At 39.7% G+C, this 70,724-nt stretch overlaps 5 protein-coding genes, 1 long non-coding RNA gene and 2 pseudogenes across 10 annotated transcripts; 1 reads left to right on the plus strand and 7 right to left on the minus strand.

Annotated features, from left to right (window-relative positions):
* Positions 1-403: 403 nt before the first annotated feature.
* On the minus strand, positions 404-3,454 carry LOC115666083 (LEAF RUST 10 DISEASE-RESISTANCE LOCUS RECEPTOR-LIKE PROTEIN KINASE-like 2.8). The gene is made up of 3 exons (XM_056309151.1): positions 2,513-3,454; positions 1,776-1,873; positions 404-1,650 (listed from the first exon to the last, which is right to left on the minus strand). The coding sequence occupies exons 1-3, from the start codon at positions 3,247-3,249 to the stop codon at positions 482-484; spliced, it is 2,004 nt and encodes a 667-aa protein (XP_056165126.1). The 5' UTR covers positions 3,250-3,454; the 3' UTR covers positions 404-481.
* Positions 3,455-3,985: 531 nt separating this feature from the next.
* On the minus strand, positions 3,986-20,283 carry LOC115663533 (sugar transporter ERD6-like 7). Its single transcript, XM_056313225.1, has 16 exons — positions 20,198-20,283; positions 20,002-20,061; positions 19,830-19,895; positions 19,443-19,518; positions 19,281-19,345; positions 19,089-19,181; positions 18,912-18,992; positions 18,667-18,751; positions 18,346-18,389; positions 18,203-18,265; positions 18,021-18,080; positions 17,886-17,939; positions 17,731-17,790; positions 17,512-17,626; positions 16,819-17,090; positions 3,986-4,100 (listed from the first exon to the last, which is right to left on the minus strand). Exons 1-15 carry the CDS (start codon positions 20,249-20,251, stop codon positions 16,972-16,974), a joined length of 1,095 nt encoding a protein of 364 aa, XP_056169200.1. The 5' UTR covers positions 20,252-20,283; the 3' UTR covers positions 3,986-4,100; positions 16,819-16,971.
* Positions 12,415-14,964, minus strand: LOC115663540 (LEAF RUST 10 DISEASE-RESISTANCE LOCUS RECEPTOR-LIKE PROTEIN KINASE-like 2.5; annotated as a pseudogene).
* Positions 20,284-21,478: 1,195 nt separating the features above from the next.
* On the plus strand, positions 21,479-22,655 carry LOC130138624 (uncharacterized). Its single transcript, XR_008816971.1, has 2 exons — positions 21,479-21,775; positions 22,473-22,655. It is a non-coding gene; the product is annotated as an uncharacterized LOC130138624 (long non-coding RNA).
* A 5,662-nt stretch (positions 22,656-28,317) lies between these two features.
* Positions 28,318-31,405, minus strand: LOC115686065 (LEAF RUST 10 DISEASE-RESISTANCE LOCUS RECEPTOR-LIKE PROTEIN KINASE-like 2.5). Its single transcript, XM_056309156.1, has 3 exons — positions 30,492-31,405; positions 29,657-29,757; positions 28,318-29,535 (listed from the first exon to the last, which is right to left on the minus strand). The coding sequence occupies exons 1-3, from the start codon at positions 31,313-31,315 to the stop codon at positions 28,364-28,366; spliced, it is 2,097 nt and encodes a 698-aa protein (XP_056165131.1). The 5' UTR covers positions 31,316-31,405; the 3' UTR covers positions 28,318-28,363.
* A 9,356-nt stretch (positions 31,406-40,761) lies between these two features.
* Positions 40,762-43,537, minus strand: LOC115682175 (LEAF RUST 10 DISEASE-RESISTANCE LOCUS RECEPTOR-LIKE PROTEIN KINASE-like 2.2; annotated as a pseudogene).
* Positions 43,538-44,067: 530 nt separating this feature from the next.
* LOC115682185 (sugar transporter ERD6-like 7) lies at positions 44,068-49,246 on the minus strand. Of its 5 annotated transcripts, none has more exons than XM_030606348.2 (19): positions 49,132-49,246; positions 48,457-49,037; positions 48,281-48,343; positions 47,644-47,733; positions 47,448-47,507; positions 47,273-47,338; positions 47,070-47,135; positions 46,829-46,904; positions 46,670-46,734; positions 46,478-46,570; positions 46,301-46,381; positions 46,056-46,140; positions 45,735-45,778; positions 45,592-45,654; positions 45,411-45,470; positions 45,276-45,329; positions 45,118-45,177; positions 44,899-45,013; positions 44,068-44,477 (listed from the first exon to the last, which is right to left on the minus strand). In XM_030606348.2, exons 2-19 carry the CDS (start codon positions 48,637-48,639, stop codon positions 44,359-44,361), a joined length of 1,443 nt encoding a protein of 480 aa, XP_030462208.1. In that variant the 5' UTR covers positions 48,640-49,037; positions 49,132-49,246; the 3' UTR covers positions 44,068-44,358. The 5 variants fall into 5 exon arrangements, with proteins under 5 accessions (XP_030462208.1, XP_056169184.1, XP_030462218.1 ...); XM_056313209.1 differs by having other exon boundaries at positions 48,457-48,650; positions 49,132-49,201; XM_030606358.2 differs by lacking the exon at positions 49,132-49,246 and having other exon boundaries at positions 48,457-48,650; positions 48,899-49,125.
* Positions 49,247-57,677: 8,431 nt separating this feature from the next.
* On the minus strand, positions 57,678-60,315 carry LOC115683043 (probable LRR receptor-like serine/threonine-protein kinase RKF3). The gene has a single exon (XM_056319488.1). It carries the CDS (start codon positions 60,057-60,059, stop codon positions 58,110-58,112), a length of 1,950 nt encoding a protein of 649 aa, XP_056175463.1. The 5' UTR covers positions 60,060-60,315; the 3' UTR covers positions 57,678-58,109.
* Between the last annotated feature and the right edge of the window lie 10,409 nt (positions 60,316-70,724).

Here is a 70,724-nt window from a genome sequence, read left to right on the forward strand (position 1 = left end):
CGTAAGACGGCCAGTATCCACGTCAGTGATTTTCGGCTAAAATTGACCGGATAGACTCGATTGACCAAAAAAAAAAGTTCATGACCCAATTGTTTAAGGTGCAATAGATTTAGGACTTTTTAAGATAATTTTCCCCTCTAATAGTTAAAATATATTCCACATTCAAATAAATCACCTATCGTGATCAACACTATTAGGCTAATTCCACTCTACAATGTCATGGTTATATTAGTCAGTCTCCCAATTATTTACTTTGTCTTAGTCAACATCCTGTAGACTCATAAAAACAAATTCCAGCACGGTCTGTCTTCTGACAACACAAATTGAGGGGTGCGCGACATCACGTATTCAATTTCCATTGATCGAAAAGGCAAAATAGTCAGCCTACTCTGTCTTTCCTCTTTGACAATGAATACTATCCGACATTCATGTTGATAGCACTATTTATATTTTGCATTTCATTTCCACAAGAGGGGAACAATCACACAACACATGATTTCGTAAACTCACTGTCCTGATGAAGTTGGTAATTGCCAGAAATTACCGGAGCACTTGACGAAGATGAGATTGTTTCAAGTTCTATCTCGGCGTCAACATCATCATCTGGCGTCCCGCTTGGATACAAAAGCGGTTTTGGAGGCAGTTGCAGTTTATCCACATCTCCTTCAAGCATATTGAGGACTTTGTTCATCGATGGCCGATCATTAGGGCTCAATTGTATACACCATAGTGCAACGATCATCATCTTCCTCGTTGTTTCTCTTTCCTCTTCTATGACATCTACTACTTCAACCTCCTTTTCTTTGCTGAGTTGATCATAAACCCACAAAGGAAAGTAAATTTGACTTGAGCGCTCTGCATGTGCATTTAGATTTCTCCTTCTACCGGCCATTTCCATCAACAACATCCCAAAACTATAAACATCGGCTTTATAAGAAACGCCGCCAATGTCCTTATAGAATAGCTCAGGCGCCATATATCCCAAGGTTCCTCTTGCTGCAGTCAATGATACTATGCTGTAACCGGTGGGATAAAGTCTTGCAAGTCCAAAGTCAGAAACTTTCGGAATGAAACTTCGATCTAGGAGAATGTTGTGAGGCTTGATGTCAAAGTGTAGAATTTGCATATCACATCCCCGATGCAGATACTCTATCCCTCTAGCTATGCCAAGAGAGATCTCATGCATTTTCTTATAATCAAGAGGATCATCACCACCCTTAAAGGAAATGTGTTTATCCAAAGATCCGTTCGGCATGAAATCATAGACAAGAGCTTGTTCGGAGTAATCGAAGCAAAAACCAACAAGTTGCACCACATTAACGTGGTGGATCCTTCCAATTGTGGCCACTTCATTTATAAAATCTTGGCCATTGGATTCTGGTTTGTTCAAAATCTTAACCGCAACTTCAATGCCACTTCTAAGGATTCCTCTGTACACGGAACCATATCCCCCCTCACCTAACTTGTATTTGAAATTTTTTGTGATCTTCTTGATATCCGAGTAAGAGTATCTTATGGGCAAAAAGTTGTTGTGAGCTCGTAGGAATTCTTCGATGTTTGCATCGATCGCTTGATGCCTTGTCATCCACTTATAGATTAGAAGTATCAATACACATGCTCCAATTATGAATTTTTCTGCTAGGAAGTAGCCTGCGGAGAAAATTGGCCATTGATTAGCATAGTGTCATAATTTTCTTACACATACAATTTTTTTCTTTTCGTCGGAGTGCTGAAGGAGAGCTTCATAGGTGTGAGGAGAAAAGTACTTGTCATACCCAAGACAAAGGAGAGACTACGTTCTGCAACTCGTGCAAAATGAAGGGTGAAATACCGCATAGAATCATCTGTAGATGGCAAGAGAATTCGTGAGAGACTACTAAAAATGGTTTATTAGAATTAACGACCAATCCATGAAGAACTAGATCCATTATTTTAGCAGTCAAATAATAAAAGCAATTCACGTTAAGCTATACCCCAAGTGAAAGATAAATTCATACAATCACTGCAAATTGCAAATACACTTTTGTTCCCTGAAATTTGCAAGTGGACAAGTCTTTAATAAAAAATAATAAAAAAGAGTGAATGAGGTTCACTTTCGTAGATAGCGCTCAGATCCAACTTTATTCTACTCACTCTTGGAATCTATGTTATCGTTGCATGATCTCTTCTCTCGAAGAAACAATGTTTCGCTTTTGTTCCCCTAAATGTACCAAATGTTCATAAGTTCCCCGTAACAATAACAGCAATTCAAGGGACACAAGCTACTATCAAATCAAACAATTTTCCCCAAACAAATATAAAGGAACAGTGTCAAATCCAGAAAAGCTCCATGGTTAATGACTCAATAAATCGAACATACGTATTACAATATCCAATTGAAACATGCCACATCACTCAGTAAGTAAATTTTGATAAGATCCCTCGGTAGAGCTAACGTTAAGAAAAAAGGATGAGGATTAAGAAGAAAGAAAGAACAGGGAAAGTCAGCTTACAGGAGTTATGGTAACTGCACATCTCCATTTGGAATCCGAAATCTTTGTAGCAAAGTCTCCTCCCATAGAAGAGATTGAATCCCCGAACCATCGTGTTGTGGAGGTCCTTGTATGATAAGCTCTGATTATACTGATTCCCTTCCCACCTCGGGGTATTGTACGTTGTGAATGCCATCATGGTTATGGTGCAAGAGTCCTCGATGTCCCTTGCTTGTAGATTAAACCCATGTACAGCGTACGCAAAGTATGCTCCATCGACACATGGTTTCGTATCGACATACAAAGCAGACGCAACGGGCTGTGAGCACTTCACGAAGGCCACCGACATTACCGGCCGGTTTATGTAAAAACTTTGGTGTGGATCAAGATAACTGAAGTTGGAGGGCACAAATAAGTAATGAGGGAGAGATGAGCAATTACCCTTTTGCAATCCATCGTCAACCACCGCGATATCACCGGCGAAGTCATCTTTGCCATGATAGAAATTGTATGAAATCGATGTCACATAATATCGGCCGGCGTACAGATATAAAACGGTGCGGTTATTTTCACAGGCTAGCTCATACTCGGAGAGGCCGCAGCCTTTTGGCTCGCCTTTCAATCGAAAGGGATATCTTATGTCATGGAGCTCGCCGCAAGATGAAGCGGCGCACGAGTGATTCTTCTTCGCACCGCGGCTCGTCCCTAGTAGTAGCAGAACATGCGATATGAGAAGTAAAATACGGAACATACTTATGGTGCTCGGAGACTTGATCATCTCTCTATCGTTTGATATGATGCAATGAAAGTTTTTGCTAATTGGTAATGCGATGGAGGCTGAGTAATATGAATGAAAGTAGTTGGAGTCGTCGGTTATGGAAATGTCCAAGTCAACCAATAAAACAAAGTCTAGCGAAGAAAAAGAATGGCCGGCTAAAACACGGTATCGGAATTAATTAATTAGGAAGGAAACTTCTCTGCAGTTTCCAGATTTGACTTTTCTTGGCAAATTGATTCTCGCTAGGAATCAATTTTAGTATCGTAGAAGAGAATCGGTTTGAATGTTTTGTACCCTAAACTGAATCAAAATTCCGACCAAAAAAAAAACTGAATCGACATCCTTTCAAGTGAGGCATCTGGCGTTCTATTTTATTTTCAAGGCCATTATTTCTAGGTGTCACTTCCTTAAATTGTGAAGACAAAAAGGAAAAAGATGTTGCATTTCACCGTATAAGGTTTTTCATTTTTGACAAAAAACAAAATTGGTAACAAAGATAGACTATGAACGGGAATATTAACTTGTATAATGCCACTTTTGGCAAAAATAAAAGGAAAATAATGAGTAAGTGCTTCTTGGAGGGTGTAATGTATTATGAAAGAAAGAAAGCAATACGATAATTTATGGCAATGGACTGCTGCGTCTTGATTAGAACCTCACTAACTTCGTCGTTGATCAACACCTGCAAAGACTATAGATGCAATTTTCAAGTTCACAAAAATAAAGCAATGTTTACTTCTTCACTGTCAACTTCAATATTACAATCACTCCCTCGTAATTGTGCTTGATCTATGAATATTACCGTCATCTCTTTCCCATAATAGAACCACTCAAGGAAAGAACTGACGTATCTAGATAATAATGTCATTCTATCAAATGAAAAATGTTGTTGTCCGCTTCATAATCATCTCCGATCTCTGAATGTGTGGAATTGGAGGTTTAGAAAATGTTTACCACTGTAAACATAACATCAGAAAGTTTAGAAAATGTTTCCGTGAAATTTTTTTTCCGGGAAACATACATGCTCTCAAATAGTTGTAATTATCACTTACCATATTTATCATTAGTTAACAGTACCATTAAGTATAATTGAAGAGATTGAAATAGATTTTCCATATAATACAACGAAGTTCATTGATATACATACATAAATATATTATATATATAACAGTTCAATTATTTATTTCTATTTTGCTTGGGATCTCGATTTAGAAAATCATAGGATCTACACCATAGATAACAACAGGAGTAATAAAAAACATTTAAGAGATCGCATCATTATCGTTGACCGGTAGGAATCCTCAGTACTTGCGATGTTGCAACTCGTGACACAGGACCTCACTAACATATGACATAAAAGATTATAAAAAAATCATCAGAAGCATTAACATTTGCTAATTAAAGTATTGGTTTGCTCTGCGAGCATCTCCGCACGCGATGATACCTTTAATTGCTTTCTATATCGTCATTATATATTCAGCAATGATTAGTCAAATTTTTAAGCAAAAAATCTCTTGATGAAAGTATTTTAGCTTATGTTGACACCTAAATTTTGGCTAACCATTTAGAATAAATTGCGTTGAAAATTAGGGATTTAACACCTAAAAAAATATTAAAGTTAAATTATATATATAATTAAATTCATTAATTGCGTTTCAATCGGACTGCGGTGGTGAATGGACCTAGATCAGTCGCATGGACAGACGCCCACGACAAGTAAAATTCGGTCAACAAAGGAGGGGAGAGGGCCGAAAATTTCAAAGGGAAAGGGAAGCTGTAAGCCTTAAATTGAATAGAGGTTAGGCCTGCTTAATTACAGCTGAAATTTATCAAAATTTTGAGGCCAAGGGCTAAATTTCAGCTAGCCCATACACTGGGCTTAGCTGAAATTCACTCAGGAATGGAGCCTTAATTGGTCCAAATTCAACTTAATTTAGCCTGTTGAAGATTAATCAGAAAAGGCCTTCAAACTGAAGTCGAATTGAGTTAACAATTGAGTTAAGAGTATTCAGGTGTTGTTTATACTCCCCATCAACAAGAAGGTACAGAGGTCCTACTCCCCGGTGAGCGGCGAGGGTCATGGGAACGGTGGTTCCGAGCCGCAAAAGGGCTTTTATAGTTTGAGCCCGAAAGAGGAAAGTTTCCTAATTCAATTAAAAGTTTCCTATTTTGAATAGGTTTCCTAATTGAATGGTTTCCTAATTGGAGTAGGTTTCCTAATTAGAATAGGTTTCCTAGAAAGAGGTTTCCTATTTTGAATCAGATTATGGCTATATATAGTCTATTTCTCTTGTAACTGAGAGATGTAATATAGAGGTGCGCAGTGTTAATTATAGTGAAATCCTCTGCTGAACGTAGCCCTAGTTTAAGGGTGAACCAGGATAAAAATCTTGTGTCTCATTTCTCTTTCTCGCTTTTACTCTCTATTTTTTGTGATTGTTCGACGAATCCCAACATCTAGTATTAGAGCAAGGTTTGAGGTTACGGTTTCTTAGTGAAGAGAGATAATCTAATCTTGGGAAGATGTCATCGGCTAGTCAATCACGGATTGAAGTAGAGAAGTTCGAAGGAAAAGGTTTCGAGTTGTGGAAATTGAAGATGGAGGCTTTGCTGGTGGACAGAGATCTATGGCACGTGATCGAAGAAGATAAACCCAAGAAAAAATCCACGGAGAAGGCAAAGGAGGGCGAGTCCATGTCTGATGAATTGAAGGCATGAAATAGCAGCGATCGGAGGGCGCGAAGCCTAATCTGGCTATGTCTTGCGGATAACGTCCTAGTGAACGTGACTTCTAAGAAAACAGCGAAGGATCTCTGGACGAAGCTAGAAAACCTTTATCAAAGCAAGTCGCTCGTGAACAAACTCATTCTGCGGAAGCGACTATACAACTTGCGGATGAGCGAAGGTGATTCTTTTTCTGCACACTTAAACGAGTTTAATACTATTTGTGGGCAACTTGCATCGATTGATGTCAATCTAGACGAGGAAGATAAAGCGTGTATTTTGCTATGTTCACTGCTGAATTCATGGGAACATATAATTATTTCGATTGGCACTGGTGTTAGTACATTATCCTTTGAGAGCGTTGTAGCTTCTCTATTGTCTGAGGAGATGAGGAGAGTAGGTTCTGATAGTGCAACGCAAGATGCTCTTTTCATAAGGGGAAGGAGTAGTGAACGATCCAAATCCATATTTGGTGGCAGAAATAAGTCTAGAGGAAGATCTAAAAGTCGAGATCGATTGGAAATAACATGTTGGAAGTGCAAAAAGTCTGGACACTTGAAGAAAGATTGCAGAAGTAAAAGTATAGGTCTAGAGAAGCGAGATGGGCATCATCCTCTAGTACAAAGAAGGATGATGACAGAGGCACGAGAGACATGTGTCTCGTCTGCAGTTCATCATAGGGTGACTGCAGTGCATGGATAATTGATACCGAAGCATCTTTCCACATGACACCTCATAGAGATTGGTTCTGTTGTTATGAGCCATATCAGGGAGGTATGGTGCGAATGGGGGATGACACGGCGCTTGCTATTGTTGGTCGCGGAAAGGTGAAGCTGAAGATGAAAGATGGGACAATCAAGAATCTTCCGGATGTGACGCATATTCCTGGTCTTTCGAGGAATCTTATTTCTGTGGGAACTATGGCAGATGCTGGCATTACCTTCACCAGCGACAAATATTCATGCAAGCTATTCCGTGGATCCATGGTGATCGCCAGAGGCGAACGGTATGGAAAATTGTGGAAGTTATTAGGAAGCACAATGATCAGCGGTGAGAGTTATATCTCAGAGCAAGTGGAAGAAGATCTTTCGATGCTATGGCATTGGAGATTGGGTCATATCGGTGAAAAAGGGCCAATGACCCTCACCTCAAAGAAAATGGTGGATGGAATTCCGAGCTATTCTATGGGTTTTGGATTTTGTGAACATTATTTACATGGGAAACAAAATCGGGTATCTTTTGAATCCATCGGAGGAAGAGCGAAAGGGATTTTGGATTTGATCCATAGTGACGTCTTCGGTCCTACACTCGTTGCATCGTTTGGAAAATCAAGGTATTATGTTTCTTTTACTGATGATTTTTCCAGATATGTGTAGATATATTTTCTGCAAAGGAAAGATGATGTGCTTGAAAAATTTCGCGAGTTCAAAGCTTTGGTGGAAAATCAGTTTGATAGGAAAATCAAAGTTCTGCGGACTGATAATGGAGAAGAATTCTGTTCAGCGAAATTTGATCAATTCTGTGCGACCAGTGGCATTGCCAAGCAGAAGACAAAGCCCTATACACCTCAGCAAACTGGGGTGGCAGAGAGGCTTAATCGGTCTCTCATGGAAAAGGCAAGAAGTATGCTAAGTGGTGCAGGCTTAGCAACTAAATTTTGGGCAGAAGCAGTGGCTACCGCATGTTATCTGAAAAATAGATCTCCTACATTAGCTTTGAAGGATCAAACATCATTTGAGGCACTGTTTGAAAAGAAGCCAAACATATCCCATGTTAGAGTGTTTGGTTGTGAGGCATATGTACATGTGCCAAAGAAAAAGAGGAACAAGTTTGAGAGCAAGTCAGAGAAGTACATCTTCATTGGATACAAGGATGGTGTCAAAGATTATAAGCTGTGGAATCCTAATACTAAACGTATCATCTACAACAGGGATGTGGTGTTCAGAGAATTTACGACAAATCAGATTATTCACCATACTTTTGAAAAACCATAAACGGTTGAGTTAGATGTTGGTTTGAAGAAAAGACAAAGGCTACACTAGCTGGAATAGAAAATTCAGATTTTGAAGTTGATGAGCCTGACGAGGCGGATGATGTAGTAGATTCTGAAACCGAGTCTAAAGTTGAAGCACCACCTGAACCCGTCTTAAGAAGGTCCACACGGATGAGAAAACTATCTGAGAGGTATACCCTATTTGCCAGTAATGAAAATTATGCTCTGACTGTTATAGATAATGATCCAAGTACTGTTAAGGAAGCAAGAAGTGCGAAGGATGCCAAACAGTGGGAGAACGCCATGAAAGATGAGATGGACTCACTAGATAAAAATGGAACGTGGAGTCTAGTAAAACTACTTACTGATCGAAAGGCAATTGGTTGTGAGTGGGTGTTCAAGAAGAAAATATCTGCAGATGGAGAGATAGAATGATATAAAACTCGTATGGTTGCAAAGGGATACTCGTAGATAGAGGGAGTCAATTATGGTGAGATTTTTTCTCCTGTTGCTAAATTAAATTCCATAAAACTTGTCTTATCTGTAGCAGCTGCATACAATCTGGAGGTAGAGCAACTTGATGTAAAGACAGCATTCCTCCATGGTGACTTGGAGGAGGAAATTTACATGAAGCAACCAGAAGGGTTTGTGGTCAAAGGAACAGAAGATCTTGTTTGCAAATTGAACAAGTCTTTGTATGGCCTGAAGTAATCTCCAAGGATGTGGTACCAGAAGTTCAACTCATATGTCTTGAAGCTTGACTTTGTTCATTGTGATGCCGATCATTGCGTCTATGTGAAAAGGTTAGATGCTGATTTTGTTATCTTAACCTTATATGTTGATGATATGCTGCTAGTTGGAAATAGTTTGAGAATGATTAGCACTATTAAAGGATTGTTGGAAAAACAATTTGAGATGAAAGATCTAGGTCCAACAAACTTCATCTTGGGCATGCAAATTAAAAGAGAGCGTGAGAATAGGAAGTTGTGGCTAAGTCAGAAGAAATATGTTGAAAATGTGTTGAAAAAATTCAACATGGCTGACTGTAAACACGTGAAGACTCCAATGTCCACAAGTTCCAAGTTATCAATGCTCCAGTGTCCTAAGACTGAAGAGGAAGCTGAAGAGATAGCAACAGTCCCATATGCAAGTGCAGTTGGGAGCTTGATATATGTCATGGTATGTACCCGTCCAGATATTGCTCAAGCAGTGGGACTATTGAGCAGATATATGTCCAATTCGGGGAAAGAGCATTGGATGACAGTAAAGCAAGTGCTTCGTTTTCTTCGCGGTACATCTGACCTTGAGCTATGTTATGAAGGCATGAAAACCTCAAAAGGACATCAAGCGTTAGAACTGAAGTGTTTCGTGGATGCTAATTGGGGAGGTGACATTGATAGCAGAAGATCAACTAGCGGTTATATTATTTCTCTATTCGGTGGAGCTTTGAGTTGGATGAGCAAGAGACAAAGCACGGTTGCTTTATCTACTACTGAAACAGAGTACATGGCCCTTACTCATGTTGCTAAGGAAGTAATCTGGATGCGCAGATTGTGTAAAGAACTTGGTTTTACACAAGAAGGAGTAAATATTGGGTATGATAATCAGAGTGCTATATTCTTGGCTAAGAATCCTGGATTTCATGCAAGAACAAAGCGTATTAACATACAATATCATTTCATCCGAGAGAAAGTGGAACAAAAGGTTGTAGTGCTCGAGAAAATTGACACACAAGTGAATAGTGCAGATTTTTTGACCAAGGCAGTGAGTGCAGAAAAATTTGAATGGTGTACAACTGCGTTGGGTCTGAAGAAGTATGTAGAGTATTCACCAAGTGAGAGAATGTTGGGGTGTGATTCATACTCCCAATCGACAGGAAAGTACATGGGTCCTACTCCCCGATGAGCGGCAAGGGTTGCGAGAATGGCGGTTCCAAGCCGCAAGAGGGCTTTTATAGTTTGAGCCCGAAAGAGGAAAGTTTCCTATTTTAAATAGGTTTCCTAATTGAATGGTTTCCTAATTGGAGTAGGTTTCCTAATTAAAATAGGTTTCCTAGAAAGAGGTTTCCTATTTTGAATCAAATTATGGCCTATATATAGTCTATTTCTCTTGTAATCGAGAGATGTATTAGAGAGGTGTGAGGTGCTAATTATAGTGAAATCCTCTGCTGAACGTAGCCCTAGTTTAAGGGTGAACCAGGATAAAAACCTTGTGTCCCGTTTCTCTTTCTAGCTTTTACTCTCTATTTTTTGTGATTGTGCGACGAATCCCAACAAAGAGGCTGAAGGGCGTGAAATTAATCTAGAATTACACTATATAAGTGTGTTTATGCTTCATTAATGGAGGTCTGCAATTCTATTTTCAGAACATATACAGAGAAAATAAACGTTAGAATTGAGAGAGAAAAGAGAGAGAGAACGAGTGAGAAGAGCTTGGCCGAGACAGGCCCCTCTTGGCTGCATCTTCTCCTTGCCATCCTAGCCGCGGTCGGGCCCCGACGATGACGTTGCTGTTCATAGCTGCGAGTTGCTGCTGCATCGAGACCGACGGCTGAACTTGCTGCCATGTTCTGAGCCCGTGACAACCGATGAAGGTGCTGCTTCTCCGATCTCCTCGCTCCTGCACTGAGAAGATCCCTACACCAATTTGTCATAGATCTCAACACAAATATTCCATAAAGGGTCACTTCATTTAAAATTGTGAAGACGAAAAGGAAAAAAAAGATAGTAATATTATTTATAACGAAACTTTGATCATCAAGTCATGGGTAACGATTTTTTTTAAGCCATTGCTTCTTTGCATTAAGAGATCTGCAAAAACCTGTTGTGAAAGTCAAACATGTACATGCCACCAAAACTACTCTAAATCCTAAATTTAGCTTTTCTGCAAGTTGTTAACATTATGCTTGATCCCCATTTATCTTTTTCGAAGTTAACAAGTAATTCATCTCGTATATGAACAATTCAAAAATCTTGTCTAACCTTGTCTTTTTCTCATTACTTTCCCCTATTGATAAGCATCTCAACAACTCCATCTATCAAAATCGCATACTGGTCTTGCTATACATACCATTACTAGGGGTGTGTTCATCTTTATGAAAATGATTTCAATGATACGATTTTCGAAACTTTTAATGTATTTGATTTGCAGGTGGATAATGAACGGAAAATGTTTTTACGGTCAAAGCAAACTGTTAAAATTAAGGAAAATGATATTAACATATTAAAAAGAAGAAGTCGTTTGTCCAAACTCATTTTCCACACGTACACTCACACAGAACGGGAAACCATTCTCATGTGGAATTTCATGACCACTCAGAGATTAAGTTTGTTAATTAATTGCATTTTCTACTTTTTTCAGAACATTTTTTTATGTTGCTTTATTTTGATAATAATAGAACTTAAAATTTTACACTTCATATATTAATAATACCTTAGGTAAGGATTTCAATATCATCTCAGTATTTTTCATTAGGAACAAAATATAATTATAAGGAGAGAATAATTTTTTGAAAGTAAAATCTAAATATCGAAAATCTTTTTCTGTCTTGCTTCCAAGTACACCCACCTAATCAAACAATTGAAAACTAGTCACTTTCCTTAGAAATGATTTTCGCGAAAAATGTTTTCCGCAAAATAGACACACCCTAATAATTAATATATACTCCACATTTAAATAAATCACCTATCGTGATCAGCACTATTGGGCTAATTCCACTCTATAATGTCACGGTTATCTTAGTCAATATATCTCCCAATAATTTAATTTGTCTTACTCAACATCCTATACTTTGGTCTTTAGTCTCAGTCCAATAAAAACAAATTCCAGCATGGTCTTCTAATCATACAAATCGAGGGGTGCGACATCACGTATTCAATTTCCATTCATCGCAAAGGCAAATTAGTCAGCCTACTCTGTCTTTCCTCTTTGACATTGAATGCTTTATGACATTTATTGTCATTTATAAAATGGCCATGAGGCGTCTACTAGAAAACAATAGTGGTATATGGGAAAACATGTAAAAGCTTCAAAGGAATACATCGTGAATGATGATGATAAATGTAGATAGTACTATTTTATCTTTTGCACTTCATTTCTTCAAGAGGGGAACAATCACACGATACATGATTTCGTAAACTCACTGTCATAGTAAAGTTGGTAACTGCCAGTAATTATTGGAGCACTCGACGAAGATGAGACCGTTTCAAGTTCTATCTCGGCGTCAACATCATCCACCGGCATCCCGATCGGATACAAAAGCGGTTTTGGAGGTAGTTGCAGTTTATCCATATCTCCTTCAAGCATCTTGAGGACTTTGTTCATCGATGGCCGATCATTAGGGCTCAATTGTATGCACCATAGTGCTACAATTATCATCTTCCTTGTTGTTTCCCTTTCCTCTTCCATGACATCTTCCATTTGAACCTCCTTTTTCTTGCTGAGTTGATCATAAACCCACAAAGGAAAGTAAATTTGACTCAAACGCTCCGCTTGTGCATTTAGATTTCTTCTTCTACAAGCCATTTCCAGCAACAACATCCCAAAACTATAAACATCAGCTTTATAAGAAATGCCACCAATGTCCTTATAGAATAGCTCAGGCACCATATATCCTAAGGTTCCTCGTGCCGCAATCAACGATACTATGCTGTGATTGGTGGGGTACAGTCTAGCAAGTCCAAAGTCGGAAATTTTCGGAATGAAACTTCGATCTAGGAGAATGTTGTGAGGCTTAATGTCAAAGTGTAGAATTTGCATATCACATCCCCGATGCAAATACTCTATCCCTCTAGCTATGCCAAGAGAGATCTCATGCATTTTCTTATAATCAAGAGGATCATCACCACCCTTATAGGAAATGTGTTTATCCAAAGATCCATTCGACACGAAATTATAAACAAGAGCTTGTTTGGAGTAATCGAAGCAAAAACCAACAAGTTGCACCACATTAACATGGTGGATCCTTCCAATTGTGGCCACTTCGCTTATAAAATCTTGGCCTTTAGATTCTGGTTTGTTCAAAATCTTAATCGCAACTTTATTGCCACTTCTAAGTATTCCTCTGTGTACAGAACCATATCCCCCCTCACCTAACTTGTATTTGAATTTTTTTGTGATCTTCTCGATATCCGAGTAAGAGTACCTTATGAGCAAAAAGTTGTTGTGAGCTCATAGGAATTCTTCGATGTTTGCGTCGATCGCTTGATGCCTTCTCATCCACTTATAGATTAGAAGTATCAATACACATGGAGCTCCAAGTAAGAATTTTGCTGCTAGGAAGTAGCCTGCCGAGAAAATTGGCCATTGATTAGCATAGTGTCATAATTTTCTTACACATACAGTGTTTTTCTTTTTGTCAGAGTGCTGAATGAGAACTTCATAGGTGTGAGGAGAAAGGACTTGTCATACCCAAGACAAAGGAGAGATTCCATGCTGCGACTCGTGCAAAATTAAGCGTGATTAACCACGTAGGATGATCTGTAGTTAGCAAGAGAATTCGTGAGAGATTACTAAAAAAGGTTAATTAGAATTAACGACCAATCAATGAAGAACCAGATCCATTATGTTAGCAGTCAAATAATAAAAGCAATCCACATTAAGCTATACCCCAGGTGAAAAGATAAATTCATACAATCACTGCAAAGTGCAAAGATACACTTTTGTTCGTTGAAATTTGCAAGTGGAGAAGTCTAGGATATAAAAAAAAAAAAAAAGAGTGAATGAGTTTCACTTTCCTAGATAGCGCTCAGATCCAATTTTATTCTATTCACTTTTGTTCCCCTAAATGTACAAAATGATTCATAAGCTCCCCGTGATAATGACAGCGATTTAAGGGACACGAGCTACTATCAAATCAAATAAGTTTCTCCAAAGAGATATAAAAGAATAGTGTTAAGTCCAGAAAAGCTCCATGGTTGTAAAATAAAAAAAAGCAATGCACGCCAAATCTATTAAAAAATCTTACTAGAGTTTTTCACTAAACTGATTTGGCAATTTTTTCTAATTGGTATTGAAAAAATTAATGACTCAATAAATCGAACCTACGTATTACAATATCCAATTGAAACATGCCACATCACTCAGTAAGTAAATTTTGATAGGATCCATCAGTAGAGCTAACATTTAAGAAAAGGATGAGGATCAAGAAGAAGAAGAAGGAAGAAAGATAGAAAGAAAGAACAGGGAAAGTCAGCTTGCAGGAGTAATAGAGGCCGCACCTCGCCCTTTCGTATCTGAAACCTAAGAAGCAAAATACGGATATTACAGGCGAACAGGGTCCGAAATAAGAGAGATTGAATCCTTCGGCCATCTGATTGTGGAGGTCCTTGTACGGTGGGCTCGCACAGTCATAACAATCCTTTTCCCACTCCGGGTCCGATGTGAATGCCATCATGGTTGTGGTGCAAGAATCCTTGATGTGCCGTGCTTGTAGAGTAGGCCCATGTAAAGCGTATGAGTACATCTTCGTTTGGGAAACATTAGGAGGCTTTTCGGAAGGGTATGCTCCCTCAATACATGGTCTGGTATCGACATACGAAGTAGCAGCGACAGGCTGTGAGCACTTCATGAAGACCACCGGCACAGTTGAGAATGAAGGAACAGTTTGGTATGGATCACGATAACTGAAGTTGGAAGGCGCCAATGAGTAATGAGGGAGGGATGAGCAATTACTTTTTTGCAGTCCATCGTCAACCACCGTGATTTCACCGGGGAGCATATCTTCGCCGTAATAGGAATGGTAGTAAATCGATTTCACATAATACCGGCCAGCGTAAAGATATAGAACGGTGCGGTTATTTTCACAGGTTAGCTCATACTCGGAGAGGCCGCAGCCTTTTGGGTTGCCTTTCAATTGAAAGGGATAGCTTATGTTCGCCGCAAGAGGAAGCGATGCACAAGTGATTCTTCTTCGCACCGCAGCTCGTCTCTAGTAGCAAAACATGTAATATGAGAAGTAAATCACGAAACATGCATATGGAGCTCAGAGACTTAATCATCTCTCTATAGTTTGATCTGATATCAATGAAAGTTTTAGCTATTTGGTAATGGGACGGAGGCTCAGCAACATGAATGAAAAGAGTTGGAGTTGTCGGTCATCGAAATGTCCAAATCAACCAATAAAACAAAGTCTAGCGGAGAATAAGATGGCCGGCTAAAGTTTTATTATATAAGTGGGTATCACGTAGAAATTGCAGTCCTTGCAGTTTATCGGTTTATGGATAGCTTTCACATTAATTAGGAAAAAAACTCCTCTGCCGTTTCCAGATTTGGCTTTTCTTGGCAAATTGATTCTCTCTAGGAATCAATTTTAGTATCGTAAAAAAGAATCGGTTTGAATTTTTTGTACCCAAAACTGAATCAAGATCCTCTCAAGTGAGGCATCTGGCGTTCTTGTATGATGCAACACATTATGAAAGAAAGAAAGCAATACTATAATTTCTATCGATGAACTGGCGCGCCTCAATTAGAACCTTACTGACTTCGTCGTTGATCGACACACGCAAAGACTATAAATCCAATATTCGAATTCACAACAATAAAGCGATGTTTACTTATTCACTATCAACTTCAATATTATAATCACTCTCTTGTAACTGTGCTAGATCTATGAATAATACTGTCATCTCTTTCCCATAATAGAAGCACTCAATGAATGAATTGTTTCGGGGTAGATGGTAGTGGAATAGCTAGTGTGGTCATCAAATCGGTCCGGTTGTTATTCTGTCTAAAGCGGATATAATGAGCTACAAAAGAATGAGACCACACATGGCTCTGGGCTGCTCTCTTCTTCCTACCAAATACCCAATGATCTTTGGAGCAAAATTTGGAGGCTAAAAACACTTCCAAAAGTCAGACTTTTCATATGGAGCGTCTACCAAAATGCATTAACTACAAGGGTAAACCTGTTCAAGAGAAAAGTATTATCTGAACCATTTTGCCCATTGTGTCGAAAACAGCCCGAGAAAGTCGAGCATCTATTCCTCCTCTGTGACAAGACAAAGCAGGTTTGGTCAAATCCCTATTTCAACATCCACTTTTCTCATCAACAAGTCACTAGATTTGAGGAGTGGTTGCTAAACTACAATGATATGACCCAGAATAACATACCTTTCAAGATCATCGCAGTCACCCTCTGGAAAATCTGGTTAGCTCATAACACCCTTGTATTCCATCATGAGCAGACGGACCCAATTAGCATAATTGACTCGGCTCTAGACATGCATTGCAATTCCGCGAAGTGGAATAGAAGCAACTTAAAGCGTGAAGCAATATCGTTGAACTTAAAACCGAGATGGAGACCACCAGAACTTGATTTGCTGAAGATAAACATTGATGGATCTCACTTTTTAGGGACCACGAAAGGGGAAATTGCATGCTTATGCCGCGATTCAGAAGAAAGATTGATGGAAGGCCTTGCATGACCAATCCGAGCATCTTCCGCCCTTCAAGCCGAAGCCCTTGCCTGTCTCTATGCTCTCCAACACTGTGCTGATCGGCCTAATCTAAAACTAATGCTGGAGTCTGATTGTTCAACGTTGATAAGCTATCTAAAAGATTCCTTCCTCTATCCTTGGGATGTTGAGCTAATTATCACTGATTGTATTGGCCTCTTGGCTTTTTTTGAGAGTCTAGAATTGGTCCCCTGCACCCGTGACTCAAATAAATTAGCAGACTGAGTTGTAAATGCGTCAATGTATAAGACCCTCCCCCGAAACTGGGTTTCTAACCCCCCCTTCCCCTCTTTGGGAAATCCTATCTTTTGATGCCCATTACTCTTGTAGGTGGGCTCAGGTTTTAATGAAATAATATCTTTATTTCGACCAAAAAAAAAAATGAATGAATTGACAGACCTCAGCAATAATCCCGTTCTATCAAATGAAAATTGTTGTTGCCTGCTTCATAATCATCTTCCATCTCTGAATGTGTGGAATTGGAGGTGTCCTATAAGCTCAAATGATACTACAAGGAAAAGCAATGAGTAATGACTTGTGATGTTCCCGTTTTCATTCTGTGTTGATGGCTGCTTGAGTCTGCTCAAGACTCCTCCCTTTCGTTTCGGGAACCACCATGATCACGGACACCATCCCCGCGGTGTTAATCGCCGCGTAAAGAAGTGAGGTACCTGTGAAACAAGCGGGTGAAGTTAATTAAATGGTTTTTGACGAGCTTTTCGGATGCATATCAAGATTTTTCTCGTGGGAAGAATGCTTTAGTATGTGCTACCTGTCTATTAATCATTTTGCAGAAAAACCCACTTGACTTTTCCCTTTTTCAAATGACACCTCGACTCAATTTAGTGATATTTGAATGTAGGTAGAAGTTCTGTAAACATATTGATTGAAATAAATGGACTGAATTGCATTCGAGAGCGTGAGAATCGAGTGACAGACACCTCCAAACAGGATTGAAGTTTCCAGAAAAGCTAAGTCTCGAGTCAGTAGTTTGGTCGAATTCGTGCAAAAACTCAGGTTCCAATATGACGAAATGATTATCAAGCTCCTGCCTGAGTAATAGTCCAAAGAGTTTTTTCAGCAGAGTCGTACCATAGGAGCTCCAGCTCACGAAGTAGTTGAAAGCGTAGGAAACTGCCCAAGCGCCGAACCAGTTCACCAGTGTTGCAAAACCTCCAGCAACTCCTTTGATATTGATGGGGAAAATCTGAACCAACCCCAGCAACACCTAACATGATTGGCAAAAATTTTGTATCTCTCATAACCCTTTAATATGACAAGCATGAAACTCCAGGGGATGTCTAGAATTGCCTCAGACATCACGACCCAAGGAACCACCCCCATTCCAGTCGAAAATGCCGCTATGTATAGCTGAGCATTGAAAAAACAGAACAGAAAAACTTGTAGTTGTTGCTGCGGCCAACTGGACAGAGCCAGAAAGAGATAAAGGCAGATGAGATTATTACCAGAATGCCGGTGACGGCAAGTATCGGGACAGCATCAGCTGCCAGTTCATGAACCTGGCTCAGAAGATTCTTGAAAATAATAGGTTGACAAGCATTGCACAGGAGAAGGGAGATACTAGGACTGCGAGAATTTACCTTAAAGAAAAACGAAAGGGCAGTTATTATGCATCCCAGGACCAATCCTGTCCCCAAGATCTGCGATCAAGAGAGAGAGACAGAGGAGGTTATGGTTCAAGTTGCAGAACTTGCAAAAGGGGCGGAACCGGAGAAGTGCTGTTGCTATAAACATGATTTCTCAGTGACTTCATCTATTTTACCAAGAGAAGGGGCTTTCTCCCAGCTCTATTGACCAGTGCAGCGCCTATAGCCGTGACAATAACCTGCAAAAATTTACTCTTTAAGTGCGACGATTGTAGAAGTTAGATCCCCAGGAAAGAGGAAAGGAGAGAGAATTACGAACCTGGAGGATGGCGTAAGTTATGGTTCCAACACTGGAGGAGAAACCTGAGGAGATTGTACAAATGCAATTGAAAAGGCGAGACTAACACATTGCTTTTGAGATTCAGCATTAAATTATGTGAACAGCTCACTCAGTGATAATTAAGTAGATCAAAAGAATTCGATGTTGCGAATTTTACTAACCCATTTGAATATTAACTGGATTAGATAAATTGGAATCCCTGCTTTGCTTTTAAAATAGTTACCCATTCTGGAATCATATAATGCAATGCAGAGTTTTATTTTTGTGGTGCCTAAGAGCTTCTTGCTATGACCTTCATACCTGCTTCCTCGAAAATATTGCTTGTATAGAAACAGATGCTATTTATCCCTCCAAACTGTTGGACGACCATCAATCCAACACCAATCTGGCCAAGATTTAACAAATTTGTCAGAAAAAAGAACAAAAATGGAAAATATCACCTAAAGTACAACTACTGAATATTCCTGATCCGCAGGGCATTCCAAGAAAGCAAGGAAGGAGGGAATTTATTGGATACATAGCGGTTAATAGAGAGAGATGATTACGATGATGGAGCTCAGATATCTTCTCTGAAATAAATCCAGCACGCTGGCTTTCGGCAGCCGTTGAAGAGTTTCAATATAGTGCTGTCAAGAAAAAGAAATTCGATCATTCTGTTAGCTATTCGTACTTATAAAGTTGAGGCGTTAAGATGAAATGAGTATAGACTTAAAGGCCTTTACATGTATTTCAGCGGCCTCTTCAGAAATATCTGCGTCCTTGTCACGGAGTTTCTGCAGCATGGCTTCGAAATCCTTTTCGCGGCCCGCTTTCGCCTGCATTTGACAGAATCCTAAAATTCATTCCTACACCATGAATCCCTCTCTTACTAAAATTCAAATAAGTAGAGTCTGGTGTTCATCTTGATTTGTTACCAGCCATCTAGGCGACTCTGGAATGAAAAACAGACCGAACAGCAGGACTGCACAAGGGATTAGACCTGCAAAAAACCGCAGATGTTGAGGGTGGTTTCAGACTTGGACTTTTCTACGCAACATTGGCACTAAACTTGAATTATGCTACTTTTTCGGTTTTACCAATTAATGCCAAAACCCTCCAACCTAATACTGTCCCGATTATGAAGGAAACGGACACTCCGGCACAGATCATAAGCTGTGGAGAGGAGAGAACATGTTAGGCCCAGTAGGGTCTGTAGGATGTACATATATATACTATCTTGCACTTGCAAAAGGGCATCCACAAGCTAAAGCCTTTTTCCAATAGCTCTATGCTTGCTATTTTAACCAAGAATGTTCATACAAAAACTTTGCCTGATTAACAGCAGTCAAAGCTCCACGGAGATCTTTGGGTGTAATTTCAGCTATAAATATCGGTACCAGGACATAAATTAGAAAAAGATTAACGAATATGAACCGAAAAGTGAATGGAGTCCAGAATTCATGTGATATGAAGTGAGGATTTACCACATAGGAAAAGACTCCCATTCCATATCCCGTGGCCAACCTTCCGATATCCAGAGCAAGTGCTCCCTAATTTACTCGAAATTAAACAGAATAGAGAGTTAATGAGACTTGAATTTCTTATGCAACTAGTCCGTCTTCATCTATGAAAAGGCTTGAAAATAGATGGACACACCTCAGCAAAGTAAATAGCAAGCCATCCTGCTACGCAAAAAGCGCTTGCCATTCTCATCGTCTGCATTTTGAGGCAAATGTTTATGCTGTCACGTCCTCCGTGCATGATATGACTAAATCCCAAAGCTAAAACTCTCGAGTCCTGAACAACACTGTTCTCTTTTACATTGTAAAAGACGCACTCCTTTGCTTCTTACCCATTTACGGCAGATAAAATCGGCGATTGGTCCTCCGGTAATTGCGCCAATCATTGCACCGACTGTCAGTATGGATCCGAAGACTGAATACTGTCGAAAGACGGTGTATAATGTAACAATTCAACTAAATATTTCGATTTTGCTTGGGATCTCGATTTAGAAAATCATAGGATCTAGAGCACACATAACAACAAGAGCAATAATCAAACAAAACAAAAAACAAAACAATTCAGACATTGCATCAACATCGTCGACCGGTGAGAATCCTCGTTACTTGCGACCATTGCAAGTCTGTGTGTGTGACTGGGGACCTCACTAACATATGACATTAAAAACAATTTAACAAAAAAAAAATAATTCATCAGAAGCATTAATATTTGCTAATTAAACTATTTGTTTCAAGGTTGTCTTAATAGGTCAAATGACGCATCCAATGACGTTTTAACTGCACATGTTCATATTTTTTTTTATATAGTAAAATTGTAACTGATTACAGTATGTGCTCTTTGTTTTTCTTCTTGTTGCATATGCTCCTTCTGGAAATTACGACCACGGGCACTAATTTTTTTTTTTCGAGAAATAATTGGTTTGTTCTGCTAGCATCTAGACCTGTTAAACGGGTTGGTCGGGTCGGGTTTGGGTTAGGTCATAAATGGTCCGACCCAAATTGACCCATTTATTTGTAATGTAAATACTCCGACCCATACCCGACCCGACCCATATTGCTAAAACGCTTCTATATTTAACTCAATATAGGAAAATTTGTTTCTTATGACTTTTTAAAAAAATTATATTACTAAAACATTTTCATACAATACATTTTATAATTTTTTTAAAAAATTGAGGTTTTGTTTATTTCGCGAAAACTGTAACATTTTTATAAAATATTTTTCATGAAGTTATTATCCAAGAAAATAAAAAAAAACTTCCAGTGTTTGGTTAAAACCTAAAAATGAACTCGAAAATATTTTTCGATGTTTGGTATATAAAATCTGATTTGATTTTACTTCATGTATTCATTTTAATAATTTTAAGGGAAAATTTCAAATAAAGACCCGAAGTTGAGTCATTTTCTCAAAAAGGGACCACAAGTGGACATTGTCTCAAATAAGGACCCGAAGTGGCCAAGCAGTCTCAAATAAGGGCCAGAACACACCGGCCAACCAAATCTTCGCCGGCCGACTTTTTCCGGCAACTGAAACGAGGGTAATTTTGTCCAAAATCTGCAATTGGGTAAAAAATGCAGAAAATCCCCATATTTAATCGCAATTAGGGTTCTTTTTCCTCTCCCGCTGCCGAAGCAAATTGTTCCTTGCCCAATCCTCGCTTGCTCCACGCGAGCGCATTGCCCACCCTCGATCACCGCTCTCTCTTCAGCGAAGGTGCTCTCTCCCCTCTCATCCACTGTAATTCGTTTTTAGTTGATTTTAAACCTGCCGAATGAGCCATCACGGAAACGCCACGGTCCGTCACTCCTCTTTTCACCACACCGCTCCTGCCCCACCTCTTCCTGTGAAATTGAGGTCTTGGAATTTGACGTTTGTCGATTCACGTTCGATTGATGCTAGATGCAATCCTGTAAGTGGATTTTGATTGAACATCTCTTTGTGGTTTTTCAAGTGTAGGATGAAAACAGATTGTCTGAGTGCTTCAGTAATATATATCCTTCAAATTTGATGCCTTGTCTTTTCTGGTTCAAATGGAATAGTATCAGTTTCACTTTTCTTGGATTCGCTCCTCCTTAACGGTGTCCACAGTTTTGGCGTTTGGTGGTAATGTAGTTACCATTTTTACGATTGCCATGCTAGGGATTACAAACAGGAACAAACCCAGAATTTGGAGGGTATGTTTTAAAAGATTTGTATTTCATGAAGATGTTGATTAGAATCATGAAAAACAGGGTAATTCACCTGTCCACACAACGTTTAAGTATATGCATTGGGCATCTAACTCCTGTGCCGGCATAAGTTCTTTACCCTCCTAACATTGCATTGTGGAAGTTATAAATGTGTTTTGACCAGTTTGATCACAATCAAATCACAGGGGCATGTTCTGCTCAGCTAAGCTAATCATTCAGCTTTGCGGTTTCTATGTGCTTCCAATCCTTGGATCAAGTCTCTCATTTCCAAACACGGCTTTCCTGCTGAACACGACCTATTACAGAGGCTTGGTCACGTATAATTCATGGCTTTTTAGATGTTCTAGGTTAGCAATCTGGTTGAGCTTCTTAGCTATGTCCTCCTTGAATATTGCGGCATTTCCTAGCTATATGCAGCTTTTTGTTGCTTGATAAGGAAGTACTGAGTATACGGACAATGCTGTTTACTCTTAATATTGGAGCGAGGAAATTGAGACTTCTTCAATTGGATTGATTCCCCCATTGGTGATGAGCACTTCCGCCAAATCATTTTAGAGCTCATGTGAAGAACGAGATCGATTGAGGTTGACCTTCAACAAAGCAGGTCTACATTTCGCTGATTATGAGGTCAAAGTCACCGTACTCCACTGTGCTCTTCCTGCCGAGCTTTGCCCTCACTTGTGACTCGAATCAGCTCCTCCGAAGCCTCCTTGCTCTGTACAATGGCGTTCCGGGGAATGCGGCGTGGGCCACTGCGGTCGAGCTGACGGGGTTCAGTGGCGTTGGTGTCATCGGTGGAGGACAGAGAAGCGAGAGGGATCGGACAGAGAGCGCTCTCGAAGACGCCATTTGTGGGGGCGCATGAAGAGCCATAGCAGTGTGCAAGGAATGCTCGACTCTCACCAGAAACACGAGATGTTCCTCTCTTGTACGGGGAATGCGTGCGAATTTCAACATGCGCGCTTTCACCATCCGGTCAACGGGTCAGCATAAAGCGGTTCGTACCGTTCGAGCCGAATTGACCGCTCGAATGCGAAAGAGCAAGTTCTCACTTCTCAGGCAGTTCCAATATATGAAATGATTTGATTTTCGGAAAATCGAATCAAATTTCTCCATTTCCTAAAATAAGATCTTTTAGAATCGGTTCCGAGACCGATATTCTCAAGCAATTTTCGATTCTAGTGCTAGTGTTAACTTGACACAACTTGTTCGATCTAGAAACGAGCTAAAATTTGAAGAAATAACTAACGTTCAGCAAGTCCAAAAAGATTGAAGCACGCAACACTGCGGCTGTATCAAAAGAGTAGAAGACAGCGCTTTGAGTAACTCATCTTTCTGACAAACAAATTCAAAAACTAACAGTTACCAAGCAGAAACAGACCGTGTAGTCCCATATCAGATGATTTCAAATATTTACCCCAAGTTTTCAGCTCAACCTTCAAAGACCGAGGCAAAATGGCCTCAAAAGATCGCATAACGCTCTTTCGGCTGCAGGTTTAAAATCAACTAAAAACGAATTACAGTGGATGAGAGGGAGGGAGCACCTTCGCTGGAGAAAGAGCAGCGATCGAGAGTGGGAAATGCGCTCGCGCGGAGCAAGCGAAGACTGGGCAAGGAACAATTTGCTTCAGCAGCGGGAGAGGAGAAGCAAGCGGAAGAACCCTAATCGCGATTTAATCTGGGGATTTTTTGCATTTTTTACCCAATTGCAGATTTTGGACAAAATAACCCCCATTTCGGTCGCCGGAAAAAGTCGGAAATTTTCCATAATTTTAATAAATTTAATAAATTTAGTATTTTATTTTTTTAAATCTAATTTTAATTTTTTATTTTACCTTTATTTTTGGCTGGCGGCTAAAGCCGGCGACAGCGGCTTGTAGTTGACATTTGGCCGTAGGCAAGGACAAGCTCGCCAATCTTGCGAGGCCTCAACCTTGGCGAGCCTCGACCTCGCCTCGTCAAGCCGGGCGAGGCGAGGCTCGCCCCGGCCCGAGCGAGGCGAGCCTCGCCGGCGAGGCCTCGGGCGCCGGAATTGGGCGAGCTCAGCCTCGCTAGATCGGTGAGGTCAAGCTCGCCTAAGGCCGGCGAGGCCGAGCTCGCCCAATTTCGGCATCCCGGCTATGGCCGGCGGAGGAAGAGAAAAAAAAAAAAAAAAGGAAAAGGAAAAAAAAAGAAAAAAATAAAATAATCTTGATTTAAAAAAATATATAGTTTTATGAAAAGGGGGTGGGTGGGTTCAAAATGGGTTCCACACTCAATCCATTAAAACTCATTTGTGATAGGCTTAAAACTTTAAGATCAATTTAAGATAGACTCTTCAAAGTTGTATTGACCTATTTATTTTTAAATAGGTCATATATGGGTTTTAAGATCCATTTAATAGGTCTACTAGCCTCTCCACGCTCGATGGGACCCAGTCCTTATTTGAGATTAAATATTAAGCAATGAAGTCGGATTTTAGCAGAAAATCTCATGAAAAGTATCTTAATTTATTGCACGGATGCCAAAGATCTAGACAAACATTATTAGCGTGAACAAATTTTCATAATTTTTTAATGTTTCATTAATTTGAAAATTTGACCCCACTTGGGGTCCTTAATTGAAATTTTCCCTTACTAAAATTGTCCGCGACGTCTAGATTTATGATTTTCAACCAAAATTAGCCAAAAAGATTACTTTGACAAATTGCCAAAAGGTTTAGGATTAAATTGGTTAAATTAAAAGGTTTAGATTTGAATTGGCACAAGTAGTCTAATACAATAGATTTATGACTTTTTTTGCTAATTTTCCATACGTTATTGTATTTTAGGGCTCTTTCTTTGTTACCTATTTCATAAGTGTCCTCTGTTCTTTTCCAGAGCCAATGCGTGACTGACAAGATGAAAATTGACTTTAAAATCTGCATGACCAAGAGTTACCATCATCATCAGTCGCACCCCCAGAACTAAACACTACAAAAAGAAATGATCTCCTAATCACTAGAGTCGTGTTAAAACAGAGGTATTGTGTCCAGATATCATGAATAAATAGCATCTTTCTCTCTTCCTTCCTGATTCTGATGACAGTTTGAACAGAGCAAAGTCCCAAACTTATTGAAAGAACTCAATCTCCCAGAGATGATGCTCAATATCTATAAACTTCACATTTGATGATTTGTGTCCGGTGACCTTGCGTTGCTACAGCAGATGGTTCGGAGACATGTTTCGGCTGGTCTTTCTATTAAGATATATGCTATAAACACGATATCATAAGCAAATCACTGGGAAGGTTAGCTTGTAAAGTTCATTTATCGTTTGGCCGAGAATGTCGTTCCATCAAGTTTAGATAAACTCTCAAGTGGCCTTTGTAGAGAAATGTTTTCCTCGCGGCTCACTGACAAATTGGAAATTTTAATCGATATGAGTAAACGGTCAGGATGAGCAATGACAGTAAAAAGCACTTAGGTAGTTCTTCGCCTGTTACTACGCTAACCGTCGAAAATGTCGAATCACCATCAATTTAACACTGTCTTTACTCGAACAGCTACAGAACTGTTTAAGAAAACACAAGGAACAGGAAGAGAATCCCAAAGCTCTAGGTATGGTATGACCAGGAAAATCCCGCGAGAGCCGATTTTTGTCGACAGAGCTGATGTGAAAGTGTTGCAGAATTGAAGAATAAGTAGAGGATTCTTCGTGTCTAGCGCTGTAAGCTTGCTGGATATGGAGCAAAACTAAGGGATCTCGCATAGAGTTTGTACCTGTATTTACGACATTGTGACGGAGGAAGTTCAAGACGACGCAGAGCAATCTGTGCCATATGACCTCAACTTAAGTGCATTGCCGTGTCAATAATCAGTTCCTCCGTAAGCGGAATTGATATGCAATTTACGCCCAAATTGTTCTTTACTCACCTTTCATTTGGGGACATTTCTCGATGAATCTCTTCCAGCTCCTCGAGCCTCTTACCGGGGGCACTTCTAAGTGAGGCCATCTGTTTATGACTGTTTGCTTCTGGAAGTCGGTTTTTGTAGACCTTGCAGTTCAGCCTACGAATTTTGCCGTCCATTGGACGGGTCCGGTTGTCGTACTTTGAACACTTCGTTATGTGAGGTTTCAATTGTTCTCGCCTTCCTTTCATGGTGCAGCAGAGCAACATTAGTCGAAGGTACTGGAAGAGGCAGCTCCACAGCCTCCTGTCAAAACGAATGGTCTTTCTCATCAGGATGATTATCCAGTGAGCGTGACGAACTAAGGGAATAAGTAAGAAACTCGATTCTTGAGATGTTTCCGTGTCTCGTTTCTCCGAGACAAATTTTTTTTTGGGTACATCTTCTATTATTTCGTTTACTTTTTCTCTACCGCGTCGAACATAGTACCTACTCTGGTGATTAGCTTAACTATTCATCTCAATCTGAAAGCTACTTACCTACTTGATAGGTAAATTACCTGCTTGTGCACACTATTTTACTTGGCGAATTCTGTCATCTGCACTAGTTTAAATACATGCATCGTTCGAGAGTGCAAGTGCCTCTGTCAGCTTCCGGCATGAGGCACGGCGTAACTATTTATTTGCCTCGTCAAGTCTTGCTTCAGAAGACATGAATACTCTTTTGATAGGAAGTGTATGTTCAGATGATCATAATTGCTACCATTGGCAGAACACACTGCCGATAACAACATGGTAGACGCGGTGTGCATTCTAGTCGAACAACTTCGTTTCAACTTCAAGTTTGTGATGCTAACTGTGCTCGCGCTTGTGGTTTAAATATGATGATGAGCAGAGCTGAACCTGAAATGCTATCTGCCATTCCTCTCGGCTTTGTCGGATCAGAAGAGGTGGCAGGGTCCGCTCCACATCTCGTACCCGGCGGTAATCTTGCTTGTCCTTCACTGGAAGCACAAGGAATGAGAATGAATGCTGCATTAGAGGCTGCGCATATGCCAATTTCGCAAGTTCCGAACCTCATCGCAGGTGGCCACCAGGCCGCGAACTTCAGGGGACGTTTCCGACCATCGACTTTAATGGCTCGAAGCTTGAGCCACTTGGATTCTAACCCTGTCTTTACTTTCTCTGAAGGGTGTTCATGATATTTAACGCTGTTTAGCTTGATATTCTGCGTCATCGCTCTTACTTGGTTTGGAATTCTACTGGTGAATCTCTTCCTGTATACTTGCATAGACACGGTGGTCTTGTTCCTTGAACATCGATGAGGCCCGGCGATGGCTGGCGGAGGGAAAAGGAGAAAAAGAAAAAAGAAAGAAAAGCAGAGAAAAGGGGGAAAAAAAAGCAAAGAAGGAAAAGAGAAGAAAAGAAAAGAATAAAAAATTCGAAAAATACTTATTAAAAATTGTCCACATCGGCGCCGGCCATACCACGTAAGACGGTCAGCATCCACGTCAGCGATTTCCGGCCAAAATTGACCGGATAGACTCGATTGACATAAAAAATAAAAGGGTTTAGGACTCAATTGGCCAAGATGCAATAGATTTAGGACATTTTTGGATAATTTTTCCCTCTAATAGTTAAAATATATTCCACATTCAAATAAATCACTTATCGTGATCAACACTATTAGGCTAATTCCACTCTACAATGTCATGGTTATGTTAGTCAATCTCCCAATTACTTACTTTGTCTTAGTCAACATCCTGTAGACTCATAAAAACAAATTCCAGCACGGTCTTCTGACAACACAAATTGAGGGGTGCGCGACATCACGTATTCAATTTCCATTGATCGAGAAGGCAAAATAGTCAGCCTACTCTGTCTTCTTCCTCTGTAAAGGTTTGGTTTGGCATATTAATTGTCAGCATACTTTCATAGACACGGTGGTCTTGTTCCTCGAACATCGATGAGGCTCGGCCATGGCCCGCAGAGGGAAAAAGAGAAAAAGAAAAAAGAAAGAAAAGAAGAGAAAAGGAAAAAGGAAAGAAAAAAATAAAGAAACAAAAGACAAGAAAAGAAAAAAAAATAAAAAAATAAAAAATTCTAAAAAATATTAAAAAAATAAAAAAAGCAAGTCAACATCCTGTAGACTTAAAAAAACAAATTCCAGCACGATCTTCTGACCATATAAATTGAGGGTTGCGCGGCATCATGTATTTAATTGCCATTGATAGAAAAGGCAAAATAGTTAGCCTACTCTGTCTTTCTTCTTTGATAATGAATGTTTGTCATTTAGAAAATGGCCATGAGGAGTCTACTAGAAAACACTAGTGCTATATGGAAAAACATGTAAAAGCTTCACGGATTACATTGTGAATGATGTGATACATGTTGATAGTACTATTTATATATTGCATTTCATTTCTACAAGAGGAGAACAATCACACAATACATGATTTCGTAAACTCACTGTCCTGGTGAAGTTGGTAATTGCCAGAAATTACCGGAGCACTTGACGAAGATGAGATTGTTTCAAGTTCTATCTCCGCGTCAACATCATCATCCGGCGTCCTGCTCGGATACAAAAGCGGTTTCGGAGGCAGTTGCAGTTTATCCACATCTCCTTCAAGCATATCGAGGACTTTGTTCATCGATGGCCGATCATTAGGGCTCAATTGTATACACCATAGTGCAACGATTATCATCTTCCTTGTTGTTTCTCTTTCCTCTTCTATGACATCTACTATTTCAACCTCCTTTTCTTTGCTGAGTTGATCATAAACCCACAAAGGAAAGTAAATTTGACTTGAACGCTCTGCATGTGCATTTAGATTTCTCCTTCTACCAGCCATTTCCATCAACAACATCCCAAAACTATAAACATCGGCTTTATAAGAAACGCCACCAATGTCCCTATAAAACAGCTCAGGTGCCATATATCCCAAGGTTCCTCTTGCTGCAGTTAACGATACTATGCTGTAACCGGTGGGATAAAGTCTTGCAAGTCCAAAGTCAGAAATTTTTGGAATGAAACTTCGATCTAGGAGAATGTTGTGAGGCTTGATGTCAAAATGTAGAATTTGCATATCACATCCCCGATGCAGATACTCTATCCCTCTAGCTATGCCAAGAGAGATCTCATGCATTTTCTTATAATCAAGAGGATCATCACCACCCTTAAAGGAAATGTGTTTATCCAAAGATCCGTTCGGCATGAAATCATAGACAAGAGCTTGTTTGGAGTAATCGAAGCAAAAACCAACAAGTTGCACCACATTAACGTGGTGGATCCTTCCAGTTGTGGCCACTTCGCTTATAAAATCTTGGCCGTTAGATTTTGGTTTGTTCAAAATCTTAACCGCAACTTCATTGCCACTTCTAAGGATTCCTCTGTACACGGAACCATATCCACCCTCGCCTAACTTGTATTTGAAATTTTTTGTGATCTTCTTGATATCCGAGTAAGAGTACCTTATGGGCAAAAAGTTATTCTGAGCTCGTAGGAATTCTTCGATGTTTGCGTCGATCGCTTGATGCCTTCTCTTCCACTTATAGATTAGAAGTATCAATACACATGGAGCTCCGAGTATGAATTTTGCTGCTAGGAAGTGGCCTGCGGAGAAAATTGGCCTTTGATTAGCATAGTGTCATAATTTTGATACACATACAATTTTTTTTTGTCAGAGTGCTGCTTGAGAGCTTCACAGGCGTGAGGAGAAAAGGACTAGTCATACCCAAGACAGAGGAGAGATCCATTGCTGCCTTTAGCGCAACATTAAGCGCGATATGCCACCTCGATTTATCTGTAGATAGCAAGAGAATTCGACAGAGATTACTAAAAATGATTAATTAAGATTAATGACCAATTAACGAAAAATTAGATCCATCGTTTTAGCAATTAAATAGTCAAAGTAATTTACGTTAAGCTATAACCCAAGTGAAAGATAAATTTATACAACCACTGCAAAGTGCGAAGACACAATTCTGTTCATTGAAATTTGCAAGTGGACAAGTCTAGAATAAAAGAAGAGTGAATGAGGTTCACTTTCCTAGATAGCGCTCAGATTCAACTTTATTCTATTCACTCATGGAATCCATGTCAACGTAACGTGATTTTTTCTCTCGAAGAAATACGATTTTGCTTTTTTTCCCCTAAATGTACCAAATGATTCATAAGTTCCTTAATCACTCACGCATTGTTAATTGACTACCATCATATCATATCAAACAAATTTTCCCCAAACAAAATATAAAGGAATAGTGTAGAATCCAGAAATGCTCCATGGTTGTAAAATATAAAAGAGCAATGCACGCCAAATCTACTAAAAAATCTGAATAAACTTTTTCAACTGACGTGGCAATTTTTTCTATTGGGCATTAAAGAAACTAATGACTCAATATATCAAACATACGTATTACAATATCCAATTGAAAAATGCCACAGCACTCAGTAAGTAAATTTTGATAACGTCGTTCAGTAGAGCTAGCATTTAAGAAAATGATGGGGATGAAGAAGAAGAAAGGAAGGAAGGAAGGATGGAAGGAAGAAAAGCTTCGGGGAAAGTCCGCTTACAGGTGTCATAGTAGTGCCTGCACCACTCCCTTCGGTGTCTGAAGAATAAGAAGCAAGAAGGGATTGAACTTAATGTCGAGAGGCCTACTTCCCCATAGGAGAGATTGAAGCCCTCGGCCATCATGTTGCGGAGGTCCTTGTATGTTAAGCTTGCGGGATTATAGCGATCCTTTTCCCACCCCGGGATATAATCCGATGCGTATGTCATCATGGTTATGGTGCAAAAATCCTTGATGTCCCATACTTGTAGATCAGACCCAGCGTATGAGTAGACCTTCATCTGGGAAAACTTAGGAGGCGCGTCGGCAGAGTATGCTCCCTCAATACATGGTTCAGTATCGACATACAAAGTAGAAGCAACGGGCTGTGAGCACTTCATGAAGGCCACGGACACTGTCTGGTGCTCAAAACTAGCATAGTATGGATCATATATACTGAAGTTGGAGCGCGCCAATGTGTAACGAGGGAGGGATGAGCAATTATCCTTTTGCAATCCATCGTCAACCACTGTGATATCACCGCCGAATATATCTTCGCCGTCATAGAAACTATAGTAAATCGATTTCACATAATATCGGCCGGCGTACAAATATAGAATGGTGCGGTTATTTTCACAGACTAGCTCATACTTAGAGAGGCCGCAGCCTTTTGAGTCGCCTTTCAATCGAAAGGGATAGCTTATGTTACGGACCTCGCCGCAAGATGAAGCGGCGCATAAGTGATTCTTTTTTGCACTGCAGCTCATTCCCAGTAGTAGCAGAATATGCGATATGAGAAGTAAAACACGGAACATACTTGTGAAGCTCAGAGACTTGATCATCTCTCTATCGGTTGATCTGATGCAATGAAAGTGTTTACTAATTGGTAATGCGATGGAGGCTCAGTAATATAAATGAAAAGAGTTGGGAGTCGTCGGTCATCGAAATGTCCAAGTCAACCAATAAAACAAAGCCTAGCGAAGAAAAAGTATGGCCCGGCTAAAACACGGTATCGGAATTAGTTATGGATAGCTTTCACATTAATTAGGAATGAAACTTCTCTGCAGTTTCCAGATTTGACTTTTCTTGGCAAATTGATTCTCGAATCAGATTTGAATCAATTTATCCCACTAAAACAAAAAAAAAACTGAATCGACATCCTTTCAAGTGAGGCATCTGGCGTTCTATTTTATTTTCAAAGCCAATATTTCTTAGGTGTCGCTTCGTTAAATTGTGAAGACGAACAGGAAAAAGATGATGTATTTCATCGTCTAAGGTTTTTCATTTTTGACGGAAAAACAAAATTGGTAACAAAGATAAACTAATAACGGGAATATTAACTTGTATAATGTCACTTTTGGCAAAAATAAAAGGAAAAATAAGGAGTAAGTGCTTCTTGGATGGTGTAACACGTTATGAAAGAAAGAAAGCAATACGATAATTTATAGCAATGGACCGACGCATCTCGATTAAAACCTTACTAACTCCGTCGTTGATCATCACATGCAAAGACGATAGATGCAATATTCGAGTTCACAAGAATGAAGCGATGTTTACTTATTCACCATCAACTTCAATATTACAATCACTCTTTCTGTAATTGTGCTATATCTATGAATAATACCGTCATCTCTTTCCCATAATAGAATCATTTAATGAATGAACTGACATATCTCAACAAAAATGTCGTTCTATCAAATGAAACAAGGTAATATGACTGAAAAGAGTTGGGAGTCGTTGGTCATCGAAATGTCCAAGTCAACCAATAAAACAAGGTCTAGCGAAGTATAAGCGGGTGTCACGCAGAAATTGCAGTTGACCTTGCAGTCAAGGTCACAAAACACGGTGCTGGAATTATTTGTGGAAAGCTTTCCCGTTGATTAGAAAAGAAACTTCTCGGCAGTTTCCAGATTTGACTTTTCTGGAAAATCTATTTTAGTATGGAATAAGAACACAAATAATCCCTAAATTTTAGACGAACTGTTAATTTATTCAATACGATCGCTGAACTTTTGATATATATTCAACTAAGTTCCTAAACTATATCTTTCATTAATTTAGGGACTAAGTTGAACATGTAATAAAAGTTTAGGGATCAATTGAACAAATTAAAAGTTCAAGGACCACATTACACATTTGACCAAAGTTCATGTACCATTTGTGTCATTTTCCCTTTTAATATCGTAAAAAGAAACGATTTGAATGTTATGTATTCTAAACTGAGCCAAAATCCTTTCAAGTGAGGCATATGGCATTCTATTTTATTTTCAAAGCCAAAATTTCATAGGTGTCGCTTCGTTAAATTGTGAAGACAAAAAGGAAAAAGATGTTGTATTTCATCGTATAATGTTTTTCATTTTTAACAAAAAGACAAAATTGGTAACAAAGATAGACTATTAACGGGAATATTAATTTCTCTAATGTCACATTTGGAAAAAATAAAAGGCAAATAATGAGTAAGTGCTTCTTGGATGGTGTAAAACATTATGAAAGAAAGAAAGCAATACGATAATTTATGGCAATGGACCACCGCGTCTCGATTAGAACCTTGCTAACTTCATCGTTGATCAACACCCACAAAGACTATAGATGCAATATTCGAGTTCACAAAAATAAAGCAATGTTTACTTATTCACTATCAACTTCAATATTATGATCACTCTCTCGTAATTGTGCTTGCTCTATGAATAATACCGACAGCTCTTCCCCATAATAGAACCACTTAATGAATGAACTCACATATCTCAGCAATAATGTCGTTCTATCAAATGAAAAATGTTGTTGTCTGCTTCATAATCATCTCCGATCTCTGAATGTGTGGAATTGGAGGTGTCATGTAAGCTAAAATGAGACCATCAATCAATTTAGCACTGTAAACATAACATCGGAAATTCTTTTCAGCGAAACAGACATGTCCTCAAATAGATGTAATTATCACTTACCACATTTTTCTCAAGTTAATAGGACAATTAAGTATAATTGAAGAGACTGAAATAGATTTTCCATAAAATACAACAAACTTCATTGATATACATACATATATATATAACATTTCAATTATTTATTTATAATTTGCTTGGGATCTCGACTTAGAAAATCATAGGATCTACACCATAGATAACAACAGGAGTAATAAAAAACAGTTAAGAGATTGCATCAATATCGTTGACCGGTAGGAATCCTCAGCACTTGCGACCTTGCAACTCGTGACACAGTACCTCCCTAACATATGACATAAAAGATTATAAAAAAAATCATCAGAAGCATTAATATTTGCTAATTAAATTATTTGTTTAAGGTTGTCTTAATAGGTCAAATGACGCATCCAATGGCGTTTTAACTGCACGTGTTCATACTTTTTTTATGGTAAAATCATTACTGATTACATTTTTATTTTTCTTTTTGTTGCATTTCCCCTTCTTGGAATTGGTTTGCTCTGCGAGCATCTCCGCACGCGATGATACCTTAATTGCTTTCTATATCGTTATTATATATTCAGCAATGATTAGTCAAATTTTTAAGAAGAAAATCTCTTGATGAAAGTATCTTAGCTTATGTTGACACCTAAATTTTAGCTAACCATTTATAATAAATTGCATTGAGAATTAGGGATTTAACACCTAAAAAAATATTAAAGTAAAATTGTATATAATTAAATTCATTAATTGCGTTTTAATCGGATTGCGGTGGTGAATGGACCTAGATTAGTTGCGTGGACAGACGCGCGCGACAAGTAAAATTCGGTCAACAAAAGAGGGGAGAGGGCCGACAATTTCAAAGGGAAAGGGAAGTTATAAGCCTTAAATTGAACAGAGGTTAGGCCTGCTTAATTAGAGCTGAAATTTATCAAAATTTTGAGGCCAAGGGCTAAATTACGGCTAGCCCATCCACTGGGCTTGGCTGAAATTCACTCAGGAATGGAGCCTTAATTGGTCCAAATTCAACTTAATTTAGCCCGTTGAAGATTAATCAGGAAAGGCCCTGAAACTAAAGTCGAATTGAGTTAACAATTGAGTTAAAGAGGCTGAAGCGCGTGAAATTAATCTAGAATTACACTATATAAGTGTGTTAATGCTTCATTAATCGAGGTCTGCAATTCTATTTTCAGAACATATACAGAGAAAATACACTTAAGAATTGAGGGAGAAAAGAGCAAGAGAGAGCTCGAGAGAGGAGCTTGGCCGAGACACCCCCCTCTTGGCCGCGTCTTCTCCTTGCCATCCTAGCCACGGTCGACCCCCGACGACGACGTTGCTGTTCATAGCTATGAGTTGCTGCTGCATCGAGACCGACGGCTGAACTTGCTGCCATGTTCTGAGCCTGTGACGACCGACGAAGGTGCTGCTTCTCCGATCTCCTTGCTGCTGCACCGAGAAGATCTTTGCACCAATATGTCATAAAGCGTCGCTTCGTTTAAATTGTGAAGACGAAAAGGAAAAAGGATAGCAATATTATTTATAACGAAACTTTGATCATCAAGTCTTGGGTGACGATTTTCTTTAAGCCATTACTTCTTTGCACCAAGAGATCTGGAAAAAACCTGTTATGAAAGTCAAACATGTCAATGTTACCAAAACTAGTCTCAATCCTAAATTTAGCCTTTCTGCTAGCTGTTAATATCATGCTCGATCCCCATTGATCTTTTTCCAAGTTAGCAAGTAATTCATCTCGTATATGAACAATTCAAAAATCTTATCTAACCTTCGTCTTTTTCTCATTATTTTTCCCTATTGATAAGCATCTCAACAGCTCCATATATTGCATAGTGGTCTTACTTTACATACCATTACTAAGGGTGTGTTCATCTTTATGAAAATGATTTCAATGATACGATTTTCCAAACTTTTCATGTATTTGATTTGCGGGTGGATAATGAACGGAAAATATTTTTACGGTCAAAGAAAACTATCATGCTCGATCCCCATTGATCTTTTTCCAAGTTAGCAAGTAATTCATCTCGTATATGAACAATTAAAAAATCTTATCTAACCTTCGTCTTTTTCTCATTATTTTTCCCTATTGATAAGCATCTCAACAGCTCCATATATTGCATAGTGGTCTTACTTTACATACCATTACTAAGGGTGTGTTCATCTTTATGAAAATGATTTCAATGATACGATTTTCCAAACTTTTCATGTATTTGATTTGCGGGTGGATAATGAACGGAAAATATTTTTACGGTCAAAGAAAACTATCAAAATTGAGGAAAATGATATTTCCATATAAAAAAGAAGAAATGATTTTTCCAAACTCCTTTTTCACATGTACACTCACACAGAATGGGAAATCATTCTCATGTGGAATTTCAGGACCACTTGCATTTTCAACTTGTTTTTGCTTCATTTTTTTTATGTTGCTTTATTTTGATAATAACAAAACTTAAAATTTATACTTCATATATTAAAAATATCTTAGGCAAGGATTTTGATATCATCTTAGTAGCTTGCATTACGAACAAAATATAATTATAAGGAGAGAATGATTTTTGAAAGTAAAATCTAGGGATAAGTGTACTAGAAGTTCTAATAATTGTCACGAAAGTGCAATTGAGTCATAAAACTTGCAGAAAGTGCAATCCAGTTGTAAAACTTGTCAAACTGGTGCAATCGAATCCTTTCGTTAACGTTGTCCAACTTAGTTGATGGAAAATGCTGACGTGGCTTTTTTTATTATTTTCTCTTTCTTACATGGCAATGACGTGGCTAAAACGTCATTTTGATTCAAATTCAATTTTTAATACAAATTTTATTTAAATTAAATAAAAAAATAATCAAACTTTAAAAAAAAAAGGAAAAAGAAAAAGAAAAGGTGAGAATGTCACGCCCCGAACCCCTACGAGCTCGCGACATCCCCTGCTCCGGTCGAAATGATGCGACGTCCCAGGAACGTCGCCGACCCAATCCAAACATCAGAGCCACATGCGGAAGCGGATATAAAAACCCCGGACAAAAGATGACGACAACGGGGTAGAACACCACAACAATCAAACAACAACATCTTCATACAGCACCAAACATACAAACATCATATTACAGACATAAACACAGACGAACATACTCCGCCACCGTTTTAACAAAAGATCAAGGTCTGGTTAACTTAACTTCCCTATGGGTCAACCCGATTTACACAACCCCTAAAATATCCTAGGGAAAGCCTATTGGTCGCCCTTCCGCTCTGCTTCTGATTCTTCGGGTTTGAGCCTCCGGACACTCACCTGCAATTCCACCAGGCACCAAAGGCAGTTCCTCGAACTTCCAAAAAGAGGAGGCAAACTTCTCAGGTCTAAGGCTGGGGGTCTGAAAGTGACGATTATACAACCGTGAGACGAATCTCAATAAGTGTACAACCCCAAACCCCACGTAGGTACTCACGTACCGCCAGACGAAAACACACATAACACACAATGATCAGCCAAACTAACAATCACATGCAACCCTACCTGGAATTCCTCACGCAGTCCATGTACGTTAGTCAACCACACAGCCAGTATGCCACAGAAATACATCACCGCCGCGCGCGTACCCCGATTATAGAGCAAAACCCACTTGGGCACGTCCCATACCATGCCTAGCAGTTTTTACCCCATAATCGAGCATCACACCACGCGATAGAAACACACTCGCACACCAACTCACACCACACGCCACTTTCTTAATTTCACTCGTCCCGCTAATTCTTGCTCATTCTCAGCCTTTCCACCACTACCGCGCCCGCGTAAAACGCATCAGGCCAACGGTCTTCTGACCTCGTCAGGCATCGTCACCCCGTCGGGCCGGGCATCGTCACCTCGTCAGGGACGGCATCGTCCCGCGTAAACGTACACGCCTCAAGACGGAATCCTACACACACTTTCCTTCTACCGCGCCCGCGTAAAACGTATCAGGCCAACGGTCTTCTGACCACGTCAGGCATCGTCACCTCGTCAGGCCGGGCATCGTCACCTCGTCAGGGACGGCATCGTCCCGCGTAAACGTACACGCCTCAGGACGGACCTTTTTCCAATCAATCCTACACATCCGAACCTTCTTTCCACACTCTCTACACGTACCACGCCACCACACAAACACACTGCCAAACATACACACTTCACACACATTTCACATTTACACAACCTCGTCACGCGAACACCACACAAACACCCAAGCTTGGCACGCGAACTCAATGCGCAATCACGCCACCACACCTCACAGCCACACAATCACACATACGAGCTCATTCAAGCATCAAACTACCCGTCAAAATGCCATGATAACACCGAATAATTCTCGAGAGAGAGAGAAAAACCGAGAATATATAAAATCGGGTCAAAACTGAGCAGTTTACACAGTGACCGAAATCCCAATAAAATAAATAGTAAACGAACTCCAAAAATTCTAAATTTTGGATATGTCATAAAAAAACATCTTGATCAACATTTCTTATGAAGAACACGAAATCCGGTTCAATCTGGAACCATGCCTTTTTGTCCCTCGAAGTCAGACCAAAATCAGTTCGCTCAAACAGACCGTTTTGTCCTCAAAATACATTTATTTCAACATCCAGATCACCTTGCAAAGATTTGAAATTTTTATATGTTATAGCCACAAATGTCCCCCAACAACTTTTGTGAAGGAAGTATTTTGAAAATAGGCCTGGAAAAATTTATAAAAATTCGAACAGACCCGAAGGTCGGGTGAACAGTAAATCGGGCAGTTTTATTTCGGTCCAAAGATGGGCTTCCTAATGACCTCAAATGATTTCCAAAAATTCCCAAATTAAAATATGTTATACTTCAAGATGTTGGGAACAACTTTCATGAAGAACACTTCCTCAAATTCGGGCCACATAAGTCATAGTAAAATTAACAAAAACCAGCGATGCAGCAGCAACCTAACTGGAAATCAGCCAACACACACCACCGAGCAAACCAGCCACTAAATTCACCCTAAACCGAGCCCTAAACAAGCCTAACAATACCCGAGGTCCTAGGCGACATTTGGGGAGGTCACTTACCTAAGAAAGGGGAGACGAACGGGCTGGATTGGAGGCTGAAACGGGCGGAACAGCAGCAGCAGCAACACCGGCGGTGATGGGAGGAAATGAAGATGAAGAGAGTGAGAGAGAGAGAGAGAGAGAGAGAGAGAGAGTGAGAGAGAGAAAAAAAAAGCTGATCGTGGGGGTTCTGGCCAGAATGGGGAGGAAGAGAGAGAGAGAGGAGGGTCAGACCGGTCAAAAATGGGGGACTAGAGGGCGCCACGTGTCGCGATCCTACGCGATTTCCCATTTTGCCCTTGATCCGACGGGCCTTATTTGTCTCTATCCAATAATTGAAGGGCAAAAATGTCCAAAGTCCAATAATTCAGCTGAAATTCTAATTTAATAATTCCCAATTCTTCAGTCCAAAATTCGGAATACCCAGTACCGGGTCCAGGGGCAAAACAGTAAATTTTCCGCCCGAGGCCGAAATTCCATTTTTCGACCGTACTAACCAAAAATGTGAGTGGCCAACATAATATGGTGTCGGATTCGTGAAAATAGCCTCTTAAGCCCTCGAAAATCGATTGCAAAGTTCTGGGAATAAAATAATATTATTTTTCACTTCCGAGCCAAAATTCCAATTTTCGTCCGAAACCACTCCAGATATGCGTGGCCACCCAAAAACGGCATCGGCCTCGAAAAATAACCTCAAACGGCCTCAAAATCCAACATCGGTCTCCACAGGGGCAAAATCGTAATTTTCTCGGTCCCGAACCGAAATCCATTTTTTTGCAGAAATGGTTGGCCCCAAGGTTGGCCAAGCCAAAAACATCATCGGCCGTCCAAAATTGTTACTTTCAAAATTCTCGATTCCCGGGCCCGAATTCCAAGAAATGACTAAGATCGAACAATCGCGACTTTAGTTTATCTCAGGCTAACGGGTGACTCATTGGGATTACGCGCTCTTGACCCTTGACCGACACTAAGTCAAATCACGTTTAAGTTTGCTCGAGCCAAAGCGACCTCGATTGTCATATAATTGCGAGGGTCTGTCGCTAGTTCCCTTCGGACACGATCAATCAAATAGACCGGTCTCGGTTGGCTCAAAACATTCCCTCGTCAATCCATATGGCCGAAGATCGAACCCAGGTCGAGTTCTTTGGTCGTGTGAACTCAGTCCCGTAATGGCCTTACCCATAAGGTTAGCATCCCATGAATGCGCATTTCCGGGTGAGATCTCACTATAGTGCATTGATCAATATTCATTTCCTAAATCCCGGGAAAATGATCGAAAATTCAGACTGTTACAGAGAAACCAGCTGCTGATTGCTGCAAGCCCTCGCCTACTGAAAGCAAGGGCCCTACAAGCCCTCACTAGCCATCCCCCACCAGGCGGCGGCGGCCTCGCCTGAGTCTTTTTTGCTTTCTTTCTTTTTTGTGTTTTTTTAAGTTTGCTTATAGTTAATATGATATAAATAAAATTTGTATGAAAAAATCATATTTGGACCAAAACAACGTCGTTTTAGCCTCATATTTCATGTTTTAGCCACGTCATCGCCACGTAGAAGAGAGAAAATATTTTAAAAAGCCATGTCAGCATTTTTTGTTGGTCAATTTGGACAGAGTTAATAGAAGGACCCAATTGCACCAAATTTGATTGCACTTTTGATAAGTTTTAGGACTCAATTGCATTTTCGTGACAAGTTTTAGGACTTCCGGTGAAATTATTCCTAAAATCTAAATATCGAAAGTCTTTTTTCATCTTGCATCCAACTAGACAACCAAAGCAAACAACTGAAAACTAGTCACTTTCCTTGGAAATGATTTTCACGAAAACGTTTAATAATTAATGTATACTCCACATTCAAATAAATCACCTATCACGATCAACACTATTGGGCTAATTCTACTCCATAATGTCATGATTATCTTAGTCAATCTCCCGATAATTTACTTTGTCCTAGTCAACATCCTATACTTTGGTCTTTAGTCTCAAACTGATAAAAAGAAATTCTATCACGGTCTCCTGACCATACAAATCGAGGGGTGCGCGACATCACGTATTCAATTTCCATTCATCGTAAAGGCAAATTAGTCAGCCTACTCTGTCTTTCCTCTTTGACAATGAATGCGTTTCATTTATAAAAGGGCCATGAGGAGTCTACTAGAAAACAATAGTGCTATATGGAAAAACATGTAAAAGCTTCAAGGAATACATTGTGAATGATGATGACACATGTTGATAGTACTATTTATATTTTGCATTTCATTTGTACAAGAGAGGAAAATCACATAAACATGATTTCGTAAACTCACTGGCATGGTGAAGTTAGTAACTGCCGAGAATTATCGGAGCACTTGACGAAAATGAGACTATTTCAAGTTCTATCTCGGCGTCAACATCATTAACCGGCGTCCTAAGCAGATACAAAAGCGGTTTTGGAGGTAGTTGTAGTTTATTCACATCTCCTTCAAGCATATCTAGGACTTTGTTCATCGATGGCCAATCATTAGGGCTCAATTGTATACACCATACTGCAACGATTATCATCTTCCTTGTTGTTTCTCTTTCCTCTTCTCTAACATTTTCCATTTCAACCTCTTTTTCTTTGCTGAGTTGATCATAAACCCACAAAAGAAAGTAAATTTGACTTGAGTGCTCTACATGTGCATTTAGATTTCTCCTTCTACTAGCAATTTCTGTCAACAACATCCCAAAACTATAAACATCAGCTTTATAAGAAATGCCACCAATGCCTTTATAGAATAGCTCAGGAGCCATATAACCCAAGGTTCCTCTTGCTGCGGTCAATGATACTATTCTATGACCGGTGAGATAAAGTCTTGCAAGTCCAAAGTCAGAAACTTTTAGAGTGAAACTTCGGTCCAAGAGAATGTTGTGAGGCTTAATGTCAAAGTGTAGAATTTGCATATCACATCCCCTATGTAGATACTCTATCCCTCTAGCTATACCGAGAGAGATCTCATACATTTTCTTATAATCAATAGGATCATCACCATCCTTACAGGAAATGTGTTTATCCAAAGATCTGTTGGGCATGAAATCATAGACGAGCTTGTTTGGAGTTATCGCAGCAAAAACCAATAAGTTGCACCACAATAACGTGGTGAATCCTTCCAATCATGGCCACTTCGCTTATAAAATCTTGGCCGTTGGATTCTGGTTTGTTCAAAATCTTAACCGCAACTTCACTGCCACTTCTAAGTATTCCTCTGTACACGGAACCATATCCTCCCTCGCCTAATTTGTATTTGAAATTTTTTGTGATCTTCTTGATATCCGAGTAAGAGTACCTTATGGGCAAAATATTGTTGTGAGCTCGTAGGAATTCTTCGATGTTTGCATCGATCGCTTGATGCCTTCTCATCCACTTATAGATTAGAAGTATCAATACACATGGAGCTCCAAGCATGAATTTTGCTGCTAGGAAGTGGCCTGCGGAGAAAATTGGCCATTGATTAGCATAGTGTCATAATTTTCATACACATACAATTTTTTTCTTTCTGTGAGAGTGCTGAATGAGAGCTTCATAGTTGTGAGGAGAAAGGGACTTGTCATACCCAAGACAAAGAAGAGATTCCATGCTGCGACTCGTGCAACATCAAGCGTGATATACCGCGTAGAATCAACTGTAAATAGCAAGAGAATTCGTGAGAGATTACTAAAAATGGTTAATTAGAATTAACGACCAATCAATGAAGAACTAGATCCATTATTTTAGCAGTCAAATAATAAAAGCAATTCATGTTAAGCTATACCCCAAGTGAAAAATATTGGAAATATGGGATAAATGGATGGGTGAATGAACGAGAAATTAATGCTCAAAGGACACCCTTGAGTTGGAAGTGGAAAGTGGAAAAACACTAGTCCCACATTGAAAAAGAAAGAAGGCAATGGAGTGCTTTATATACAGCTACATTCATTTGAAGTAGTAACTATCATAGCACAAACGCTGTGCCTCGTGCACAGGCGCAGGGGTTGCAAATCCGATGCCCGACAAGCTGAAACTTGGGTGCTAATATCATTGGAATCTATGTTATCATTGGATGATCTCTTCTCTCGAAGAAACAATGTTTCGCTTTTGTTCCCCTAAATGTACCAAATATTCATAAGTTCCCTCTAACAATAACAGCGATTCATGAGACACGAGCTACTATCAAATCAAACAAGTAAATTTTGATAAGATCCCTCGGTAGAGCTAATATTAAGAAAAGGATGAGGATGAAGAAAGAAAAAAACAGAAAGAAAGAACAGGGAAGGTCGGCTTACAGGAGAAATAGTAACTGCACCTCTCCTTTCGGAATCCGAAACCTGAGAAGCAAAATTTTAATGTTGTTCCCAGCGAAATGGGTCTCCCATAGGAGAGAGCGAATCCCTGGACCATCATGTTGTGGAGGTCCTTGTTTGATAAGCTCTGATTATACCGATTCCCTTCCCACCGCGGGGTATAGTCCGCTGCAAATGCCATCTTGGTTATGGTGCAATAATCCTTGATGTCCCTTACTTGTAGATTAAACGCATGTACAGCGTATGAGTAGACCTTCATCTGGAAAAAATTAGGAGGCGCGTCGGCAGAGTATGCTCCCTTGATACATGGTTTGGTATCGACATACAGAGTAGAAGCAACGGGCTATGAGCACTTCACGAAGGCCACCGGCACTACCGGGTATGCATAAAGACGTTGGTATGGATCATGATAACTGAAGTTGGAGGGTGCCAATGAGTAACGAGGGAGAGATGAGCAATTACCCTTTTGCAATCCATCATCAACCACCGTGATATTACCGCCGAAGTCATCTTCGCCATAATAGAAATTGTAGAAAATCGACGTCGCATAATATCGGCCAGCACATAGATACAAAAAAGTGTGGTTATTTTCACAAGCTAGCTCATACTTGGAGAGGCCGCAGTCTTTTGGATTGCCTTTCAGTCGAAAGGGATAGCTTATGTTACGGACCTCACCACAAGAGGAAGCAGCGCACAAGTGATCCTTCTTCGCACCGCAGCTCGTCTCTAGTAGCAGAACATGTAATATGAGAAGTAAAACACGAAACATACATACGGAGCTCAGAGGCTTAATCATCTCTCTATAGTTTGATCTAATATCAATGAAAGTTTTAGCTAATTGGTAATGCGACGGAGGCTCAGCAACATGAATGAAAGGAGTTGGAATCGTCGGTCATCGAAATGTCCAAATCAACCAATAAAACAAAGTCTAGCGGAGAAAAAGATGGCCGGTTAAAGTTTTATTATATAAGTGGGTATCACGTAGAAATTGCAGTCCTTGCAGTTTATCGGTTTATGGATAGCTTTCACATTAATTAGGAATTCAACTCCTCTGCCGTTTCCAGATTTGGCTTTTCTTGACAAATTGATTCTCTCTAGAAATCAATTATAGTATCGTAAAAAAGAATCGGTTTGAATGTTTTGTACCCTAAACTGAATCAAGATCCTTTCAAGTGAGGCATCTGGCGTTCTTGCATGATGCAACACATTATGAAAGAAAGAAAGCAATATAATAATTTCTATCGATGGACCAATGCGCCTCGAGTAGAACCTTACTGGCTTCGTTGTTGATCGACACACGCAAAGACTGTAGATGCAATAATCAAATTCACAAAAATAAAGTGATGTTTACTTATTCACTGTCAACTTCAATATTACAATACTCTCTTGTAACTGTGCTAGATCTATGAATAATACTGTCATCTCTTCCCATAATAGAACCACTCAATGAACGAACTGACAGACCTCAGCAATAATCCCGTTCTAGCAAGTGAAAATTGTTGTTGCCTGCTTCATAATCATCTTCCATCTCTGAATGTGTGGAATTGGAGGTGTCCTATAAGCTCAAATGATACTACAAGGAAGAGCAATGAGTAATGACTTGTGATGTTCCCGTTTTCATTCTGTGTTGATGGCTGCTTGAATCTGCTCAAGACTCCTCCCTTTCGTTTCGGGAACCACCGTGATCACGAACACCATCCCCGCAGTATTAATCGCCGCGTAAAGAAGGAAGGTACCTGTGAAACAAGCAGGTGAAGTTAATTGGTTTTTGACGAGTTTTTCGGATGCATATCAACATTTTTCTCGTGGGAAGAACGCTTTAGTATATGCTACCTATCTATTAATCATTTTGCAGAAAAAACCTACTCGACTTTTTTCTTTTTCAAATGACACTTCGACTCAATTTCGTGATATTTGAATGTAGGTAGAAGTTCTGTAAACACATTGATCGATATATATGGACTGAATATGCATTCGAGAGCGTGAAGAATCCAGTGATAGACACCTCCAAACAGGATTGAAGTGTTCAGGAAAAGCTAAGTCTCGAGTCTGTAGTTTGGTCGAATTCGCACAAAAACTCAGGTTCCAATGTGACAAAATGATTATCAAGCTCCTGCCAGAGTAATAGTATAAAGAGTGTTTTCAGCGGAGTCGTACCATAGGAGCTCCAGCTCATTAAGTAGTTGAAAGTGTAGGAAACTGCCCAAGCACCGAACCAGTTCACCAGTGTTGCGAAACCTCCAGCAACTCCTTTGATATTGATGGGGAAAATCTGAACCAACCCCAGCAACACATAACATGATTGGCAAAAATTTGGTAACTCTCATAACCCTTTAATTTGATAAGCAAGAAACTTCAGCGGATGTCTAGAATTACCTCGGACATCACGACCCAAGGAACTGCCCCCATTCCAACCGAAAATGCTGCTATGTATAGCTGAGCATTGAAAAAAACAGAACAGAAAAACTTATAGTAGTTGTTGCGGCAGCCAACTGGACAGAGCCAGAAAGAGATAAGGCAGATGAGATTATTACCAGAATGCCGGTGACGGCGAGTATCGGGACAGCATCAGCTGCCAGATCATAAACCTGGCTCGGAAGATTCTTGAAAATTATTGGTTGACAAGCATTGCAAACCAGAAGGAAGATACTAGGACTGAGAGAATTTACCTTTAGGAAAAACGAAAGGGCAGTTATTATGCATCCCAGGATCAATCCTGTCCCCGAGATCTGCCATCAAGAGAGAGAGACAGAGGAGGTTATGGTTCAAGTTGCAGAACTGGCGAAAGGACGGAACCAGAAAAGTGTTGTTGCTATAAACATGATTTCTCAGTGACTTCATCTATTTTACCAAGAGAAGGGGCTTTCTTCCGGCTCTATCGACCAGTGCAGCGCCAATAGCCGTGACAATAACCTGCAAAAATTTACTCTTTAAGTGTGTCGATTGTAAAACTTAGATCCCCAGGAAAGAGGAGAGGAGAGAGAATTACGAACCTGGAGGATCGCGTAAGTTATGGTCCCAACACTGGAGGAGAAACCTGAGGAGATTGTACAAATGTGATTGAAAAGGCGAGACTAACACATTGCTTTCGAGATTCAGCATTAAATTAATGGAACAGCTCACTCAGTGATAATTAAGTAGATCAAAAGCATTCCATGTTGCGAATTTTACTAACCCATTTCAATATTAACTGGATTAGATAAATTGGAATCCCAACTTTGCTTTTAATTTAGTTATCCATTCTGGAATCATAAAATGCAATGCAGAATTTCATTTTTGTGGTGCCTAAGAGCTTCTTGCTATGACCTTCATACCTGCTTCCTCGAAAATATTGCTTGTATAAAAACAGATGCCATTTATCCCTCCGAACTGTTGGACGACCATCAATCCAACACCAATCTAGCCAAGATTTAACAAATTTGTCAGCAAAAAGAACAACAGTGGAAAATATCACCTAAAGTACAGCTACTGAATATTCCTGATCCGCAGGACATTCCAAGAAAGCAAGGAAGGAGGGAATTTATTGGATACATAGCGGTTAATACAGAAAGATGATTACAATGACGGAGCTCAGATATCTTCTCTGAAATAAATCCAGCATCCTGGCTTTCGGGAGCCGTTGAAGAGTTTCAATATACTCCTGTCAAGAAAAACAAATTTGATCATTCCGTCAGCTATTCGTATATATAAAGTTGAGGCTTTAAGATAAAATGAGTATAGACTTAAAGCCCTTTACTTGTATTTCAGTGGCCTCTTCAGAAATATCCGCATCCTTTCCACGGAGTTTCTGCAGCGCAGCTTCAAACTCCTTTTTACGGCCCGTTTTCGCCTGCATTTGGCAGAATCCTAAAATTCATTCCAACACTACAAATCCCTCTCTTAATAAAATTCAGATAAGTAGAGTCTGGTGTTCATCTTGATTTGTTACCAGCCATCTAGGAGACTCTGGAATGAAAAACAGGCCGAACAGTAGGACTGCACATGGGATTAGACCTGCAAAAACAGCAGATGTTCAAGGCGGTTTCAGACTGGGATTTTTCTATACAACATTGGCACTACTTGAATTATGCCACTTTTTCGGTTTTACCAATTAATGCCAAAACCCTCCAAGCTAATACTGTCCCGATTATGAAGGAAACGGACACTCCGGCACAGATCATAAGCTGTGGAGAGAAGAGAACACGTTAGGCCCAGTAGGTTCTGTAGGACGTACATATATATACCATCTTGCACTTGCAAAAAAGGGCATAATTTGCCCCAAGCTAAGGCCTTTTGCCAATAGCTCCATGCTTGCAATTTTAACCTAGAATGTCATACAAAAATTTTACCTGATTGACAGCAGTCAAAGCTCCACGGAGATTTTTGGGCGTAATTTCAGCTATAAATATCGGTACCTGGATATAAATTAGAAAAAGATTAACAAATTTGAACTGAAGAGAGAGTCTCATGTTGTCACCGTGAACCGAGTCCAGCATGTTGTCGTAGAACAACTCGCTTCATTGAATTCATGTGGTACGAAGTGAGGATTTACCACATAGGAAAAGACTCCCATTCCATATCCTGTGGCCAACCTTCCAATATCCAGAGGAAGTGCTCCCTAGTTTACTCGAAATTAAACAGAACAGAGAGTTAATGAGAATTGAAGTTCTTCTGCAACTAATCGGTCTTCATCAATGAAAAGGCTTGAAAATAGGGTATGGATATACCTCGGCAAAGTAAATAGCAAGCCATCCTGCTACACAAAAAGCGCTCGCCATTCTCATCGCCTGCATTTCGATGCAAATGTTTATGCTGTCACGTCCTCTGTGCATGATATGACTAAATCTCAAAGCTATAACTATGGAGTCCTGAACAACACTGTTTCGCTTTACATTGTAAAAGACGCACTCCTTCGCTGCTTACCCCTTTACGGCTGATAAAATCAGCGATTGGTCCTCCAGTAATTGCACCAATCATTGCACCGAATGTCAGTATGGATCCGAAGACTGAATACTTTTGAAAGACACATAAAGAGTAACTGCAAATCAGCTTGAGTTTAATGAGAGCAAGAACTTCAATTACCATCTAGCTAACAATGTTAGAAATCACCGAATGTCCGAGAATCTCAGTGGAAAGCTTTTCTGAAGAAACCTATCGCTTTGATCAGTAACCCGAATGATATGCAGTGGCAATTTTAAGCTGAAGAGACATAATTTCAGTCCACCCAATTTTCGGTTTTATTGTCCTGAGGCGTCCAAATGGAATTCAATGCGAAATCTCGATATACATTTCATTCGTCATGACGAAGAAAGAACTAAGATGTCTAGAAAAAAAAGTATCTCTATCTCAAAGCCAACCTCCATATTTTCGATAGACTCTGCTTATAAAGTTTACGATCATATAACTCACTCATATTTTGGCCCCCAGAATATGAGCAGATCGTTACTTTGATTTTCTTGCATATGGACGCGTTCAGTGACTGAGTCCAATACTGAAGCGAAACAACGAACAGAGATAATGTGACGTGCTTCTCAACACACGCAGGTAAATTCTGACATACCTCAGCTGTAGAGAGACTAAGTTCCTCCACTATAGCATCCTGAGTTGGTGATGAATAACCTGCCTGAAAATCCAATGAAGCAATTTCTCATTAGATTCAATTAATCACATCCTTTTCAATTTAACCATTACTTTTGGACCCGTACTTTTCGAAAAGAAATTGCATTTAGTACTTACGCAGGTCCCAAATTCATAGGAACCGCAAACCGCAACAAATGTGCTGAAATAGACCATCCACGGACGTTCATTATCGGTTCCTTCATCTTTGCCAGCTCGGTCCTGCTCTTGCGGCACGAGGAGCCGCTCTCGTACTCCTCTCCCACCAGTTTCTTGATTCTCGATGTCCTCGTTAATCGCCATGCTTGCTCGCTCTGCAAAAATGCACGTTCGTTCTCTATCTGACTACCTACAAGGAACTAGCAAATCTGTAAGCTCCGGAAAAATGAGTTCTCAATCCAACATGGCTAGTCTCCTTTTTCTATATGGATGACTCCACATGAGAAACCCCAAGTGCTAAAACAGAAATGCAGTCTCCGATCGGTTTTACACTCGCCGTTTCTAGGAATTCCTCGCGGACCACAGTCTTGGAAACTGGCAACCAATTCTTTGCTTCCCTCACCTGCCCTCGTTAATGGTATTGGAATCACTGATAGAACAGTCTCCGAAAACAGCAGCGTTCCAGATGGAAGTGGCTGCGTCGCTCTTTATGCGCAAGCAGTAATTAAAAACACGAACTGGACTTTCTCAGTGACACGGCTCTGGAGAAAGACAAACAGTAAAAACCATGGACAAAGGTCTATGTCTTTTCCAGCCAACCAGTGGCAAAGGAAAACCAGAGAGTTTTCAGCCAACCTGGAAAGTAATTAAGTTCTGTCCATTTCTGCACGGAGGCATTGTTCTTCAACATTAACCCACATTTATGTGTCATAAAAATAAGATCTCAATTGATAGTTTCTTGACTCTTTGGTGTAAATTAGTAGTGCCTTTGGACTGTCTGTTAGAAACAATGAAATCTTTGGAAAATTTTCTTAATCAAAACATTTTTTTCCCCAGTGGGCAATGAGCACAAGAGAATTTTGGCCGAATCTACTTCTGGGGGACACGTGATCTTTCTTTTTTTTTATTATTTTTTTAAATCACTGCATAAGCAAACAAAAAGCTTGCATAGTAGCCTCCTTTGTGGTCAGTGATACTTTTTAGGGGTGATCGATTCTAGGGTGGGTTGAGTTCAGACCTGGAACCTGAAACCAATCATGTTATAATCGGTTCTCAATTTTTGAAACCTGAAATCAACCTTGTTTCCCTGGACCCTGTTTTGGAACCAACCTTGTTTTTCCGGTCCGGTTTTAGGATATACTCGGGAACCTGTTTCTTTTTTTTTGTTCCTTTTCCGATTTCATTTTTTTCCAGCAAAATAATATAGGTAGCAATGAAACGATTCAAAGTGAAAGATGAATAATAAAAACCACCATCCGCCAAAAGTAACAATCCCCAAAATGAGCAATTGAAATTACAATTCATCAAAATCAACAATTCAAAAGCACTATATGGCAAGACATAATCCAATCGCATGAATCTTTAAGAGTCACATTTCCAGGAAATCTGTTCAGCATATTCAGCTCTTTATTTTGCGCCATAATGAGAGAACTCCTCACTTCTGTTTCCCAATGAAATATCCTGAAAGGAAAATCAAGAGACTTAGCAGTAAAGCATCTGCTCTCACTAGAGAAATATTTATATATTTCATCTGAATCACACAATATTTAGATGACTTTAAGGGCCGTGCTGTTTCGCTCATAGTTGTGAAACAGATCCCAATATTAAACTGGAAACCGATTCTAAAACCGTTGAAGTAGAGTAACGTGATCTAGGGTTTTTACTTTTTTTTACATTATCTCAAAACCGGTTCTAAAACCAGTTCTAAAACCGGTTCAGGTTGGTTTTTACTTGGAACCGGACCAGTTCTAACTGGTTCCCAAAAAATGGAACCGGTTCCCAGACCGGTTCTTGTTAGAACCAGTTCCTGGACCTGTTTTTCGGGTGGGCCGGTCCGGTTTCCGGGTAAACCCGGTCCGGTTGCACACCCCTAATGCTTTTGACGTCTGCCCAGATTAAAAGACTTGGATAGCAGGAATTTCAAAACAGATGTTTTTCCATCTTTCCCATAGTAGCCAATTTTGCGGAAAATGACATTCCAAGAGGTGGACGTAATTATTTTCGCCAAGAACATGATGCAGTGCCAAGGCCCACAAGCTAAGGCGTTCAGCCGCCATGATGCTGTCAATAAAAACTATCAGCAGGAGCAACGGAATGGACCATAAAGTTGCAGATTCCAGTAGCCAAAATTATTCAACTACCATTCTCCAGCTACTTAATTGGTCCACATTTTTCGCATCTCTGTCTTCTTTCACTTCACAATTCAGAATAGGCCAACAAAATCCAGCAAGAATTTATAGCTGTGGCCTGCTCAATAAAGGGAAAATATGAAAAATATATCTTACTTTTGATCCAATGACCATCTGCATATATTTATTTTCGAAAATATCATTTGCATGCCTCTAAGAAAAATCCCACCTTGGACACAATAATCTTTCCCTCCATGTGAACTCATTTCAGTATCTTACTTACGATTTTGAGTGGAATGGTAAAGTGGTTTTTAATGGTAAAACTCATGTAAATGTTTGTTATTTTCAAAATAAGAGGTAAGTAGTCATTGGATGAGGTATAACGTATGTCTTTGATAATTTCCAAAAAAAAATTCAAATAAAACAAATCTGCTAATCTTATTAGCACATACTGAGACTTAAATTTCAAACGTCTTAAGGAAAAAGTATACCGTAAGTGTTGTAACTTCCGTACAATGCTCCCTTGAGTGCCATGACTTTTTTTTATCACTTGAATTTCACTTAAGCGCCATAATTTTTTAAAAATACTCACTCCAAGTGCTGAAAATCTGACTGACATGGCACTTACAGTGAATATGTTTTAGAAGTTATGGTGCTCAATGTTATGGCACTTGTGATGTCCTTAACCCAAAGTCTTAATATTTTCTACCATTCATGACACCAAATCCCATGAAAAAGCATACTAAAACGAAATTATTTTGGCTAATGTAATGTAATTTAAGTATCTAATTAAATGGAGAGTAATGCTAGAGAAACTAAGACTCTTATACCATATGGGTATACTAAATAATATGGGTGAGTACTGTCTATGCGGAACGACCCTCAACACAGTTTTGGCCGGCCCGAACGAACTAGGCCTAGATCTAACCCCAACCTAATTATACAAGAAAAGGCCCAAACCAAACTAAACCGGTTCAAACATAACTCAATTTTTTTTAAGATAGATCAGTTATCATATTTTCTTCCTTAATTATCACTTTATTATATATAATTTTAAATCATTTATCACTTTACTAAAAACTTTCGAGTATGGATAATGTATTTTCTATTATTAATGTTTTAAATATTTTGTACTTGCATATATATATATATATATATAATTAGTTTGGACCAGTCTGACCCATTTTAGGCCTGAGCATCTCAAGCCTAAGGCTTAGACGAGCAAAGAAAATGGGACCTTGAAATTCCAACCAGGGCCTATTTGAGCCTGAAAAATCGGGATGATCTAGGTTTTAGGCTCCTGACTCTTTTTTGCTTGTCCCTACTAAATGATGTGACGAACAATAAGGCTGCGTTTGGTCGTCCGGATTTCTAAACAGGATAGGACTGGATAGGATAGGATAAGAAATCCTGGGATTTCTTCATATCCTATCCACTGTTTGGTGGACTACGAATTTAAAGTCGGATAGGATAAATTTTTTTTTTTTTTGCTATTCACGGGTCCGGAGGAGTCGGTGAAGGAAAAAAAGCCGAGAAATTATTTTTGTGAAAGCGCACAAAGTGTGGGGATGAAGATGATGGCGAGTGGAGCGTATGGTTTCCGGAAAAATAGGCATTAGAAATCCTAACCGGGTCTATCCCACCTCCCCCCCTTGGATTTTTTTATCCGGTCTATATACGACCTTATCTTATCCTGGACCACCACCAAACACAGGATAGGATAAAACATATCATATCCTGACTTTTATCCGGTCGACTAAACGCAGCCTCTGATTACTTAAGTTAGTGGCTCCGTTTAAGCACCCAACAAAAACTGCAAGATTATTCAGCACGACCATTTAATATAGCAGTTTTAGTAACTCTATCATTATCATAAGGAAGGTTAGCTGGGCAATTGTTATTAAAACACTTAGAACAAAGACAAAGCAGCCTTCCCTAATTTAAAGGAAAATAGCTGGACACAATAATACAACGTGCCTCATATATATATATATATATATATATATATATATATCTCTCTCTCTCTTCATAGGCTTTGGACAAAACTGAGTCATTTGTGGGGTCCCTCTTCTGATTAGTCTAATCATCCTTACCCTAAGAAAGCGAAAGATAAGGTCAATAAACATGTTGGAATGGAATGAGTTCGATTGATAGAGCAGGTTTGGTTTGCCTAAGAGATATGATATATCCCAAGTGCAGAAATATATTAAATTTTAATAGAGCATATGCCACTTTCATTTGCATGATTGCATCTTATCTCAGAGATCTGAACTCCTTTTTTTATTCCCCTCCCTCTGTCAACATGTAGTTAAAAATGATCATATCAGCCAGAGGAACCTCATAAAAAAAATCATTCTGGTGGCATGGCACTGGCAAAACAAAACTAATAAAAAGTGAAAACTGAGATTTGCATTTAAATTATGCAACCCGATTTTTCAGGCTCAAATAGGCTTTGGTCGAAATTTCGAGCTTCCATTTTCTTTGCTCGTCTAGGCCTCCAGCTTGAGATGCTCAGGCCCGAAAGAAATTATGTATGAACCAAAATGAACAAAATTGTGAAACAAAACTCTCAGTTTTTTGTTTTTTTTTTTTTTGGTAAGGAAACTCTCAGTTTTTTGTTCATTTTCATATCTGTGAACGAAATTATGTATGAACCAAATTGTGAGATAATCTGAGTTTAAATTCTCGATTTTTCTTTTGCTATATGTTGTGAGATAAAAACCTCTACTTGGATTTTTGTACGTTTGATAAATGAACGTTTCCATATGAACCTCAATAAGTACTTGGACAAGAAAATTAATTTTTTTCTTGATGACTGTAGATTGTAATTATACAATTATGTATTACTAGTTCCAAGAGAATATACAATTATGTATTGCCATACGTATAAAGACATATAATAAGACAAGATCCAAGAGAATATACTATCAAATGACTAATTTACTAAGACGTGACAAATGCAACTTGAGTTCATTATTTGATTTGCACTTTTAAATAAAAATAAAAATATTTTTTTGTTACTTATGAATTCCTAAGTAGGTTTGATATGAAAAAAAATTTCCTGGCCTCATTGCTATTTTAATACCTTTTTAAAACTAGGGAAAAATAAATCACACACAAATACACTTTTTATGTGCAACAAACAAAAGATTTGCATATATTTCGAGGAAGAAAATCTAGATATTTCGATTTTGCTTGTACGGACGAAAGAGCATCTTTTATTTGATTCGAGAGATTTCATTCTTATCTTATTAATCTATATCTTTGCCGATTGAACACAACGTAATATTGCAATTTTATTTTTTGAAAATGAAAAAGAGCTTGAGCTCGAAACTAAAGATAATATTACTTTCTACGAAATAGAGATTATTAATTTCTTTTATGGAAGGGGAGCCGGGAATCACTTATAATTAGATTTTTTTCCCTATATATCGACATACAGAGTATATAAAATCAATTCAATTTGTTTATGGCACATGGAATATTATCTGAGCAATCAAATGTTGCTTTGATCTCACTGTCTAGACTCTTGTGGTAGAAGAAAATTGGGCTTGAATGCATGTGAAGCAGAGATCTAGCAATTTTTTTCTAATTTTGTTGCCTCTTTTTATCTTTTGGCTCATTGCATGAAAGAAGCTTGCGCTGCATTTGGTAACAACGAATAGAATGCGATTGGTATGTGAAATGGAATTAAACGGACCAAGGATGTCAATCTCTTTGGTTCCGTGACGGTTTGCACATAAAGTTGAGAACCCGAGATCATCGGAGGAAAACTTTTAACGTTAATTGACAAAGCACCGATAGATAATCTTGATCTTGCGCGACAAATTGATTGTGCGAAACAACACCATGGAAGAAACCCTTTTTGTTTGGTGTCATATCATTGAATGAAATGAATTAAAGCTTTCGAGTAATATACTTGCACTTGATTAAATTTATAATTCTATTATAACACAATATAGTTGTACCCGAATTATAATAAAGGTTACTTCGTATTTACGTAAAAAAATCATGATTAATAATACTTTAATGATCAAAAAATTTGACAATTATTATTAAATTACTTCAAATGTTTCGGTTATACTTTATCACTACATTATTTTTACAATTACAGAAATAATCAGTAAAATAATAGATAAACGTGGGTATAACAATTAGTCGTTTTGATTACAGACAATGACTATCACGAATGCAAAACCTTGAAAGCAAAAGTGCAGACGAACATCATGTTCCGACCAGCTCATGTGGATCTACCTAAGCAACAAACCAACACGAAGAAAGACAAAGCGCAACTTAAAATATGTGATTAGGTACAAAAAGTACTAAAAAAACGCACGCACGATACTGAGATCAGGTTTTGAACACTGGCGACGACATCAGTCGGTCTTCAGGACATTCAACCGGATGATCGCGCATCGTGGTTCATCATAAGAACGTGTCCATGCATTTAAGGTAACACTACCTTTCAAATGTCTTGAGCAAAGGGGCAAAATTCGAGAAGTTTTGATTGAATTATGATCGACGGAGGAGAAGGAATTGAATTAAATCTTTGACTCGTTTAGATCAAGTAAAAGATTTTACTATTTTATCTCTAGGTCAAGGACAAGGATAATGAGTTAAATTTAACCACATCCGATTAGTAATAATAATAAAGATCAGAAAGAACCAAATTTGCTATAAATCCTCCTTTCATTTAATGCACCTTGATACTAATTTCACAAATTTCTCCTACTCAACTTTTGCAATTCGCCCCCCTCAAATAAGAAAGGCTTCAATCAAACTCAAAGTCCTACGTAAGTTACATATTATTAGCATTGAAATAGGAGATTTTTTTGGTTCTATATTTAGTTATAAGTTGTTAATGTGTTGACATTTAAGCTACGATCCACGTCGTTATCTAACAGCTCAAAGCATCTTTAGAATGACCGACCGTGCATGCTTTATTACAAGCAAGAGTTTCAATGCGCTAGAGATATGAAAAACATTACGAGTAAATTCAATTGAGCCATCCAGCCTATTGTTTCGGAAAAATGACATGTTATAGAAAAAGCAACAGCCCAGTCAACTACAAAGAAACTAGAATTTTGCAAGTTTTTTAGTTGATTTTTTTCTATAAGTATCATTTTATATGATAATCATGCAGAGAATGCCGGAAAAAACAGAACGCCGCAGTCTCTACGACTCTAGTGTCTCTGGAACCATATTATATGATACGTGAATGCTTTCTTTCCTGGCCCAACATCATACATGCAAGGTTCAGTACAAGAAGGCCTTACATTAGTAAGACAAAGCACCAGAAAAAGCAAACATTCTTAGCCTGCAAATTGTGTCACTTCTCTATCTTGACATGTATAATGGGCTTTCAACATATAGAAAGCTCATGGGGCAACATCCAAGTACCTCTGTCAAAGTATAAACAATCAACACCTACATCTACCGTTTACCAAGTTCAATTTTCGAAAGACAAGTTACCCAAGTTACAATGATTTTCATAGAACCGCTGTTGTGTCTTGATTCAAGCATTCTAGACCCCAATGGAAACAATGAAACAGGTGCAGCTAGACATGGCCACGGTTCGGAACCGATGGTTCCGGTTCGTGGCCATGTATGAACCGGAACCGGCGGTTCCGTGCCAGTTCCGGTTCCGGCCCGGTTCGGAACCGGCCGGTAAAAAAAAAAAAACAGTTTTTTTTTTTTTTTTCGTCTGCAGGCCCTGCTGCAGTTTTTTTTTTTTTTTTAACCGGAACCGGGCCCGTAGGCCACGGGCCAATTCCGTTCCGAACCGCGGGCCCGGTCAACGGACCGGTCCCGGGTTTGACCCGAGCCGGTTCCAGGCCGAAACCAGCCCATGGCCATGTCTAGGTGCAGCACACCAGATATCTGACGAGTGACAATAGAGCAGGCACTCAATTTGCCGTCAAACTATGTCATTGTCTGCGTCAACGTGATTCCTGAATACCTCATACAGGACATTTCAATACTCTGCTTTGTTCATAGGCCAGATATGAAAGTTGATGCATAAGTACGATATACCCATCAGTGTCCCACAGATTGCAAAAGAAAATTTCAACCTAGGCACTATGACACTCCTGCCATCTGAAAGTTCCAATTCATTGGCAGCATCAGGTAAGACTACTTTTGAATGGTTTTGCAGGACCTAGAGCTAGTTAACATACACACTTAAAAGAATGTTTACAGATTCTCAAAAGCACAAGGAGCATTAGTAACAACACTTCAGAAGCACATGAGAGCAGCAAAGTCTAGGGAGCTCGTAAGTGGTCAATCCACCTGCGAGGGCGAACAGACACAGATCCAATATATGTAGCTATGCAGGAGTGAATAGGGTACAAACGTAGAGTGTCATGGTTCATATACGGTAACCAGCGCAACCAAGCCTCCCCATAGATATGACCGTGACATGCACTCAAAGACCTGAAAATAAAGTGTTCTGGACCAAAGCTTCTATCAGGAAAGGGCATACCTATATTTTGAAACAGCAGGATCAGCACCAAGCAAAAAGGTAATTGTTTTCACTATCTATTTTAAATAAATATTCGATTCTTGAGATAGCTGAAGCCACAATTAAGCCCACGAGAGAGTATTAATCAAGAGCTAAATACATCTAGACATACTGAAAGAAGAATTTATGCTCCATCTCAACGGCAGCCTAGCACCTCAATAGAAATTTGAGCGTAGTCAATTCTTGTATTAGATGGTCATACTGTTAACACCAAATTTCACGGGATCATACTATTGCATCCAGTAAAGATTCCCAAAGTAACAGCATTCCCACAAGCCATAGGTTATATGGGCAATAAATTGCACAAGCAAACACTTGCAATAACATGTGCTTATCCATGTTCCACAAAACCAATGCCTGATGTCGTGAGTTAGGACCATATAGCATATGAATCATGCATCAGAACTTTTAGTTTAAATAAGGATAAAGTAGTACAGAACAAATGAGTCAACAGCTGGTTCTCCAGATACTAAATCAAACATCAGTGCTTGTGCTCCATCGGAAAATGACTTCGTAGAACCATGAATTCTAGCTGCCTTGAATCTCTAATTTGGATTTCATTCTTAACTAAAGAACAATGAACATGAACGGAATGTACAAGATACTAAAATTTCAAATGGACTGTGGAACAAATAAAAGAAAGAAGAAAGAATAATAACCATTCCCTTTTTTTTCTCACAAAAAGAGAGAGTGGAACTGCCTAAGACATTCATCTACTTATCTACTTATCTCATGAATTTGGTGGGGCGTCATCTCTATGCAAGGCTCAAACATCCTCCAATATGGAAAGATATAGGCTCTGGCACTCATTTACTGGACCTTTTCCTTCTTCCTTATGGTTAGAGGAGCATTCAATTTGGAATGGAGATTTAGACCGTGGCACTCATTTACTGGTGCTTGAACTTGTTCCTTCTTCCTTATGGTTTGGAGCGCATGCAGTTTCAAAGGCAGATATGGACTGGCACTTATTTACTGGTACTTGAACTTGTTCCTTTATTGTCAGAAGCGCACTCACTTTCCAATGTATCTGACTGGAAGCCCCGGGGAGTATCACTTTCCAACGTATACGACTGGAAGCCCCGGGGAGTAGATAACCGACCCGAGCCTATACTGCTGAACGATCTCTCAATGTCAACCATATCTGCCACTAAAGGAATTGGTCGTTCCGGAATAGAAGGAACTGATAACTCTGTTTCCAACATCTTCACAACCTGATCCATCGTTGGCCTAGCATATAGTTGAGGATGAGAACATAGCACCGCAACCAATACATACTGTTCCATAATCTCCGGTGACCCTAACTCCAGCATATTATCTTCGATAACATCTAAAGCTCTACCTTCCCTCACTAAGGACCAAGCCCAATCGGTGATGAGAGAAGGTTGACCATCATTATTACCCGAGAGTGCTTTTTTCCCACTCAGAAGCTCAAGAAGCACAACGCCGAAGCTATAAACGTCACTTCTCTCCGTCAACTGCCCATACAATGCATACTCGGGCGCTACGTACCCCATTGTGCCGGCAACCCTAGTGCTCATATGTGTCACACCCTCTTCTGTAAACTTTGCAAGACCAAAATCAGCCACCTTGGCCTCAAACTTCTCATCCAAAAGTATATTACTTGCCTTAATATCCCTATGTATGATTCCAGGCTGTGCCCCGTAATGCAAATAAGCTAACCCCCTGGCCGTTCCAAGCGCAACCTTCTGCCGAATAGGCCAACTGAGCTTCCTCTCAGCCGACCCAAACAAATGGTCATGCAAACTTCCATTTCTCATCAGATCACACACAATGATCCTCTGGTGACCCTCGTACTGCGTCGTGGCAATACAATACCCTCGAAGAGCGACCAGGTTCACGTGCCTGACGCTGGCGATGACCTCGACTTCATGAGCGAAATTCGCGTCCCCTGCAGCGGAGCAATTCTTGAACCTCTTCAGCGCGACTTCGGTGCCGTCCTGCAACAACCCCCTGTAAACATTTCCATATCCACCTCTCCCTATGATGTAATCCCTAGAGAAGTTCCTAGTAGCCCTCTTGATGTCCTCAAATGAGAACCTGACCACTGTGGTACTCTCCTCGAAATTCTGCAACCCGAACCCTCTATCGACCCCATCGATCCCTCCTCTCCTCCTCTTCAACCTCCCATGCTTCCTCCTGTAAAGCCAAAACCCAATGAGAGCCGCAACCACCCCCAACCCACAACCGATTAGGGCCACCAGTATCACCACCAGCTTCATCCTACTCTTGCCCCCCGAATCCGTAAAATCGAGGTTGAACAAGCACTTGGCGGTACCTTTATCCGTGGGCCCAAGGTAATTCGCGAACGCCGCCGCATAGATCAATGGGTAGGCGGTGCAATCCGAGACGTTCCCGACCGAGGGGCCGTTCAGGTAGGACGCGATGCTTGACAGGCTGACCGTGCAGATGCCGCAGGGGGAGCTGTTCTCGAGCGACTGGTTGCAGCTGGTGGCGACGCTGCTCAGCGTGGAGTTGGGGATGAGGGCTTCGAATTGGGACAGGGTGGTGATGTTCATGCAGCCCTCCGAAATCCAGGACGTCTCGAACCCGCAGGAGCGGCGGATGTCGAAGTTGGGGATGAACGTGTCGATGAGGCCCTGGTACGAGACCCAGCACGAATTGGAGGAGCTGAGCGGGGGGAGGAAGGAGCCGGTGAGCTGGAGGTAACGGGACTGGACGAGGCGGAGGCCCTGGAGGATGTAGCCGCACTCGGTGGAGACGCCGAGGGAGGGGCGGGCGGCCGGGGTGAAGAGGTCGCTGAGGACGGTGAAGTTGAGGGGGCAAGCGGCGCCGGTGGTGTCGTTCTGGGACAGCGACGGGGGGATGCAGAGGGCGGCGAGGAGGACGGCGAGGAGGGCGGCGAGGGCGGCGGGGCCGCGGCGGAGGAGCGACATGGGAAGGGGGGACGAGGCGAGGGGGGGAAGCGGGAAGATGGGCAGAAGCTGAAGAGTGTTTGTTTGTTTGACTGTGGAAGGAGGAGGAGGAGGAGGAGGAAGACGGACGCAAGTTCGGAGAAGGTGGTGGTGGTGGTGGTGGTGGTAGTTGTGGAAAGTGCGGGCGGTTCGGGCTGTTAACAGTCGCCGGCGGCGGCGGCTTCTTCTCCTCCTCCTTCTTTAACTGTTTATCTGTATTTCGAATTTTCTTTCTTCACGTTTCGTGATTCGTTCGGGTGGGAAAAAATTCATTTTTCTGACGTGTAATTGGGGAAAATTTGGGAATTTATCAGATGTTCTTTGTTTTTTTTTTTTTATTCGTTGGTTCTTTTCTAGGTTTTGGTTCGGTGTGGTTTAGGACTTTGGTACAGTTCAGATGCGGCCGATGATGTTTTGTTTTTCTTTTCTTTTTTCTTTTGTACGGGAGTTTTTTTTTTATTCTTTTAATATTCGGGGTCCTCTAATTTATCCAAGTCAATCGGAGATGTGAAATAGTTTAGAAAGGAAAAGGATGAATTCAATGTTCGTGAGATTTTGGAAATCAAAATGTGCAATTGGATTTGTATCGTGCATGGTATAGTCTAGTAGACAAAAAGTGAATCCGCTAACTTGATGACGTGGAGCTTACTTAGCTCGCCAATAAATAATTAGGAATGAGCATGGTTTTAAGTTAGTTTGGTTTGAGTAAAACTGGACCGAATTGAAATAACATGATTTGGAAACTAAAAGGCTAAATGGAACTGTATAAGGATTCGGAATCGAATCGAACTAACAGATTTCAAGCGGTATTAAATTCAACTTCGAGTGGATGACTATTTAATGATCAAATTGCTAGAACTTTAACTTCAATCTCAGAACTAGCCCATGCACAGCTCGAATTAAAAGGCTTTTTCCTCCTCCTCCTTCTTCTTTTTTTTGGAGCAAAGTCGTGTCTTTGAAAGGGATACTTATGCAAATGATCTCTGAACTTTGGCTCAATGTGTAACGTCGTCCCCGAACTTTTAATTTATTCAATTTAGTTCCTGAACTTTTGATACATGTTCATTATAATCCATATACTATATGAAATATCAAATTTTATTTTTTCATTAATTCAAGTTCAATTACAACATTAAACATTTTCATGTAGTCGAAGGATTGAATTGAACATATACCAAAATTTCAAGGAGGATGTAGAACAAACTAAAAATTCGGGGATGGCATTGCACATTAGGCTAAAGTTCAGGGACCATATTGAACAAATTAAAAATTTAGGGACGATGAAGCATTTGTGTCATTTTTCCTTTTCTGAAATTGAACGAACGATTGTCATATCTCTTCTGCCTACACAAAAAGAGCGAGAAGAAAACCCGATCCCATGTGAATGTTCCAATATGGGAAACCCGCAAAATGCCGGCTAAGTGATTAAGTGCCTATTTTAAAATGCGATAAATTTCATATTAGAATCACTTCATCCTCATTAAATCAAATTATCTTAAAAGTCCACAAAAATACTCTATAAACAGGTTCTTATCTAATGTAGGTGGATGGGAATTTTATGTACCAATTTTGAAGATTAGTCCGGCTGAAGTTTTCGATCCTTTGTGTCATTAAATAAAAGGCGGAATAATGTCCAAAAACAATCACAAAAGGACAGTGGAATGGTCAACCAATCGAAGGCGCTTTTGCCAGCCCGACCGTTCGCATAATTTGAATTAATCACACCTTGTCCCACATAAAAAAAGTACCTATCGATCCTATTCATGATAGATGACAAGATTTGACACGTTGGATTCTTGGTCACCACAATATCGTAATTATTAAATGGTATGGAGGGAGTTGCAAGATCTCGAAATTCGTGAGGTCAGCGACCTTGTCTGGAGCAATCGAAGAAGGAATCAAATCTTTCTTCTTCTTTTTGTAACATCGAACGAGGCGTCGGGAACTCTTCGAGCACTCGATAATTCCCTATCAAATATGACGGTCCTCCCGTTCCGTTGGGAGCATGGTTCCAAGAGAATGCTTAAGTGCGGAAATTGGAACCTGGACATCGATCGGCATGAATCAGTGACAGGCTCAAATCGAAACAACTCATATCCCAAATTATCATTCGTTCACTTCGTTTAAATGATCTCGACCTGCCATTTTTTAAGTGAAAGGTGAGATTCAAGATTGTAGCTTCATTATAAAAGCTCACGTTCCACTCAAATATTGTCGAAGTCACCCATTCCAAACCGTCCAATATGATAGATCACGAATATGGACATCTTATATTTTAATTTTAGTTGAGTTCGTATGTGGGTAAAGTCCATACGGCCAGTACAGCATACACGTAGAAGCTATCAAACCCCAATTGAATTTGGCACGCCAAAGCACGATGCATCATTTACTAGCTTAAATTATTAAAAAATTTGGCAATGACCTCACATTATTTTACATGGTATTAGAGTACAAAAATCTTAGTTCAAATCTTTCTAAGCCCCTCATTCGCCTTTCTATAATATAAATTTAGGTTGATATCACCAAAAACTCCAAACCGGTACACTTGTGACAAATTTATCTTAAATTAATTTTTTGACTACCAAAAATCCCAAACTGGTACGCTTAGGACAATTTTACCGTCCGTTAATTTTCATTAATTTTACCGTCAAATTGATGAGTTGGATGACACGTGGCAGTTAACGGGTGTACCAGTTTGGGGTTTTTATCCTCTGTTTGTCACAAGTGTATCAGTTTGTGATTTTTCGTGATATAAATTCAATTTAACGAAAATTAACGGATAGTAAATTTGTCATGGGTATACCAGTTTAGAGTTTTTGATGGTCAAATAATTAGTTTTGGGTAAATTTATCACGGATGTACTAGTTTATAATTTTTTGTAGTATTAACCTTATAAATTTCTTAGGGCAGAGAGAGGGATGAAAGCGAAGAAGCTTAGATAGGTCAATTTTGTCATGCCCAAATTTTGCATCCTTATGGATGCAACTTAGACACGTGATGTTCATGTTAACAAACGTCGTATTCACTTTGTTCAAACACTTCTGCATGCGATTTTGGGTAACTTATTCCAGCAAAAAAATCAATTTTTAAATGTGTTATTGCATCGCGGGTCGGTTGTCACGCCTATTGAAATAACCTTAAAACCAATGCTCGATTAGATGATTGCACGTCGAAATCAGCCTCCTTGCTCCTGTAATTTTGTCCTTATCTCTTTGTGCTTTTCCCTGGCCTATAACAAAAGGAAACGAGTCACCTAATGTGCGCCCACATCTCTATCGCTTGTATTGTATTTGTTCGTATCCTCACCTCGCTTTCTTTAGGATATAGCAAACATGTGATTGGGCTCTCTATATAAAAACATTGTAATGGGGTTCCCATCCACGTTAATTATGTCCACATCAATCACCAGAAGAAGCACGACCATACCAATTTTCACTAGAGACAGCCTTTTATTAGATTATTAACTTTGTCGGACACTTTCCAAAGAGCTAAAGTGAATTTTGCCGCAACTATAACGTCTATGGAAAAGTCCAAATGCCATCCGTGAGAATATCGGGGCGGGGCTTCTTTTCAAGAATAGTTGCATACCTTGGGACTCGAGTCATGGCTACGCTTCTCGAGACACAGTCTGTCACTAATCTGTCCGTCTAAAACCTAGTTGCTCGTCTGTTCCCAGACCTAGATTACTTTATGGATGTGACACTTGGGGCCATGGTGAGCCTCCAGCTTCGTGTGTGTGGTTGACTGTGAAGGGGTTCCGTTGACAAGCTCGTCGTTTCGGGAGTAGCTGTCGACTCAACAGAGCACGTGAAACTTCCACGACAACGTCCAATAGCGGTTGCCGACACTCATCGCCTCTTTCCATCCTTCTTCTACTAACAGGAACTTAACCTAGGGAAGAGGTGGTGTTAGATCTGGTGTGGTGTCTTGTAATGACCAATGAGTCCCAAATTTTGGTGACACCCAATGACAAAGGTTAAGGAAGGAGAAGTTTCTTTCAAGCCCATCAAGTTGGACTAAGAAATGGGAGATTCGACTCCTAGTTTAGCCAGTCCAATGACATTCTTAGACTTGACTTCCATTGTCTCTGATTCATGCTCCTTCCATCAGTCTATTGATGATCCGTTGAAACGATTAATTTGGTTTTAATCCGAATTTTTCATCTTTCGGTTTCAGCTCGAAGAAATGTGATCGAAAGCAATGAGCGATCACACTGACAAGTTAAGAATTTTCTACATGATCGCTGTGATTGGCTGATTGAAATGAATTGATAGCTCACAAGAATCATTCGGGTTTTAGATCGAGAACAATCTTACGGTAAAATTATTTGAGGTTGTAATTATAATTGAGAACAACGTCTAACACGAAATGTTTGAGGTTATAATAGTTGCTTTCTATGTAGAAAAGACATGGTGAATTATAGGGAAAAGTGTCCAAAAAATTCTAAACTTATTGTACGACGATCAATTCAGGATTAAATTTTTTAATTTGGCCAAATAGTCCTAAGCCTTTAGACAATTTGCCAACTTAGTCATTCCGGCTAGTTTTGGTCGAATATCACTAACGTTGACACTTTTTGCAATATTTTTTTAATTTTGTGAAAATTTTTCTTCTTTTTTCATTTTCTTTTCTTTTTCCTTTTTCTTTTATCTCTTTTTCCCTCCACTGGCCATCACCCAGCCATCACCGGGCCTCGTTGATGGCCGGCGAAGGTCGCCGTCCATCGTTGCAGGCCTCGACACCCTTGCGGGCCTCTAGCGAATCATTCATTCTCCGCTAAATAAACAAAATCTCACTTTTAATGCGATATATTCTATATCCAAATCGGCGCATCCTTACTCAATTAAAGCGATTATAAATCTAAGCGAATAATTCTGTAATATGAACCTTATTGAAGATACGTGGATGAAAATTTATATATAAACTCATGAAGATTGGTCGGCTTGAAGTTTTGGATTCATTGTGCTATTAATTAAAAAGCGGATGGGTGGCCAAAACGAACAAAAGTGAATCGGGGAATGGTCAACCAATGAAGGTGCTTTTGCCAGCAGCATCATACATACGCATGATTTGAACTAATCACACCTGTCTCGTATAAAAAGTGCAATCAGATTCTATCTATGATAGGTGACAAAATTGACCACACAATAGGGATCATCTCGAATCTCCCATCTCATAATTGAATTGTGATTATTAAATGATGTGGAGGAGTTGCATGCTCTCGAAAGTCAGGCTCTTACCCTTTGTTATTTTATTTCGTTCCGCTCCGTTCTCTCGAGCCTAATTTCTCTATGAAATTCCCAACTTCAAATTTGATCTCAATTTCGCCCCGACTCTTTTGTGTTTGAAAAAGAGTCACCGGCGTTCACTTTAATCTTAAAGCTGCCTCCATTAACCCTCTATTCAAAAGTAGGTACTGAAATCTTCAAAATTATTTATATCAAGAGACTGTTGTTGTTCAATACGAAGGGGAAAGGGTGTTGATGAATGCGCGAATTCTAATAATGAACCTCTAAGTGGCCCTAATGTTGATGGTTCTGAAGAAACTAGTGGAGACTTTTGTATGCATCGCCATATCTAGGAATAGAGTGAAAGTTGGTGATTTTTTTTTGACAAATTAAAGTTTGGGCAGAATTAAGATTTGAACTAAAGTTAGGGGTTTTTTTTATATGGAATTAGGCCCATTCTCTCAAGTAATTGATAAAAGAGCAATTCTTTTTTTAATATCGATGTGGTGTCTGGAGCTCTTTAAGCACCCCATTAATCTCCATTAGTTGTGATAGTCTTCCCATTTCACGCACACCGAGCAATTATGAGAGGCATACATATATGTGTGTGATATTGAAAGTGGCTTCAAGAGAATGAGCAATTGTAATGATTGGAACCCAAACCTTGATAAGCATAAAGCAGTAATAAACTTGAATTGAAACAATTCACATCTCGAATTATTATTTGTTCACTTCATTTGAATGATTTTTATCTACCATTTTTAATCAAAGGTGAGATCCATGATCTAAGCTTCATTATAAGCATATCATATATATATATATATATATATATATATATATATATAATATTTAACGATTATGCTTTTTTCCATGCTTGATAGAACTCTGATCGGCAGATTACAAATATGGACATCTCACATTTCAATTTTAGCTGAATTCGAATGCGAGTAATGACCATACGCATAATACAACATACCCATAGAAAATATGGAAAAATTGTCCAAAAAGTCCTAAACCTATTGCACTTTTACTAATTAAGTCCTAAACCTTCACTTCCTGTCAATTCAGTTCATTCGGCCAATTTTGACCTGCCGGCGCTGGCGTGGCCATCGGCCAATGTTGATTTGACAATTTTTAAATATTTTTTTGAATTTTTGAATTTTTTTTTCTTTTTTTTCTTCTGCACTTCTTCCTCTCTAGCTGGCGAGGCAAAGCTCGCCCCCGCTGGCCACTAGTGATAGCGAGCTCGCCCGCCTTTGCCTGGGTGAGATCGAGGCCGACCTTGCCTAGCCAAGGCTAGGCCGAACTCGCCGTTGCTAGGCGACGTGGAACCCTGTGACGGCGTTGGCCGGCCTCGCCAGCTGGCAAGGTCGAGCCTCAGCCAACCATGGCGAGGCTGACCTCGTCGTTGCTGGGTTCCACCTCGCCCAGAGATGGCGAGTCGATCTCGCCATGGCTGGCCGACCTGCGACAGCGATGGGTTCCACCTTGCCCAGTGACAGCGAGGTCAGCCTCTCCTTAGCTGGGTGATGTCGGCCTTGATCTCGCCCAGGCAACGGTGGGCGAGCTTGCCCTCACCAGTGGCCGGAGGGGCGAGCTTTGCCAGAGGCCGGTGAGGTTGACCTCACCGGCCTGTGCCTCTGGCCAGTCATCGGATCGGCCAGAGAGGAAGAAATGCAGAAAAAAGAAAAGAAAAAATATTAAAAAATTCGAAAAAACTACTAAAAATTTGCCACGTCAACGTTGATCGGACGGCTAGCGCCGGCGGATCAAAATTGGCCAAATGGACTGAATTGGCAAGAAGTTAAAAGGTTTATGACTGAATTAATAAAATTAAAAAGTTTAGGACTAAATTGGCAAAAGTGCAATAAGTTAAGGACTTTTTTGACAATTTTCCTTAGAAACTATCGAGTGTCGACCCCGTTGGATTTGGCACAACAAAAACACAGTACCATGTACAGCATACACCAAGAAGAAACTCATGCAGTACTAGCACATGTTACTGTAAAAAATCATCGAAGTGAAGCCAAATTGTTTAGGATGAGACTGGGACGAAAGCGGGGCGCTCGCCTTGGATCAATCTCGTCATGCCCAAATGCATCCTTTCTTAATGCAATGTAGACACGCGTTATTCATGTTGGTACGACTCGTAATCCACTGGTTTGGACACTTCTGCATACATTCGGTTAAACTTATTCACCAAAATTCAATCTCTAACCATGTTGTGTATGGCCCCGCCATCAGACCTATTGATAAACCTTAAAAAAAATGTTGCCCAGTTCACTAAGGGCACGGATGACAACATGTCTCTTCCCTAACCCTATTTCTGGCTAGAAATAGAAAAATTTATTTCTCTTCATCGAACGAGTTTATGAACAAAAAGTAGCATTTATTAATGACATAAAATTTTTGTTCCCGGAATAGAAATTCGTTTGATAGGTTATTCTTAAATTTTTATTCCCTAAGGCCGGTAGGCAGCTGGCGAGCAGCTATGGACGACCGACGAGCAGCTGCGGGCGGCAAACGGCCGACCGACTGGCTAGCGGTTGCAGGCGGATGACATGTGGATGGCCAATAAGCAGCGGCAGACGGGCGGCTGGTGGGAAGTGTGAGCCGTAAAAGAGAGTTGTTTTTTTCGTTTTTGTTCCAAAAATATTAAAGTATAAAATTTTAATTTCTCATTTTTTGTTCCAAATCTATTTTGGGGCGAAAATTTGTTCCAGAAATAAAAAAAAAATAAATTATTTTACCTAATGGATTTATGTTCAAAATCTATTCTCGAAAATAAAAAAAATAAAAAAATAAGGAAATCGAATAGTTATCATTCTCACTTTAAATGCACGTTGAAATTAGACTCGCCACTCATTCCAAGGCATGAGAAGATGATGTAACCTTGTTACTTGCTGCTTCATGTTATTTTGTCCTTTGTCTCTTTGTACTTTTCCCAAAGGAAAAATGATATAAATAATTTCTGAACTTTGATCTAATGTGTAATGTGGTCATTGAACTTTTAATTTGTATAATGTGGTCCTTGAACTATAACCTAATATGCAATGCGGTCTTTAAATTTTTAATTTATTCAATGTGGTTCTTGGACTTTCGGCACATATTCAATTTAATTCCTAAACTATATGAAAATGTTCAATGTTATCCTTTCACTAATTTAATTTCATGGCCAATATTGAATATTATCATATAGTTTAGGGATTAAGTTGAACATGTACTAAAAGTCCAAGGAATATATTGAATAAATTGAAGTTAAGGACTACATTGCACGTTAGACTAAAGTTCAGGGACCACATTGAACAAATTAAAAGTTCATAGATCACATTATATATTGAGCCAAAGTTCAGAAATCATTTGTATCGTTGTTGCTTTCCTTAACCTGTTATAAAATGAAACGAGTTATCTAATATCCATCTATATTGATGTCGCTTATTTTATATTTTGTGCGTATCCGCACCTCACTATCACAAAGATATATCAATCATGTCATTGGCTCCATTTAAAAACATTGCAATGGGCTTCCCATCCATGTTTAATTATAGCCAAATCAATCCCCAAAAGAAGCAAAACCAGACCATTATATACAAACCTCTTAAATCGCCCCGTAAGTGGCCCAAAAAAAAAAAAAAATCGTCCCGTACGGCAGTTGTCTTTTCATCCTACCATAATCGGGTAAGAGTTTTACAGCTAGAGCATCTCGAAATTTGAGTGCTGCAACTGTCCAAGAGTGTCGTGAGTTCCTACATCTTTGGTGCAATCGTGACTTTGGAGAATTGGTCAGACACTTTCCAAAAGCCAAATCGACTTTTGCTGCAATTATAACATTTATGGAAAAGTCCAAGCGCCATCCGTGTGATGATTGGTAAGGGACTTGCTTTTAAGAAAAGTTGCATTCTTTGGGACTCGAATCATAGCTACACTTCTAGAGACACAATATGTCGTTAACAAATAGCCAATCCCTCCGTCTAATCCTAGTTGCTCGTCGATCCTAGATCTAGATTACTTTATGGATGACACTTGGGCCATGGTGAGCCTCCGGCTTCATGCGTGGTTGAGTTGCACAGGGGTTATGTTGACAAGTTCGTCCTTCTGGTTGTACCTATCGACTCAAATCAGACATTTCACAGAGCGCCCGAAACTTCTATGATAACATCCGATAGCGGTTGCCTGACACTCATCGCCTCTTTCCATCCTTTTACTGATAAGAACTGACCTAGGAAGAGGTGGTATTAGATCTGGTGTGGTGGCTTGTGATGACCACCACTGAGGCCCAATTTTTTGGTGACAAGGTAAGGGAGAAGAAGTTTCTTTAAGCCCACCAAGTTGGACTAAGAAATGGGAGATTCAACTCCCAGTCCATAAGGCCAAAAAAAAAAAAAAACTCCTAGTCCAGCCAGTCCAAAGACATTCTTGGACTTGACTTCCGTTGTCTCAGATTCATGCTCCTTCCATCAGTCTATTGATGATCCGTTGAAACTATTCATTTGGTTTTAATCCGAACAATTAATTTGGTATTAATCCGTTTTTTCATTTTTCGGTTTCAGTGCGACGAAACGCAACTGAAAGCAATGAGTGATCACTTTGGTAAGTTTAGAGTTTTCTACGTGATCATTATTATTGATTGCTTACAATGAATTAATAGCTCACAAGAATCATTTGGGTTTTAGATTGAGAACAATCTCCCCATAATATATTCAAGGTTATAATTATAATTGAGAACAACATCTAACATGAAATTGTTGAGGTTATAATAGTTACTTTTGTATGTAGAAAAAACACGGTGATTTATCAGGAAAATTGTTCAAAAAGTTATAAACCTGTTGTACGGCGGCCAATTTAATCTTAAATTTTTCAATTTGGTCAATTTAGTCAAAACCTTTTGATGATTTTCTAATGTAGTATTTCTAGCCAATTTTGGTCGGAAATTGCTGACTTGGCAGTCTAGTCAACGTTCACGGCCATTGCTGACCAGACTACCATGTCAGCAATTCCCATCCAAATTTCGTAGGTAGCCAAGGGACGATGATATCGAGTCCGATGCAAGGATGCTGAGGAGTTGAGGGCCAGCACCTGTTGTTAAAGCTGATCACAAGAAATGCCACTCCAGGTACAGAAATTTTTAGGGCTGTCCCGAGCAGAACAACACCGGAAGCACAAGGATTACAGCGACCCGACTATCAAGAGCTCTATGACGCACTAACATTTCCTGCGTGATTGAGCCGTGGAGGGGTTACGATGACAAGTTTGTCTTTCTGGCGGTGTCTATTGACTCAAATCAACATTTCATAGGGTGTGTGAAACTTCTATGATAACGCCTCTTTCCACCATTTTACTAGTAGAAAAAAACCTAGAGAGGAGCTGTTATTAGATTAGGTATCATGGCTTGTAGTGACCAAAGCAATAAATTTGAGAG

This window comes from Syzygium oleosum, unplaced genomic scaffold (genome assembly GCF_021117445.2).
Source record: "Syzygium oleosum isolate NSW1041296 unplaced genomic scaffold, Sole_v2.1 Sole_v2.01, whole genome shotgun sequence".
Taxonomy (NCBI): domain Eukaryota; kingdom Viridiplantae; phylum Streptophyta; class Magnoliopsida; order Myrtales; family Myrtaceae; genus Syzygium; species Syzygium oleosum.

Excerpts from the sequence above, each read along its gene's own strand:
- LOC115666083 (XM_056309151.1), bottom strand. The coding sequence starts at position 3,249 with ATGATCAAGTCTCCGAGCACCATAAGTATGTTCCGTATTTTACTTCTC. Across the intron at positions 1,874-2,512 it reads TTCGGATTCCAAATGGAGAT|TCTCTCACGAATTCTCTTGC; the intron begins GTGCAGTTACCA and ends CATTTTTAGTAG. Across the intron at positions 1,651-1,775 it reads TAGTCTCTCCTTTGTCTTGG|GCTACTTCCTAGCAGAAAAA; the intron begins GTATGACAAGTA and ends TTTTCTCCGCAG.
- LOC115663533 (XM_056313225.1), bottom strand. The coding sequence starts at position 20,251 with ATGATTGGCGCAATTACCGGAGGACCAATCGCCGATTTTATCTGCCGT. Across the intron at positions 17,627-17,730 it reads CTTGGGTCGTGATGTCTGAG|ATTTTCCCCATCAATATCAA; the intron begins GCAATTCTAGAC and ends GGGTTGGTTCAG. Across the intron at positions 17,091-17,511 it reads CGTGAGCTGGAGCTCCTATG|GTACCTCACTTCTTTACGCG; the intron begins GTACGACTCTGC and ends CTTGTTTCACAG.
- LOC115686065 (XM_056309156.1), bottom strand. The coding sequence starts at position 31,315 with ATGATCAAGTCTCTGAGCTTCACAAGTATGTTCCGTGTTTTACTTCTC. Across the intron at positions 29,758-30,491 it reads CACTACTATGACACCTGTAA|TAATCTCTGTCGAATTCTCT; the intron begins GCGGACTTTCCC and ends AATCATTTTTAG. Across the intron at positions 29,536-29,656 it reads GGATCTCTCCTCTGTCTTGG|GCCACTTCCTAGCAGCAAAA; the intron begins GTATGACTAGTC and ends TTTTCTCCGCAG.
- LOC115682185 (XM_056313209.1), bottom strand. The coding sequence starts at position 49,186 with ATGTTGAAGAACAATGCCTCCGTGCAGAAATGGACAGAACTTAATTAC. Across the intron at positions 48,344-48,456 it reads CCTATGAATTTGGGACCTGC|GCAGGTTATTCATCACCAAC; the intron begins GTAAGTACTAAA and ends TTGGATTTTCAG. Across the intron at positions 45,471-45,591 it reads GAAGAAAGCCCCTTCTCTTG|ATCTCGGGGACAGGATTGAT; the intron begins GTAAAATAGATG and ends TCTTGATGGCAG.
- LOC115683043 (XM_056319488.1), bottom strand. The coding sequence starts at position 60,059 with ATGTCGCTCCTCCGCCGCGGCCCCGCCGCCCTCGCCGCCCTCCTCGCC.